At 36.2% G+C, this 72,089-nt stretch overlaps 2 protein-coding genes and 2 non-coding genes across 4 annotated transcripts; 2 read left to right on the plus strand and 2 right to left on the minus strand.

Moving 5' to 3' along the window:
• The first annotated feature begins 37,367 nt into the window (after positions 1–37,367).
• Positions 37,368–37,829, plus strand: LOC131047725 (uncharacterized). Its single transcript, XM_057981524.2, has one exon. It carries the CDS (start codon positions 37,368–37,370, stop codon positions 37,827–37,829), a length of 462 nt encoding a protein of 153 aa, XP_057837507.2.
• A 787-nt stretch (positions 37,830–38,616) lies between these two features.
• On the minus strand, positions 38,617–38,689 carry TRNAA-CGC (transfer RNA alanine (anticodon CGC)). Its single transcript has one exon. It is a non-coding gene; the product is annotated as a tRNA-Ala (tRNA).
• Positions 38,690–38,788: 99 nt separating this feature from the next.
• On the plus strand, positions 38,789–38,861 carry TRNAA-CGC (transfer RNA alanine (anticodon CGC)). Its single transcript has one exon. It is a non-coding gene; the product is annotated as a tRNA-Ala (tRNA).
• A 9,810-nt stretch (positions 38,862–48,671) lies between these two features.
• Positions 48,672–49,675, minus strand: LOC131874786 (uncharacterized). The gene has a single exon (XM_059218708.1). It carries the CDS (start codon positions 49,505–49,507, stop codon positions 49,022–49,024), a length of 486 nt encoding a protein of 161 aa, XP_059074691.1. The 5' UTR covers positions 49,508–49,675; the 3' UTR covers positions 48,672–49,021.
• Between the last annotated feature and the right edge of the window lie 22,414 nt (positions 49,676–72,089).

The following is a 72,089-nucleotide window of genomic DNA, read 5'->3' on the forward strand; positions in this document are numbered from 1 at the left end:
AAAAAAATCCCTATATGGCCTCAAACATAATCCTAGGATGTGGTACCAGAAATTTGATACATATGTTTTAAGTTTGGGATTTGAGCATTCTAAATTAGATCACTATGTTTATTATAAATCTTATGGTGATCATTTCCAGTACATTGCAAGGTATTTTGATGATATGTTATTCATTGGTAAAGGGAAAGGTATGATTTCATAATTTAAGTCTTAGCTCGCTGTTAAATTTGAAATGAAAGATCTTGGTGTTGTGAAATGCATTCTTGGGATGGAAATTAAAAGAGCTGGAGTGAACAAAAAGCTATGGCTAGGCCAGAGTAAGTATGTGAATTTAGTGTTACAGAGGTTCAACATGCAGGATTGTAGACCATTGTGTGTCCCTTTTACAGTTGGAACAAAATTATCTGCTGCAGATTGTCCTACATCCCCATCAAAGATGGAAGACATGAGAAAAGTTGTAATGTCCCCTACCTTCTTAACATAATTAATCTATTGGTTGAGAGACTAAACATGGAACTAGACATTTATTAACTATTGACAAGTACTTATGTATTTTCCTCATTAGACAATTATTCTCATTATTTTTATTATTGACTATTTCCTAAGAGTTCTTTCTAATTTTTTATTGATCTAATATTGTATTTTTTCAAATCAAAACATCTTTTTAGCTATGTATAAATATATATAATTATATTACCAATTATTAAATATTTGTCTTATTACCTTTTTATAAATCATTAATACTACCACTGCTTAAAAGATTAATTATTAATATATTAGTAGCTGATAAAGGCAGACAGATCTGACACATGTAAGATCTGGTCTGCCACTTATGAAATTATGTATAACTACAATACATATTTCAATCTACATTAATATTAAATTTTGCCTAAGAATATTATCGCGCTTCTTATATTAAGTATTCATATTAAGCATATCCCCATGCATACCACCCAGAACAAGGATGTTACTGCCTGTAACTTAATAACAGTTATGATCTGATCTGATTCTTGTTGTCAATAATATTTATATATTCTCTTTTCCATGTTATCTCCTTCAAACTCCAATTGTGATTTATATATATATATATATATATATATATATATATATATATATATATATATATATATATATATATATATATATATATATATATATATATTTCAAAAGATGTGACTCTTTATTAAGAGACACTGTAAGAGATGCAAACATTTTTTTTTTCTTTATAATCTTTTATTGATCATATGCAGATTACATTCTTAAATGCACCTCTTCATTGATCACAGCCCTCGTCACCCTATTCTTTTTATTTCTTTACCAACTCTTAATCGCACCCCTATTATTGATTGTTACAAATATTAATGACAACTCATCATATTCATTGATTGACTATATTCAATTTGTTTCTCATTTACTATGTGATTCCTATCATGATTGTTTCATCACAGATTACCCTATCATGTAGTCCCTTTTCATTGATGTGTCAACATGGATATATCCTTAATCACTTTCTTCTTAAAATACATACATTTCAGTAATGATCGGTTGCTTTTATTTTGTTAGTTTGATTGCACTTTTCATGATATCCCTTTGACTTCTCAATTCCATGATATCTGATTGTACATTAACACATCTATTGAGAAATTGAGACCGATAGTCTTAATGATCTTTATGCCTTATGAATGTTAACTAGTCGTCGATTGAGATGATCGCTAATCTTCTATGAATCGCTTCCCATAATCCTTATTCACTTATTGCCCTTTAATAGAGTTAACAACAATATTAAGGGAGTCACTGTTAATAACATCTAACTTGTGCCTCCTCTCTAAACTATCAATAATGATAGAGAGGTTATCATAATCACTACCCACCATACTAATTCATGTTATTAGTAATTATTGATTAGTCAAATCGATATTCTTTTAGCAATTCTTTTTATATATTTGTTTTTTCATTTTGATATTTCAAGAATATAATTGTTAATAAAGTATGTTTCATGTAAGTAATAAATAAATAATAAATAATAGCATTAGTAATAAACATAATATGTAAATTATGTTTATAATTTTATTAATTTTATAAATACATAATAAATAATTGATAATTACTATATTAATTAACAATAATAATTCATTTAGGATGTATATATAATGATCAAGGAGGGGACATGACAAACGTGCCTTACCAAAGTGCAGTTGGAAGTTTGATGTATGTTATGGTCTGTACTAGACCAGACATTGCCCAAGCAATGGGAGTTATGTCTAGATATATGTCTAATGTTGGAAGAGTTCATTGGATGTAGTCAAAAGAGTCTTCAGATATTTGAAGGGTACCTCGGAGTATTCTTTGTGTTAGCATGGTAATTTAGTTGGAGACACGATTTCCCTTTATATTCATGGTTATGTGGATTCATACTGGGCAGGTGATATTGATAGAAGAAGATCCACCAGTGCTTATGTGTTTAACTTATTTGGTGGTGCAATTGGTTAGATGAGTAAGTGACAGGCTATGGTTTCTTTGTCCACTACTTAAGTAGAGTATATGGCAGCTAATTATGCTTGTAAAGAGTTCATTTGGCTTAAGAGCCTGTGTTCAGACATTGGAATAAAACAAGGAGTTGTGATAGTTTATTGTGACAGTCAAAGTGCGATCTGCCTAGCTAAGAACCCAGCATTTCATGCCCGAACCAAGCACATTGATGTTCAATATCATTGTGTTAGAGATATGGTTGAATATGGAAGGGTGATGTTGGTTAAGGTAAAAACTTTGATGAATGTTAAAGATTCTTTAACTAAAGCTATAAGCACAAAGAAGTTCAAATGGTGCTTGGAATCTATTGGCCTCATGGCCCCTACCAATTGATTTATTGTATTGGTACTCCCTTTTCTCTTGCAAGTTGTTCGACAAGTGGGAGATTTGTTGGGAAAATGGTGTCTCAACCTTGCATTTACATGAGGTTACTATTTATAGTAAGTTTTTATTTGAGGATGAAATGGTGCAAAATTCTCCCCGAAGCTTTTGGTTGGCTAAATAAGTATTCTGAAAAAGTTAGGTCACAAGATCACGCTAGTTTTGAAGATATTAAATTTTCCATTTTGGAGGGGCTAATGAAAGGTTTAAATCTGATTCTGAGGACTTTAGAGGCCCCTAAATTCCCTAAAAAAATGGGTGTAAATAGAATAGATATTTACAAGGTAATAGATTACTTCTTGAGCTTTCTGAGGCTTCAAACAGTTTGTCAATAGGACACACGGTTCTCAAGTTATGGCCTCCAGAAGTTTGTACTCCTGAAATAGGAAATATAAAATACATCAGACACATAAATGAGTTGTAAAAAGGGAGGGACACATCATAGGCATCTAGAAGGGAGATAAGGTCAGCTACACCTTATTGAGTGGTTTTAGCCCATGATTTTATAATACTGTTTGACGGTTTCTTGTATTGTATCTCCTATATATGAGGTGCATGAGATAGAGGTTGTGTGTAAGAGTCTTATAGTTATTGAGTTACCTCTATATCTCTGATTAGTGGTACTACTATGAAGAGATTTCTTTGCAAGTATCTTGTAATGTATTTTTATTGTTGAATAATATATTGGGCGGCTTTTCGAGTGTGAGTTTTTTCTCCTGAAAGGGTTTTCCCTACATAAATCACTGTGTTATGGTTTGAATGTTATTATGTCTATTTCTATTTTCTGTAATCGTTCTGACAATTTGTAAAAAAAATTGCATTACCCTCCTCTCAAGGTTAGTGTAGGAAGTTGTTATGCTACTTAACTTCCTTACAAACTCACCCAAACATTCAAGACCATATCATAGAGGCACTATCTCTTAAGTGCACTAAGTTCAAAAAACTTTTGAACTTTGATGGGTCGTTTCTCAAAATTCAAGGTACCTACAAAAAAATTGTTTGAACCTATAGGTTCATCTGAGGCCTTTCTACAATAATGTATCCCATATTTTTAAGACTTGGAGTCATTTTCTTAAGGCGGTAATTTTTTTGTTGATGCAAGAATCATCATATGCATGCAATGCATAGTTGCAAGGTAGTCAAATTGTTTTTCTATTCGTCATGGGCACAAACTGTCAACATGAAAAGGTTTGAGTAGGTGGGTTTATACTAGGCATGCTCATATATTTTTTCCCAACTTGCCTGAATTTTTAGGGCCATACCCTAGCAATGTTATCTCATAAGTGCCCTAAGTCAAAAAAACCATGAAACATTGATAGGTCATTTATCAAAATTTGGGGCACATGCAAACAATTTGTTTGAACCTACAAGGTCACATGAGGCCCCTCTGTAAGAACCTATGCAACTAAAATAAGAAGAATGCAACTAATGCAAGATGTAATGAAATGATAATGAGGATGAAAAGGATAAATATAGACTAACAAACCTTTATTAAGTCCTAGTGAAAATGATAATGTAAATGAATGCAAAGGCTTGCTAAAATGAAATGACATATAAATACAAAAACATTTTAGACACATAATCACCATTACACATGCACTTGACATCTATGAACATACATAAGTAGGTAATAATCATAAGATTTGTTAGTCTCTACATATTTTTCATTATAAGAATCATAATTTTCTTACATTCTAGACACATAATCACCATTACAACTACATTTCCTTATGATTTGCCATGTCCTCATGTACAAATACATCATATATCATGAATACAACTACATCAATATCATCATGTACAAATACATAAATGCATCCTACTATCAAGTTATCCTAGATACACAACTAATACATGTTCTTTTGATATCCTTGATCTATAACATAGAACTCCAACCACTAATACTCTCAAAGACACCTACATTGTAATATTATAAAAAATATTAAAGTATTAAAGAAAGAATACTTATTAAAATTAATTGAAAAATGAAAATAACATGAAGTCCTAATGAACATAGGACAACCCTAATAAAAATAGGAAAGTAGTAATGAACCATAGGGATGTAATTAATATTAATGCATTGCACCTTCCATTTCTTAGAGCCTCCAACCAAAAGAACAACTTCACTTATTCGATTTGGTAGTTGAATCAAGTTTAATCGTGATTTTCATAACCCCTGCATTCCCTAGCCATGACAAAAACTAAGTTTCTTAACCAAAAAAATCATTGGATTGCATTAATTTAATAGAATCTTCTTAAGCTTTAAAATTCACACAAATGAATATCTCTACATAAGCATAATGAACCTAATGAACCTAGGAAGCCCTAATCAAAATAAGGAAGCCATCATAGCCTCATGTCCTTCTCCAAGATTGTATAGAGTGGTGCCTACATATAAAGAAAGACCTACATTTGCTAAGAATTGCTAAGAAACATAAACAAAAAAATTTATGATCATTCTTTGAAATGAAATAAAAGATAATAAGTCAAGAAGTAGGAGTATATCAAAAATATTCCTTTCTATGAATTACATCGAATGTACCTGCAATGTTCAAGTAAAACGTGGACACAATAGTATTTTCCATCAAAAAGACCTACATTTGTTAATAATTGTTAAGAAACACAAACAACATGGATAACAAAGTTTTATGATCATTCTTTGAAGTGAAATGCATGACAATAAATCAAGAGGTAGGAGTTTTTTTTTTACACTATCTCAAACAGGTTTATTACATGGATCAATAGTGCAAATTATATTTTGTTGCAGATTATGAGTGTCTACAAAGGAAGAAAGTGAATTTCATCTTAGATTATGGTGTCCTAGATCCAATTCCAACATGAGTTCAATGATGTGCACCCAGTTACAGATAGGACCTACATATTGTGAATGGGGCAAGGGTGATCAAAGAATTTTATGGATGGATGGAAAAGATTGCAAATGGATGGTAGAACAATTGCAAGCCATGCTAGGGATTAGAGATTTATTATGAAGTCACAAAACATTGGATATGTGATGGAAGGATGGGATCGAGTCCTAAAGGAGAGAGGAGTGAAGTCCCTACACATGGGATCGGTTTATTGGTTTCCACCGTGGTACTTGCCCAAGGTTCGACACCAAATTGTTTTTCAACAAAAGACAAATTATTTCTCTTTAATTTTTTTAATAATTCAATATTTTTTATATTTAATATTTTTTTGTATTTTTAATATAAGACGAGGTTCTCTAAAGGACTTATGTATAAAACTAGTGAAGGTGCATGTTTTTGATATGGTGCATGTTATTGATATGATCTTCAAGTGGTTCGCCTTCGAGAGTAGCCAATTGATAATATCCAGATCCATAAACTCAAGTGATGATATAAGGGCCCAGCCAATTTGGTTCAAATTTAACCTTCTTTTCTCGATCATGTTGATTTCTTGGATTTTCCTTAAGGACAAAGCCAACTATCTCAAATGAATCATATTTAACCTTGTGATTGTAACTACGACACATGCACTATTGATATACTCAAAGATGACTAAAATCCTGCAATCAATGCTCATCCAATAGCTCTAAATCCTAAAGTCTGGAGACTCAATATTCATCGTCATTGTTGGGTCTTATAATCCAATTGAGATTTGGGATAGGTTATTGGTCTTCAAAACTCAGGGATATCCATCCATGTTGAGAAATTCTTCATGGCTTAAAGGCTACAACTACTTATCAACCACTGATCATATAACTTGAAATAATACAACATTTTATGTGCATTATAAACCTATCTTGGTTCGTTATCCTATATTGACTACAAAAATAGTAGTGAAAGAGAGTGTTGGAAATCAACTACGAAAAATAACTATTACTGAAATGAAAATATCAAAGAAAGAATAAATGCAATGTAAAATAAATATTATACTACAATAATTCAATCTAAAACAATTACAACAAAGCAGCCAATTAACTCTTGTTAAACAAAATAACCATTGGCTAATACACACGTTATGTATTCTACTCTAGTTTAGCTACTATAAGAAATAGTAAACAATAATAAGTTCTTATTCTACAAAAATCAAAAGAAATACTTCAATGTTAAACTCCTAAAATAAAACCAGCTAAACTTCACTGAGAGTAGCTTTACCTCAAGTGGGCCCCTTGGGTAAGTACCCACTACAAAATTACAAGATTGTAAACAAATGGTTCAAAAATGCATTGTATTTTATTCATCATAGATTACATAATTTCTTCAAAACAAAGCTACTTTTAAAGTCATAAAGTCATTAACATTTTTAGGTTGTATGCAATCTTATTTATAAAATTACACCTATGACTGATTCTCTAACCAACTACTATTGGATCCCTAGATCTAGGGAGAGATTTATTAACTGAATAAAGGAACTATAAACTAAGAAAGACTCTCATTAGGATTGTGGTTCCTGAAAACCAATTACAACATTAATATTGACTTGAATCAGCTCAACAAACTACTAAATGATGTGTTCTCAGGTAATTCATATCATGATGAAGAACGTCCACGTGTGATTGTCGCCCTTGGATAGCTTGGTCCACCTAAAACTAATTTTAACCAAATCAATGATCACTCTGTATGTGGCTACATGAGTTGACATAGTGCTTGGCTATAGGGAAAGTTGCTTCTAACCCAAGAGAAAGTGTTGCATGACAAGTTAGTACATAAAACATTGCAAATCATAACAATTAACCATTTCCATCAATAATATTCACAATTATAAGCATATATACATTATATTAGACCAATTAATTGAACATATTAAAAGTGCTCAAATGAAGTCTTAATACCATAATAGGTCACACTACGACTAGAGTTCATAATAATTATGTCATGAAACTTAACTAAAGTTTACAATGTAACTTATAAAAGATGGACAAATTAAATACCTATCATACCCCCCAACTTAGCTTCCTACTTGTCCCAAAGAAGGTCGCATTAACCTATTTTGCATGAAAGTCATGTCTCTCTAAAATCAGAATGAGTAGTGACTCCTAAATCTTGTGTTAAGGGATTCTAGTACAATCCACTTGACTTTGCAACGTGTTGCCACAGGTTAGGTTCCTCAACTTCTTCGTTATAATACTCAATCCCTTTACAATTTGTTATGGACCACAATATGAGTGGAGGTTGGAAAACAAGTGGCATCCACTTTCGATTCTACTCTCTAGCTAACTCTATATACCTTATAGCTTTTTGAATGACCACATGGTAGTTATATGATAGTTCTGATACTTAATATAAGTATAGATCCAATAGCCAACAAGATGAGAGGGGGGGGTGAATCATGCAAACTTAATCATCCATAAAAACATCAGATTCAACCTCGGTAACATATACTTCAGTAATATAACCAAAACTATTAAACATGCAAACTCAAAAGCATATAAACATCATAAACCTCATAACACTAGATTTAATGTGGAAACCCAAATAGGGAAAAACCACTGTGGGATTTCAGACCCACTAAGAAATATACTCTTCTAGAGTATGCTCGGATAAAAGAAAATCCTGTTAAAGATTACAAACACATTTCTAGATGTGACCCGATTAAGGGATTTCCCTCAGATCTGTTAGGATCTTCACCTTGTTAGAAGTGACCTTGTTAAAGGATTTCAAACACTCAATCAGAATGTCACCTTGATAGAGGGTTTTACAAATAAGACTGTTAAGTCCACTCGGTTAAGAGATTTTCTGTCACTTTCACAAAATAACAGTAATAAAATCTATCTACAACTTCACATCTAAAATGCTAAAGCAGATTCCTATTTGTTCAATACAATCTAGACATAGAACTAATCTTGTCTATCTACTGGGCTTCTATACTCTATTATTCTAACAGGCCTTCAAGCTTCTGTGCTCAGTAATCACTATGTAGCATCCCTGTGCATACACTTTCCCGCATACATTGTTTATCAACAGTTTCTTATTTATAAACAATTAGGTAACCGCTTAATCTCCTTGATCACATTTCCCATGATCAATCATAGCCATCAGATCTTCGATCTTGTCCAGGTTCAATGCATCTTTTGATCTGAAAATGTTTTACCCTGCCTAGGAACTTGCATATTAGTCTTGGAACTTGTGCCAAGGTATTACGGTTCAATCTGAGTTGTAGATCTTCATGCCGACTTTCCATTGCCTTAAATTCGTTAACAAACTTCATCCACGGCTCACCAATCATTTAATCAATTCCAGCTCATCAGCTTCCTTCATTAAATAATGCATGCAAACATTTAATGCATTCTATTATAGCTCGGTTACAACTCGGTAACAACTCGATGAATACTAAACTTCACTCAGTAGACATTTCGCCTTCATTAACCGATAGCGATAACCTTAGGGTTTACCAACTAGGTTCTTTGCTTGATAACATAGTATAGTATTGACCTTTACAATTTACAACATATGTATGATGTTAAAACAATCTAAAACATCATGATCTCATCATTGTCTGACTCAGTACTAGTTGCCCATTGAATACCTTATTCATCATATTCTTTCCTGTGTCTTTTACCGACATCTATATATTCTTCAATTCATACTTCTCATGATATGGCAACATCATACTGAATTAGAAAATCAATTTCTTGACATCAATGACAAAATAATAATATCAAGACAGTAAACATCTTTAATCAGTTATATCCATAATCATCAACAACCTTCTCAATATCCTTATGAAATGCCAACAATCTTTCATTGTCTGTTATAATGCAATATTGCCAACAATTATATAGGGAATGAGGTTCTTTCTACTACAAGTCATGCGTGATTTCTTGCCAATGGTATGCAAAGAATCTTATAATATCCCTACTCTATGCATGAATCAACCTATCATATTCTATATAAATCTCTACCCTAGATGCTATTATCTGCTACTAAATAGTAGGGTTACTAGTGAGCAAAACGCATTCATTCATTATAGTATTTGCATTGTCAAATTCATCTCGCATGTACAATGTATTTGTTTTCTCAATCTCCCTAGATATGTGAGCATTTAATTAGCCATTTTTTCTTCATTTTTTAAATAAGAACAAAATGCTCTTAATTTAACATCTCCCACATATAGAAGGGGGTTACATCTTGTCTTGTATGGCACAACAAGGTTATGAATATAAAACTCACACAAGGTATTTTGAAATTCTAGAGTAGATGACTAAAAAATGTGAAAGAAATCTCTAGGAGAAACAACTAAGAAGGCAAATCTAAATACATTTGTATAAAATAGAAACTAAGAAACTACTCCCTAGGGAACAATGTATACACCCATGCTGGTGGTCTGCAGTTGAAAATTTATATAAATATGGCAACCATAAATTATCTACATTATTTCTCAATTTTTTAACTTTTGTTTCTTTTTCTTGTAGCCTCTTTTCCATTATTTCTTGCATTTTCTCTTTTTCTCTTATCAATTATTTCTCTCACAATTGTAATTGTTTCACTTGTTTCCACAATTTGAGTGTGATTGAAGGACAAGTGATTAAAGAAGGGATGTGTAGCACCTGATTATTGGTAGTAGTTTCTTGAGTGGCTTTGTTATTGGGGCAACTTCTTGTCTCAAGATGGTCTCGATGATTGTCTCCCTAGTAGCCATTTTTGCCAACCTATCCAAATTAATATTCTTTGATGGTGTAGCTTCTTCTTCTTTTTCATTAGGTTGGGGTTCTTCCACATCATATATTTCAATCTCTTCCTCCTCCTTTGTTTGTCCTATAGCATCCTCTATTTGAACATCCACATTCTACTCTCCTAATTCTTCAATAACAAAATCTCCCATAGGTTGTTGCATTTTCATTGGAACTACAACATGTTCTTCATATGCCCAATTTGGGGGAGTTTAATCAAATGATTTGTTTTTGGACTTGGAAGATGATTCTCTTTCTTTCACAATGAGAAACCTTTTCCTAAATAGGGATTCTCTTTCACAACTAGTCTCTACATCAATATCGAGGACAGTGTGAGGCTTTGTATTTCCTTTAAGACCTCCTTTCTTCTTCAACCAGTGATACTTCTATTGTTCCTTAGCTTCCATTTTTTGTTTTCTATTTTTTTGTCTTGCCTTCTAACCACAGACAATATCTACTAAGTAACATGGGAAGCAACTGATGGAGGTTTTTCTAAAAAAAGGGTGCCAGCATGAGCTTGTTGGACTTGACCAGTAGAAATGTGAGTTTTTATTTCCATTTTAACAAAAGGAGTGGGTGTTTCTAACATTCTATTTTTTCTCATAGAAATAACAAGTGTATCTTTAGGCTCCTCTTGTTAAATTCTAGGGCTCTCATCAATTTTCACTTTCTTTCCCTTTGAAGATTTATTATTTTCCTCAATTCTCTTCTGTTTAGCAGAGGCAACCTACTCGTTTCCTTTTGTTGATGTAGTAGAAGGGGTTTAAACCTTAGGGCTTGGTTGATTTTCCCTTGTTATATTTTTTAATTTTTTCTTGACTCTTCTTTCTCTAGGGCAATTCTTAGTGCCCTTAGGTTTGGGTTCAGTGGTAGATTTTTTAGCAAACTTTTGGCTCTAGGTTTTGGTTGCAGGAGAAACTGTTTGGGGTTCCTCTTCCTCTTCTTGAGATGACACTAGTGTAGGGGTTTTAGATAAAGAGGTATCTCTTTCCTCAGAAGAAATTGATTCTTCTTTGTTTGAATTTACTGGGGGCTTACTACTCTCCCCTTTTGTTGACCCTCTAAATCTTATTTTCCTACCTCTCATATCCAAATTCAAATGTTTCACCTTCTAAACTTAAAAACAAACTTTCAAGATCATTTAAGGAAAGTAAATGGTTAAACTTATTTTCATGAGTTATTATGCAGTGGTGAGATAATGAGGTATCCTTACCTTTTTGGACCTCTTATGCCATCCCTGTAGGAAAATGATCGAAATAATTAGGGACAATTATTAAATGACCATGTTGTAAGTGACTGAGCATCTTGAAATGATGTGAATAAAGTAATGACATTTGTCCTTCACAAGAAAAATATCTAATTATGAATTCAATTGCTTCTACCCATTTTTATAATAAAGAAACCCTCATGTTTCCTTGTCAAGAGGTATCCAAAGGTAGGTTGTTCTTGACCTGGTAAACTCTACTATAACTGAGACTACATCATGGGTGTCAAGATGATTTTTCCATCAATAGAAAGTCAAGTTACCTCTGTAATAGCGAATATGTTGGCATCTACACACAACCTTTGATAGTGGATACAATATATTGCATAGTCCATGTTGTTAGACAATTCAAATAACCAGAAGACAACTAAGAGGGGGGGTGAATCAGTTGTCACATATTACCAGAACATTTAGCAATTAAAACTTTAATACTGGAACCCAAAATATTAATACCAAAATTCTTAAAGCAAATATCGGAATAGAAATTAAACCAATTAAGCATAAACAATAATCAGAGAATAAATAACATCCACATGACAACAAGATTTATACATGGAAAAATCGGTAAAGGGAAAAACCATGGTGGGAAGCCTACCCATAGTCAGATAATAACTCTACAGTAAGTATATGAATTAAAATTGAGGGACCTGCACTTATAGGAAGGTCAATAGCCTAGAGCGCACTTCTCATCACAAAAGGAGTCTCACTGACTACATAGAAATCTAGACTACAATCTGAAAGAATGAATGAACTGCAAAGATAGCATCTCCTATGCCTGAGTACAGTTTCAGTTAAGCTCAATACCAGAGAACTAAATCCCCTTACATAAACCCAATTTAATCTCCAATGATCAACCAAATCCTTTGCCTGAATGATATTACATTATTCGCACATTACATATCCATTTTCCATGCATTTATAACCCAAAGATCTGTAATGAGATCTTACATCATATATATACAAACCCTTAACCATAAACAATCAAGTCGACCACTAGACAATCAACCAATTACATAATTACAAAACATGTCGGCCTTAGACCAAACAAATAATATCCAACACCTAGGACATCTTGGAAACACATCAAGAGGTCCAATCCACATGTTACATTAAGTCGGTCCATAACCTAGATCAACCAAGACCCAATATAGGTCCACACGCTAAAGAAATGATCTCCATTCACCAAGTCTCGAATATGATCACCATCAGCATCTTGAAACTATACCAGAATCTGCACCAACACCACTTATACATATCATCAAATATCTTCATCAAATCTCTATTGGTGAAACCCTTGCCAGAAACTTCAAACCAATCTTCCAAACAAATAGGATAGCATCTGATCACCAAATCAAAACCAACTGACTGAGCATGAACATGAGTAAGCCAATTCCATAACCAAATCATTCCAGAGCATACCGGATCATCTCGTATCCAATATAACCATAAACTACTCAACCTACCAGGACCAGAAGGGTGTCGGTAAAGCATTCAAAATAGCTAGTGTTGACATCAATGATAAAACATCAATGCAACACATAATCAATTCCTCTAAATGGCATCATTATAGAATAATCATCAATGATTAGCATGAAATATCTATCACCTTGAAAACTTTGAACTCTAGTAGGGCCACACAAATCGGTATGAATAAGATCAAGAACATCATTAGATTTATCTTGTATACTCCTAAAAGAGGTTCTAACCTATTTACTCATTTGACATTCTTTACATGTGGGATTATAGGGCTTCATAATTGTAGGTGTATCTCTAACACCCTTAGTTGAACTGATCTTCACAATGCAATCAAAATTCACATGACATAGCCTTTTATGCCATAGCCAACTCTCATCAATTTGTGCAATCAAACATGTCTTCTCACCGGAATTCAAATGAAATAAATTACCTTTTGTCTGTGTACCAATTGCAATCTCCAAACCAGATCTGTTAATGATTTTGCATTTTCCATCCTTGAACTGTAATTGAAATCCCTTATCCACCAGTTGTCCTACACTCAAAATATTATGCTTCAAACCTTCAACATAATAAAAATTATCAATATTGTTCGTACCATCCAATGATATAGTTCATTTTCCTTTGATTATGCATGTTTTGTCATCTCCAAATCTAACCAGACCGCCATCAAATACTTGCAAAGATAGAAACTTCCCTTTATCTCCAGTCATATGATGTGAACAACCACTGTCAATTACCCATTCATCCTTGTCTTCAATTTTAGCAGCAAGTGTCTTCTCTTCAGGTACATTCTCTTCTAGTGTCAGAACATCTTCGTTGATAGCTAGGAACACCCATTCCTTCCTATTGCCGGAACCACTAGCAGAATCTTTTGTCGGTTCATCATCAAAATCAGTAATGCCTTCCTCATCCACTATGTAGCATGATTTGTCTTTGTTTTTCTTGTACTTATACTTGTTCTCATATCTAGGGTTAGGCTTAAATGATCTTCTAACTCTTTTCTTCAAATCTTGAATTCCTTTTAGGACATCTAGATGAAAAATGACCAATCTTATTACATGCAAAACATTTAAAAGGTGTTTTTCCTTCATACTTACTTCCTATTGGTCTTTTAGGTACTCTTCTAGCAAATAGTGCTTCAGGTTGCTCAAACTCATCATCTTTTCTCTTCATATCATCCAATTTCTTTGCATATAAAGTTTTCCAATCTCGCTTACCATTTGTTGATGCAGATGCATGAAAAGCAGGTTCAGTTTTCGCAGCTCTAGAGGGTCTAAATTCTTCAAGCTCAAAAGCAGATAATTTCCCAACCAGGGTATCTTTGTCAACAGATGTATTAGCCATTGTTCTCAACTCATTAATAGCAGTAGCCTTCATCTTGTAAGCTGGTGGTAGGGCTCTCGGAACTTTAGAAACAATTTCATCTTCACTCAGAGTTTCACCACAACATTGAATTATCATAACAAACTCATTTACCCTTTTCATGAATGCAGTAATCCTTTCATCTTCTTCCATCTTCAAGTTCTCATATCTCACCCAGTAACCATCATGTTTAGCAATCTTCACTGTAGGTTCACCTTCATTAAGAGTCTCCAACTTATCCCATATAGCCTTTCCAAATGATTTGTTGATTAATCCCATTATTTGTTGATCAAAAAGTGCACACAAGAGGGCTTCTCTTGCTCTACAATCATTCTCAAGCTCCTTATCCAAGTTTTCTAAAGGAGGATTTTCAGATGCCAGATTATGAGGTGTAACACCATTCTGTGTGATCTCCCAAATCTCCTTGCCAAGACATCTCAAATGAGTCTCCATCTGAATCTTCCATATTGTGTAATTTGTTCCATCAAGCCTAGGAATAACTCTTTGAAAGATAGCTCTAGATGAACTTGAATTGTTTGTCGCCATAGGATCTTCCTCAAGTGGTTAAACTTTCTACAAAGAGGACCAACGCTCTGATACCAATTGTTAGACAGTTCAAATAATCGGAAGACAACTAAGAGGGGGGTGAATCAGTTGTCACGGATTACCAAAACATTTAGAAATTAAAACTTTAATACCGGAACCCAAAATATTTATACCGAAATACTTAAATCAAATACCAGAATAGCAATTAAACCAATTAAGCATAAACAATAATCAGAGAATAAATACCATCCACATGACACCAAGATTTATACATGGAAAACCCGGTAAAGGGAAAAAACATGATGGGAAGCCTACCCACAGTCAGATAATACTTTTGCAGTAAGTATGTGAATTACAATTGAGGGGCCTACATTTGCAGGAAGGCCAATAGCCTAGAGCGCACTGCTGATCACAAAATGAGTCTCACTGACTACATAGAAATCTAGACTACAATCCAAAAGAATGAATGATCTGCAAAGATAACATCTCCTATGCCTAAGTACAGTTCTGGTTAAGCTCAATACCGGAGGACTAAATCCTCTTACATAAACCCAATTTGATCTCGAATGATCAACCAAATCCTCTGCCTGAATGATATTACATTATTCGCACATTACATATCCATTTTCTATTCCTTTATAACCTGATGATCTGCAATGAGATCTTACATCATATATATACAAACCCTCGACCATAAACAATCACGTCAGCCATCAGACAATAAACCAATTACATAATTACAAAACATGTCGGCCTTAGACCAAACAAATAAAATCCAACACCTAAGACATCTCGGAAACACATCGAGAGGTCCAATCCACACGTTACATTAAGTTGGTCCATAACCTAGATCAATCGGGGCCCAATATAGGTCCACATGCTAAAGCAATGATCTCCATTCGCCAAGTCTCGAACATGATCACCATCAGCATCCTAAAACCATACCAGAAGCTGAACCAACACCACTTATGCATATCATCAAATATCTTCATCAAATCTCTATTGGTGAAACCCTTGCCAGAAACTTCAAACCAATCTTCCAAACAAATAGGATAGCATCTGATCACCAAATCAAAACCAACTGACTGAGCATGAACATGAGTAAGCCAATTCCATAACCAAATCATTCCAGAGCATACCGGATCATCTCGTATCCAATATAACCAGAAACTACTCAACCTACCAAGACCAGAAGGGTGTCGGTAAAGCATCCAAAACAGCTAGTGTTGACATCAATGACAAAACATCAATTCAACACATAATAAATTCCTCCAAATGTCCAACACATGCAAACTCTAGTGCTATCTATGTGTCATATTCTCCTAATTTGCGGAAATATTCCATCCATCCTACATTACCAACTCATGCCTACAAAGGTGAACATTATCAACCAAGGTGTGAGCCAAAGGTTCTTTCCTTATAGGATCTCTACCCATCTTCCAAATGAAAATACATATTTTAAAACAGCTTCTAGTGAAAAATCCTTTCTAAATTCTCTCTTCTGGATGATTCCTTCCCCAATTATTTTTGAGCTTTCTCAACCAAATTCAAACCCTTTTCTAAATTCTACAACTAAACTTAATTGCCAATTCTTTTGAAATTTTGAGATTCTCAACTAAGACAAAGAGAGTGGCATATTGTGAGAAAGCTATGAATGGAGAGATTAATATGTCTTCTGAATCTGACAAAAATGCAAATATTGGGAACTCCAATGATGTCCCCCCTTCCCATTCTACAATTTCGGAATCCCTGAAATAGATGGGTGAAGATCAACAAGATGGTTTTCAGATGGTTGGAAAGAAAACTAGGAAAAGGAGAAGGAGGAACACCCAACAATTGGCTCTGGAGAAAATTAGAGCGACTAACCCTAATAACTTTAAACATGGGGAGGATGAAACCTCTGTGGTGAACAACCTAGCCTTGCCTATGGAAGATGACGTGCATGAAATCCCCCCTAAAAGGAGATTCTCGAACACAAATGCAACCTCCGCCCATGTTAGATCTGTAGCTAATAATTTTGAAGAGAGGGACGGTGTCAGTAGTGAGTTAGGTAAGGGAGGGAGCCCTAGTGGGACATTAAGCTTAAAGGCTACTCATAAGAGCTTTCCTATGAGCTTGCCTTAACCTATGTCTCTGATAATGCGATAAGAGCCCCCTCTCTTACAGAATCCACTCCTTAAATGGTCATCTCCCTTCCCCTTAAGAATTTTGTTGAAATTGAGAATAACTGTGTGATTGAGGTCATTGTTGTTAACCCTAATAGTTGTGATGCCAGTCTTAGTAAGCCTATAGCTCTTAAGGATGAGACCCTAGGCAGCTGTAATAGTTTGAAGGCACGCAGACCTTGTTCTGAGAGTGGAGAGGCCCCCAGTCAGCCTAATCCCAATAAGGATCCATATTTCAAGGATGACTCTCAAAATGATGAATACATCAGCAAAGATGGGGAGTGGATGACTGATAGTGAGAACACTAAGGTTATACCCTGAAGAAGAAGAGGTAGACCACTAGGCTCCAAGAATAAGGGTTCAACCAATAGAAGGAAAATTGAAGAAAAGAAAAATATCCCCAGGTGTTTCAATAGTTTTAAGACTACTAAAGAGTAACAAGCTCTCATTTAGTTATGATGAAGTGCATCTCATGTAATATTAGAGGTCTGGAGTCACCAGACAGGAAACAAATAGTTAGGAAGTTTGTTAACCAGCACAAGGATGCAGATGTCATCATGCTACAAGAATTAAAAGCAGTCAAGTTTACCTTGGAGGTCAATCTAGAATTCATCTAGAAAGACTCTATTAAGATTTGTTCAGACCATGATAAAGGAAGAGGGGGGAGTTGGGCTTCTCATCAACTCCAAATGGAAAGATCACATCGTTAACCAAGGTGCTCACTATGTAACAGAGCAGTGTGGGCCTCACTAGACATTAACAAAATTGTCATTGGCGTGTGCTCAATCTATGCTTCCAATGACTATAGGGAAAGGACTAAATTATGGGATTGGATTGCCTCCCTCCCTGATATTATGTGGGTTATTGGTGGAGACTTCAACATGATTGAAATTCATGAGGATAAATGTGGTGGTGTAGCTATGGAATGGAAAGGAGCCGAGAAACTTCATTGGGAAAGAATGAAGAATTGTAGGAAACTCTTTGACCCCCTACTTAGTAACAAGAAGGATGCAAAAGGAATTTGGTACACTTGGTGCAATTACTAGAGAGGAAAACATAGAATCTATTGTAGACTGGATAGGTTTTATGTTGATAGAGAACAACTCTCCTTTACACCGGATAATTAGGGTAATGTTGTGACAGTATGGTCGGTTTCACTCTCAAACCATCACCTTGTGGTTTCCCTAATTAGGTTCAAAGACATTCCAGCAAAGACAGGGAAAGAAGGAGATAAATCCATCCTCAACACCCATCTCCTTAAGGACCTGGATGTGTTGGGTGCCATAAAAATTATTAGATTACTCAACAAAGGAAATAAGGAATTCAAATCTCATGTAAACAGATGGAACCAAAATGTTAAGAGTTGGCAGACCCTTCTGCAAACTATTGGGCAAAAAAAAGATAAAGATTATAGATTGTTGGAGAAAACACTTACCGATGAAATGTACCGATGCGAAGTAGATGTCTGAAACAGCCCTAGCAAAGTGGAATTATCCGACAAAGTTGCTCAGGTTAGGGATGCTCTGAGGAAACATCAAGAGGTTAAGATTATAGGTGCAATGATCAGGGCCCAAAGTTAGTGGATGCAATTCAGTGACAAAGGGTCTAAGTTCTTTTTCAATATGCTTAAGTAGAAATAAGCTAGAGAAAAGATTGATAGGATATGGGTAGAAAACAAAGAGCTAGTTGAAATAGAAGAAATTAAAGAGGCCTTTTGCCTTTTCTATGAAGGATTCTTCTCCTCAAAAGATTCCCTTAAGTCTAAAGAAGACAGAAAGAAATGCAGGGAAATTATTCCCAGTAGGATTAATGAGGAGGACTCACAAGCATTGAGGGAAACTATCTCTGTGGGTGAGCTGAAAAATGCCATTAGAAACCTAAACAATGACAAGACTTTGGGCACGAACGAACTGCTTGTTTAGTTTTATAAAGCTAATGAGGAGTGGATTTTCCAAGACCTCCATGAACTATATTGTGAGGCCTATGAGAGTGGTTCTCTAGGATAATTTATCAATAAAGGGACTATTAAGCTATTACCCAAAGAAGGGGACAAGTCACTCATACAAAATTGGAGACCCATTACTCTCCTCAATGTGTCCTATAAAATTTTGGCCAAGGCTCTTGCACTCAGGTTAGAGAATGTACTACCCAAATTCATCTATCCCACACAAACAGGGTTCATAAAAAGAAGATTCATCCTGGAGAATCTAATTGCCAGTTGGGAGGCGATGGACTAGGAAAATGTATCAAGGTAGAATATGGCCATGTTTCTTTTAGATTTTGAGAAGGCCTATGATAGGGTTGAATGGGAGTTTATGTTGATGATACTAGAAGCCTTTGGATTTCCTTTGGAATTCTGAAAAATGGGTGAAGATTCTCCTTAAAGATGTGTCTGCATAGGTAAAGATTAATGGATCTCTCACTCAGGTAATTAAACTTGGTAGGTCTATTAGACAGGGTTTCCCTCTTGCCCCTGAGCTTTTTGTTATTGCTTTTGATGCCCTGTACTATATATTAAGAGACTACACCATATCCCCTAAAATAGGAGGGGTTATGCTTCCTGATGGGTCTGAACTGATTAATACCCAATTTTCTGATGACACTGCACTTTTTGTTGAACTTACCAAGAAAAACATAGAAGCCCTGGAGTGCAAAATTTAGTTCTTAGGTGAGATTTCAGGGGCAAAAATCTCTCAGGATAAATCTACCCTGCTTCGGTGGAAATAGGAGCCTCTGGAATGGTTACACCAGTTTGGAATCCAATGGGGGGGGCCTAACAAGATTGTAAGATACTTGGGGATACCCTCCACCATCTCCCCCTCTCTCAAGGAGATTTGGATATGGGTTAGAGGCAAAATTGACAAAAAGCTCAATAAATGGAATAATAGGTATCTTTCACTTGTTGGTAGAGTGCAAGTTTGTCAAAAAAAATTATCCTCATACAGCATTTACTATTCCTCTGTTTGGATGTTCTCTAACTATCAAATCCTGGAAATACAAAAATCTATAAGGAATTTCCTATGGTCTGATGAGAAAGGAAATAAGAAGATACACTATGTTAAGTGGGGGTGGTGCCACATAGAGAAGAGTCTAGGAGGGCTCAGGTTAAAAGACCTGAGAATACAAGGGGTTTCTCTTGCTACAAAATGGATCTTCCGGGAATTTGATAGCAGTGAACCATGGAAAATTCTGGTCAAAAACAACATCATGGCAGTTGTTCCTAAGAAGGCTAAATCCTGGAAATTTTTACCCTTTTGTGACCTAGTGGCTAGAGGATTTGTAGTCTCAATGCAAGGTTCAAGTGTCTTTAAGTCTATTTGGAAAGCATGGGAAAGTATTGTGTAGGGGAAAAAAAGCGAGACTAGGTTAACATGCCCTAATCCTACTTTTTGACACACATTGCGGAATACGAAAGAGCCTAGAGGTATCACACAATTGGCTACTTCTTTTTGTAAAAGAGAGAGCCACGGGCTACCTATTAGGGTTTCTATTCCTTTGTTGTAATTGAAAGATAAAATGATGCAAGTTCAATCCCTAACCCCAAAGTGCAAGTATGAACTAATAACAAGATTGCAGAATTGAACTTAAACTATGGAAAGCTGTAAATACAAAGATAAGACAAGAATGCAAATGCGTACCCAGAGTCAAAATCTGAGTGGAAATGTTTAGGACAGGGGCGTGGGCACCACTGTCCTGATTCTGCCCCTGAAACTGCACCTGAAACTATTGTTTTGCAACTTGGAAAACTGTTTGAACTGCCAAAACTTGTTGTCTGACAGGGGGACCAGGGCGCCCAGCGCCCCTGTCCCAGGGACCAGAGCGCCTAGTGCCCCTGTCCTGGCAGGACCAAGGCACCCCACGTCCCTATCCTGGTATTCGGCTCTGAAACTTGGTATGTTGTTCGGTCTCCGTCTGCTTCTTCAGGATCTACAACTTGCGGCGTCGTCTGAATCCCGAAATCTGCACTTATATCTGAAAAGGTGTTTTGGGCGGCTATATAGGGTTTCACCTTAGTCAAACCCCCGCTTTGGTGATTTCCACCTCCACGAATAGCCAAGTTGTATTGTAAAAGTAATGTGTGTGCAGACCTTGTGTGTGTGCAAGATCTAAAATGCAAGTAAGCAAACTAGAGCAACCTAGAAAGTAAACCCTAATTGCTTGTAAATGACAATGTAAATGCTCCAAATCAAGATACAAAGTGATCTAAAGCATGAATGCAAGTGATATAATGAGGCTTATGCAAAGACATGAAAACAACATGAAATCATACCCAACCCCAAGGGAGGGGTACAAGCCAATCTTCAGTCGGTGATCCCTTATTGCTCTTCAATGCCTTCAAAGCCCTAAGTGGATGAATGGAATTGATAAATGCTTGATAGATGGATGTTGAATGTTGTCAAAGTCTTCAAAGATCTGCTCTTTTGCTGCATATGAGGTTCCTGAAAACAAAATTCGGATCCTTTCAAATGAAGAAAGAGAGCTCTTATGTATGAAACCCTAGGTCTTAATTCCAACTTTTGGCTGACCTAGAGATTGAATATCTCGCCAATTTCTTGGGGTTAAGCTTTATTTTATGATTGGATCGCGCTCCTAAAATTTTGAGAAAAATGTCTGGGACCGTGTGCACTCCGGGCGCCATGGTCCCGACAACTTTTCACCAAATTTTCAGGGCCGTCGGATATGATGATTTTAGAGCGAATCCCGAAGTTACAGGGGATTTCGAGATGTTTTGACCCCCGAAATCAAGCCCCCAAGCTCAGAATAGGGCCTAATTAGGGTTTTTGATTAAGTGATGTATTGGAGGAATAAAATGAAAGGGGCACGCTTTAATGAAAGGGCCTGACTTTATGATGTGGAAGATGATGAAATAGAACCTTTAGACCTAATTAATTTGATTAATTAAGTGCTAAAGGGGAAATGCAATGCAAAATGCAACTGCGCCAAGGCGGGTGCTAAACTAGGTGTGAAATTGTACTGCTTTAGCAAGTGCGTACAATTTATGACGTTACATTTAGCCCCCACTTTAGCGGTCATATGAGTACTACGTGCATATGCAAGCTAAAGTACAGGAAAGTAAACATTATTTGAAAAAGGATATATCCATAAGTCTGTCGAACGAAGCCCCCAGCGGTATCTGCAGTACACAGTTAGGAACCGCACCCTACAAAACACACGTTAGATCACAAAATCACCTAATGCTTACTAAGGAAAGTGATGAAATTTGCGAGTAGCTATATGCCCCCCCTGTTTCGGCTTGCTTATTAGGGAGGTGAAACAAGGTAGCATGTTTACTTACAACAAATTGTGTGAGTGATTATTGATGAGAGATGTTCACTAAGAAGGCTTCATCAGAGCACATTTTGGAACATCCAGGGAGTAAGGGAATGAAAATACGATTCCTACGCAACAAATGGTTCGAAAATCGCATCTCCCAAACTCAAGTTATGATGAAATGAAGGATAGAGGAAAATTAGGGTTTTGAAAGTAACGGTAGAGTGAAAGTATATACCTTGAAAGTGACTATTGCTTTTGTCACTTTGTTGATTTCTGATTACTGTTCATTGCAGCGGAGCCCACATAGCCATCATCATGCCTTCACGACGACCGGAGCGTCCCACGAGGATCGAGATCATGCGACAGCCGTGATCGACGATGAGCCACTTGACGAGGTGAGTTGACTAAACTTTGACTTTGACTTTCTGCATTTTCGTTGACTCTGATATTCTGTGATCGAATGCGGGCCCCGGAATCTGACCCTGGGCCCCACCAAGGGCGCCATGGTCCCTGTGGGGTGCCATGGTCCCAATCAGGACATGGCAGGGGTCAACTTTCGATGCTCATCAATTTGTGTGTTTGGCATGGATGATTTTGATAATCAATTACTGATTACACCGATGTTTTTGGAATGCAGGGTCTCCCGTACATGAGAGAGCACACGGCGGGGCAGATTCTTTACAGTTTGCAAGATCAGATTCCCCGACTGACTCAGGCAGAGAGAGACACATTGTCTATAGTAGGTTTGTGGTCTATGATTCTTATGCCAGCCATTCGATTCCACCCTGCGATGCTGATGGCACTCATGGAGCGATGGGATCCTGACACATGCACATTCCAGCTTCCAGTAGGGGAGATGACAGTGACACTTGAGGATGTGTACCGCATACTTCGCCTACCGATCAGAGGAGCTACCGTGGCATATGCGACCGATCGGTCAGCAGAGGATCATCAGAGGGAGCAGGTGTACTGCATCGGGAGAGTCATGCCGAGTGAGACGAGAGGTCACATCATGGTCAGCTGGCTCTTACATCCTACAGGAGAGGTGCCCCTCATGAGACGTCTTATGATTGCCATCATTGTACTAGATGTCTGCCCTAATGGGTGAGGTACGCACATGCATGGGGGTCTCACATGGTGCATCAGAGCTATGGAGAGACATAGGAGAGTATACGCCTGGGATCGGAGTATACTTGCACATCTCTATCACGACCTCGAGGAGTATGTATTTGGACAGGGTTGCAGCTTGATGACATGCACACTTGTGTAGGTGTGGATATTTGAGCACTTTACATGCACCAGGCCTGTCGGCTATCCGATGAGTGCGGCTAGCGAGCGACCTAGGGTATTTGCTTATCCACTTACCAGCGAGTGGAGATTTGGGGATTTACTGTATTGGAGAGTGATGGTTGATAGGTTGACAGTTGAGGTGACTGTATGGAGGCCATATCTGTGGATGCACAGATGGGATGGGATGGAGAGATAGCTAGCATGCTTACAGAGGAACCGCCTACTGAGAGGACGATACCCACATATCATAGTCCCATTCTACTTTGACCGAGTACGGAGGCAGTTTGGGCTAGAGCAGTGTGTTCCAGCCGATGTACCCATCTACACTCGACACTCACGAGTCCTTCCCAGACCCAAAGCAGTAGCGAGACCGACGATAGACAATATCGAGATCACAGATATAGAGGGGTCCGACCAGGATGTGGTCACTGATTATGCCGCAAATCCCGGAGCACAGTGCAGGTATCTTTCCTGGTTTGTGAGGACATACCCGGGGCCTATCTTTCCACCAAATCACCCGACAAGCCATCCAGGTCCATGGAGGCATGGAGACCGAGATGAGGATCAGGGATCCAGATCGGAGGAGCCAGAGGAGGGAGAGGGTCATGAGGAGGCAGGAGGTCCTGATCTGCCTATAGGAGATCAACCTAGTGCCGAGGAGGAGGAGGAAGTAGAGGAGGATGACACAGATAGAGATGATGATGAGGAGGACGAGGATGACGAGGAGGAGGAGGATAGAGATGATGAGGAGGAGGATAGAGATGATGAGGAGGAGTCAGATGCAGCTCCTCACCATTCGGGAGATGATACCATAGCCTTAGATCCCCCCGTTATTCCCCAAAAGGGGGAACACGAGGCGATACAGAGACCTGTACCTATTGCGCACAGATCGTTCGAGCGTGGGGAGCCTAGTAGTTCCCAGTCACAGATGCTACCATATCACGATCCTTACTGGCATGAGGGAGATCCAGGTATAGTAGGTGTATATTGATTGATTAATGTTTTGATGATATAAAATGGTACTAACACAAAATCTGTTCTACTGCTATAGCTAATGTGCAGGAGTGGCGTTCCTTGATCCAGCAAGCAGTGACAGATATCTCCATGATGGCGCAGATCCCTAGTTCCTCACAGGTTGCTTATAGACCTCAAGGGAACGCGGGTCGGCATGATGATTTGTTTTCCCCATTTCGAGTACAGTTAGAAATATGGAGGGAGAGAGAGCGAGCACTATCAGAGGACCTTTAGCGGGCACAGCGTGATCTAGCAGCAGCTCAGGCCGAGGCTACCTCGTATCGCGCAATCCTTATGGATAGGGATCGTAGGAGTTCCTCTCGGAGTCACTCACGATCTTTATCACGCTATACACCTATGGGTCCACCTGCACGACCGGATCAGGAGGGAGCATCTAGTCGTCACTCTCCAGCCACCAGCCCTAGGGATAGGAGATGATCTTATGATGTAGGGTAGGTCACATTTTGGATGTATAGTGACCTACCTTTGTATATTGATCCACACATATATATATACATGCTTCTTTGTCTTCAAACGTGTTATCTTAAATGCCTAAAACAATGTATATTTTGCTTTGATTAATGCTAACACATTTGGTAGATGTACATGTATGTTCTGAATTTAATTTCCATGTGATTGATTTCTCAATGCTCCATGATTAAATTGATACATGTGTGACTTAATTAAAATATTTGATCAAGTACTACATTGATGATAGGGAAGAAATATGTGTTAAGTCTAAGAATCATATAACTAATGTGATTTAATTTGAATTTAAACACAACATGACACAATTCAACTTAACACATAAAGACATTGTATAATATGCCAACATGATGAAAAATGTAAATCTTTTGCAATTTACATAAATGAATTCAAGACAAACCATAAAGTAAAGAAACACGCTTGTCAGGAACGAAGCAATATAGATTAAACAAAACATCATTTAATTCTATTTGCTCTAACAAAGATATGCTAACATATTATCCAATTTTGAAGAAGTGAGAAAGGAAATAGATGAATGATAAGGAATGAGGAATTAAGCATAGTATCTACGCAAGTGCATAGCGTTTATAGGGTCTTTAAGAGACGTACCATCTACATTCGCTATTTTGTAAGCACCTGATCCATAATCTTCAATAACAATATACGGTCCAAGCCAATTAGGACTAAATTTTCCCTTTTCTTCAGGTAAGGCATTCACATTGCGTTGATTCTCATAGAGGACTAAGTCACCTACTGAGAAGGAACGTTGAATAACCTTATCATTATAGCTTCGTTGTAGAGTTTTTTGATACGCTTGAATATGCTCAAGAGCATTTATACGCTATTCATCAAGCATCTCAAGCTGTTGAAGTCTTTGTTTTCTATAAGAGTCATCATCTACTATGCCCTTGAGAGAAACTCTAAGTGATGGAATCTCTAATTCTAAAGGCATAATAACATCAGCACCATAAACAAGATTATAAGGGGTAGTTCCTATAGCAATTCGTACACTCGTTAGGTAGGCCCAAAGAGCATAGATTAGCTGAGTACTCCAATCCTTACCATGCTTATTCATGGTTTTGCGAAGAATTTGTTCAATTATTTTATTGGATGATTCGGCTTGACCATTTGATTGAGGATAGTATGGTGTAGAAAATCGATGTTTGATATGATATTTCTCAAGGAATTTCTTCACATCTTTGTTTTTAAATGATGTCCCATTATCTGAGATTATAGTGGAAGGTATCCCGAATCGAGAAATAATGTTTTCTAGAAGAAATCGACAAATCACTTCAGCAGTAGTAGAGCGAAGAGGAACGGCTTCTACCCACTTTGTAAAGTAATCTGTTGCGGTTATAATGAAAGTATGTCCTTGAGATGAAGGAGGAGAGATTTTACTGATGAGATCCAACCCCCATGCAGAGAAAGGCCAAGAGGCTACCTGAGAACGGAGTTCTTAGGCGGGAGCATGAATCAAATTATTGTGTTGTTGACATTGATGACATTTTTTAACAAATGCAAAAGAATCCTGCTGCAAAGTTTGCCAATAATATCCCATACGAAGCAACCTTTGAACCAAGGATTTGCCTCCAAAATTCCCCCCACAGGCACCTGAATGCGCCTCTTCAAGAGTAATAGGGATTTTTGATTTGTTAAGATAGCGAAGGAGAAGACCGTTATAACCCCTTCGGTAAAGAACATTAGAAAGAATGATATATCTAGCAGACAACTTGTGAACTCTAGCCATGGTGTTCCTATTGGAGGAATCAGGAAAGGTACCATCGGTCAAGTATCTTATGATATGCGAGTACCATTCATCTGAGTCTATAAAGTCGCAACATGTCACCAAGCTAGAATCATCTACAATAGCTGGTGAAATAAGGTTGTGGATAACAAATTTAAGATCAACCATGGGGTCCTCTAAAGATACAAGAGAAGCCACACATGTCATTGCGTCCGCATGTCGATTATCTTTTCGAGGAATAGGTTCCATGGTGTAAGAATCAAATTTTTGTAACAAAGAGATAGCAAGGTCTTTATATTGTGATAATTTGTCTTGTTTTGCTTGATACAGTCCTGTTACTTGTCTTATAATCAGTTGAGAATCTCCAAAGATATGTATGTGTTTTATATTCAGAGCCAAGGTTGCCTTTATTCCTGCTATAAGAGCCTCATACTCAGCAATGTTATTGGTACATAGGAAATTGAGACGGTAGGATAAGGGAATGGACTTCTTTGTAGGAGAAATCAAGAACAACACCTGCCCCCGATCCCGTACGACACTTAGAGCCATCAAAGTATAACTCCCAAGTTTCATCTTTCTCTGTACAAAGAATGAAGTCGTCAGGAAAAGACTCAGGGTTAGGGAAGGAGAAAGGTGATGGGGCCTCAACTAAGTGATCGGTCAATGCTTGCCCTTTAATTGCTCTTTGTGAAACAAATTTCAGGTCAAATTTAGTTAACATCATAACCCACTTAGCTAGGCGCCCTGATAAATCAGTTTTAGAGAAAAGATGCTTCAAAGGATCAAACTTTACCATGACGTGGACTTCTAAATTTAAAAGATAATGTCTCAATTTCTGAGTCGCAAACACCAAGGCCAAGAATTGTCTTTCTATCGTAGAATATCGAGTCTCATAATCGAGTAAGGTACGACTTATATAATAAACCAGACACTCCTTACCATCTTTATCATGTTGTGCCAGTAATGTTGCGAGAGCATGAGAGGAAGCAGCTATATAAAGAAGAAAGGGCTTAGAAGATTCGGCGGGTTGAAGGATTGGAGGATTAGCCAAATACACTTTTAAATCTTCAAATGCTTGCTGACAATCTTCGTTCCATTGAAAAGTGATATTCTTTTTAAGAATTTGAGTAAAAGGAAAAGTACGATCCGCAAGTTGAGATACGAACCTACGAATAGCCTGAATCTTTCCTTGTAGGCTTTTGAGTTGAGATACATTTCTAGGAGGTGGCATGTTGACAATAGCATCTATTTTCTTAGTGTCCACCTCAATCCCACGATGCAATACTATGAATCCTAATAGTTTTCCACTATCCACACCGAAGACACATTTTCGGGGATTTAAGCGCATGTGATATTTACGAATCCTTTCAAAGATTTGACGAAGAATCTTAATATGATCTATACGGAGAATGGATTTGGCTAAAATATCATCAACATAATCTTCTAAAATCTTATGCATGTAATCATGAAAGATAAGGGTCATCGCTCGTTGATAAGTTGCGTCGGCATTTTTAAGTCCGAAAGGCATCATTACCCAACAAAACGTACCCCAAGGAGTGGTGAAAGCAGTTTTGAATTGATCTTGAGGATTAATGAAAATTTGATTGTATCCTGAAAAACCATCCATGAAGGATAACAAAGCATGTCCTGCTGTAGAATCAACTATCATGTCAATGTTTGGGAGAGGAAAATCATCTTTCAAAGAAGCTTTATTTAAATCTCGAAAGTCAGTACACATCCTTATTTTATTATCTGATTTAGCCACAGTGACAATATTTGAGATCCATGGGGAATAATCAATAGGGCGGATAAATCCAGCCTCCAATAATTTTTCAATCTCAGCCTTAACAAGCAAAGCTACCCTAGGATTCATTTTTTGAATCTTTTGTTTCACAGGCTTAGCATCGGGAACTAAGACAATATTATGAGTAACAATCTTAGGATCTATACCAGGCATGTCGGAATATGTCCAAGCAAAGATCTCAGGGAATTCATGCAATAAATCTTCATATTGTTTTTGTTCTTCTTCATCCAAACATTTTCCAATTCTAATAGCTTTTTCTTCATTGCAAGGATCCATCTTAACATCAATGGTGTCACTTGTAAGAAGATTACTTTGTTGAGGAGTATCCTTTAACTGAGGGAATTCTTTCACAATCTCATCGTTATCAGTCTCTTTTCCAAAATAGGCTTCAGTGTTCAAACAAGGGAATCCCCTATTGTGATGATAATGAGGAAGAGTATCATATGCTCCTAAAAACTCAGCTAAAGCATCATCGGTAGGAAAAACATCCAAAGCACAGGCACACGAAGGGTCAATATACTCAGGGTGTCTCATTGGTAGAGATGTAGAAATAACATTAACACTAATGCATGGTCTCTTAGAAGCTTTAGTGCGCTTGCAAGGGTTATAACCAAGTCCAAAGGCATAATCATAAAGATTATTCTCTAGAGGAACCTTTATTCCTTGTTCGTGAGCGCCACAGCCATTTCCATTATACCCATGCTTAGCTAGAATACGAAAACCACGACCATAACGATCAACCATTTCAGAAAGAGAAGGTGGTTTTTCATAAGACAAAGAATCAAACCCTTCAGAATTAGAAGTGCGAGGAGAAGAAGTTTGAGAAGCAGCCACGAAATTATTGCTCATAGGCTCAGGTAATGTTGATTGATTTTTAGCTTCTTCCTTCTTTTCAACTTTAAGCTCTCTAGAAGGAACCTTATATTCACCTACAAAGGTGGGATTAAAATCAAGAGATCCCCAATCATCTTCTGCGAGAACCTTCTCAGGATCAAAATCCTTCTTATGTGTAGATTCAAGTCGAGAAGAATCCTCTTCAGGAGTTCCAGACTCATCCAAAGAATTTTGATCATCAGAGAGCGAGGATTCATCGATAGGTGTCTTGTTTAAAGAGTCATCACTAGACGAGGAAGGCTTAGAAGAACCCCCTTTGGAAGTAGATGTTTGTAAAAAAGCTTGGAAATTAGTATCACCTATCAAGGTATATGTCTTATTGTTATAAATAAATTTAACTTGTCTATGCAATGTAGAGGGGACAGCTTGCATACTATGAATCCAAGGTCTCCCTAATAGCAAGTTGTATGTTAGATTTCCCGACATAACATGGATAGGAGTAGGCAAAGTAATAGGCCCCACTGTGAGGGGTAAGGTGATAATACCTAATGAAGTCTTAGCCACATTGTCAAAGCCTCGAATAGGACAAGAGTCAGGCTCAATTAGGGATGTATCCACATTCATCTTATGCAAGAGATTAATGCTACACACATTAAGACCAGAGCCATTATCTACTAGTGTTCGTCTTATAGCAGTGTCATTTATGATAACCACAATCATCAAGGGATCATATTGATGTTGAATTTCACTAGTAGGCAACTCATCTTGAGTAAACACAATATGAGCTTTAGGATTCATCACAGAGTTAACCAAAGACACTATATTACTAGATGTATTCGGTGGAGGAACATTCAAATCTTTCAAAGCATCTTGTAGCATTTCGTGATGAGCAGAAGAAGTTTGAATCAAATCCCAAAGGGATATCTTAGCAGGGGTGGCTTTAAGTTGTTCTATGAGATCATATTCCTTGCCAAGAACTTGTGAAATACGCGGAGCTTGCAGAAGAGTTGGTTGAGGATTAGGAAGAGAAACCGGAGTCACAGGAGGAGGATTAGGCTGCCTATTATTTCTAGTATGATAAGTATGGGCAACCGCATGATAACTCTCTCTAGTTAATCGCTTGGCATAACTATAAGGACTTATAGGTTTTCTTCCTTGCACAGTGATGATAGGTTTATTTGGAGTAAGAAAGGAATCATACCCCCCTTGGATAGTAAGGAGAGGTGATTTAGGAACTTGAAAGGTGGGAGAAGGACAAGCACCTTGGACTTCAAAGAGAGGCTTATTATGCTCATTCAGGTTTATCATGTTAACTAATTTAGAAGTTTTGTTCTTGTTTAGAGATTTTGATAAAGCCACAAAGTCATCAAGAGCATTATCCAACAAAGCATGATCATATCTATTAAAAGGTTTATCTTTTGACTCAAAAGGAGACATTTCCTCATAGAGGGGATTATTGAAAACAACCATGTTACTAGATTTAGTGGAAGAGTTGATAGGAATGTACCCTTGAGAGGAATCATTCAACTTATCTTTCTCATCACAACGAAATGGCATAGTAACAAGGTTTATGAGTTTTTGGTAAAATGAAGGTTTGGCATTTTTAGGATTCAAAAACTCATCTAAAGCTTCATCTAATTCATCTTGGCTATACTCATAATCAACATAATTGCACACATCATCATAAACATGAACACCTTGCAAATAGAAATCTGACATTTTGAAATAAAAGTTGCATAAAACTTAGACACACAATGCAAAGAAACAAAGAAACACACTCCTTTTTTTTTTTTCTTTTTTTTTTTTTGAAAATGAAACTTAAATGAACCACACTAAATCTAGATCTACATCTAACAAATGCAATGCAAGAGAAAGCAATAATAAGATTCACGTCGGGTTCACCAAAATGTGTAGGGGAAAAAAAGCGAGACTAGGTTAACATGCCCTAATCCTACTTTTTGACACACATTGCGCAATACGAAAGAGCCTAGAGGTATCACACAATTGGCTACTTCTTTTTTGTAAAAGAGAGAGCCACGGGCTACCTATTAGGGTTTCTATTCCTTTGTTGTAATTGAAAGATAAAATGATGCAAGTTCAATCCCTAACCCCAAAGTGCAAGTATGAACTAATAACAAGATTGCAGAATTGAACTTAAACTATGGAAAGTTGTAAATACAAAGATAAGACAAGAATGCAAATGCGTACCCAGAGTCAAAATCTGAGTGGAAATGTTCGGGACGAGGGCGCGGGCGCCACTGTCCTAATTCTGCCCCTGAAACTGCACCTGAAACTGCTGTTTTGCAACCTGGAAAACTGTCTGAACTGCCAAAACTTGCTGTCTGACAAGGGGACCAGGGCGCCCAGCGCCCCTGTCCTAGGGACCAGGGCACCTAGCGCCCCTATCCTGGCAGGACCAGGGCGTCCCACGCCCCTGTCCTGGTCTTCGGCTCTGAAACTTGGTATGTTGTTCGGTCTCCGTCTGCTTCTTCCGGATCTGCAACTTGCGGCGTCGTCTAAATCCCGAAATCTGCACTTATATCTGAAAAGGTGTTTTGGGCGGCTATATAGGGTTTTGCCTTAGTCAAAACCCCGCTTTGGTGATTTCCACCTCCACGAATAGCCAAGTTGTATTGTAAAAGTAATGTGTGTGCAGACCTTGTGTGTGTGCAAGATCTAAAATGCAAGTAAGCAAACTAGAGCAACCTAGAAAGTAAACCCTAATTGCTTGTAAATGACAATGTAAATGCTCCAAATCAAGATACAAAGTGATCTAAAGCATGAATGCAAGTGATATAATGAGGCTTATGCAAAGACATGAAAACAACATGAAATCATACCCAACTCCAAGAGAGGGGTACAAGCCAATCTTCAGTCGGTGATCCCTTATTGCTCTTCAATGCCTTCAAAGCCCTAAGTGGATAAATGGAATTGATAAATGCTTGATAGATGGATGTTGAATGTTGTCAAAGTCTTCAAAGATCTGCTCTTTCGCTGCATATGAGGTTCCTGAAAACAAAATTCGGATCCTTTCAAATGAAGAAAGAGAGCTCTTATGTATGAAACCCTAGGTCTTAATTCCAACTTTTGGCCGACCTAGAGATTGAATATCCCGCCAATTTCTTGGGGTTAAGCTTTATTTTATGATTGGATCGCGCTCCTAAAATTTCGAGAAAAATGTCTGGGACCGTGTGCACTCCGGGCGCCACGGTCCCGACAACTTTTCACCAAATTTTCAGGGCCGTCGAATATGATGATTTTAGAGCGAATCGCGAATCTCGAAGTTACAGGTGATTTCGAGATGTTTTGACCCCCGAAATCAAGCCCCCAAGCTCAGAATAGGGCCTAATTAGGGTTTTTGATTAAGTGATGTATTGGAGGAATAAAATGAAAGGGGCAAGCTTTAATGAAAGGGACCGACTTTATGATGTGGAAGATGATGAAATAGAACCTTTAGACCTAATTAATTTGATTAATTAAGTGCTAAAGGGGAAATGCAATGCAAAATGCAACTGCGCCAAGGCAGGTGCTAAACTAGGTGTGAAATTGTACTGCTTTAGCAAGTGTGTACAATTTATGACGTTACAAGTATTAGACCTTACATCACAAATAGTAGGGCCAGCAAAAATGACCACATCCATGGGGAAAGGTCTATCTGGTGGAACCTTCTCCATTCTTCTAAACCTCTCGCGCTTACTCAAGGGTGCTTTGCTAAGTTTTGGGCCATTAAAGTCATTCATTGCTTTAAAGACATTATTGAGAATAATAGGCTTATTAGTTGGGATACCCTTAGAGTTAGATATGATCTACAAAATTCCCATAAGAGAACCTACAATATGGTGAAACATGTCTGTACAGATCTGCATTTGCCTAAAAACGGCAAGATAATTAATGAAAGATGTACTGATCTTATGTGGAATAATAATATTTTTGTGTCCAATATCAAAGCTATTAATGTTTATAATACCCTCTCATATGATGAATTTATTATAATGTATGCTAACACTTTGTGGTATGTAGACCTCTCTGTGAAACAATGGCAAAATATTTTCTCATGACTATGGAGCAGCCCTATTACACCCAAGAAAATATGTTTTAAATGGTTGATGATTATTAACAGGTTGCCATTCAGAAAAGATCATAATAATAGTGATATCTGTAATGTGTGTAGAGTACTTGAGTCTGTTAGGCACATTTTCTTTGAGTCTAATATTGCTAGAGAAATTTGGTTGTTGTTTGGTATCTCTATTCCTAATCAGATTCTTGTTCTAAATATTCTTTCTGGGTATATTAAGGGCTTGAAAAAGGATACTAACCTATTTTGGCATATTCTATCCATTGAAATTTTGTGGTATATATGGCAAATTAGAAATGAAGATAAGTTCCAAGGTAAAGCTAGGGCCCTTACTAAGTCATTTCATGGACTCACTCTTCATCGTATTTTTTGCAGGTATCTGTCACAATGAACATTGAGAAGAACAAATTCCTTAGATTTCATAAAGACGGACAAGCCAATATGTTTGTACATGAGTTAGAGAATGGGTACAAGTGGAGGCAAGCACAGGGGAACACCAGTCTGTTGATTTAGCATTGGAGAGCCTTGGGTTAGAGATTGGGAGAACCAAAGACCCAGTGAAGGAACACATTCAAATGCTCAGTCAATTACTTGAGGGTAAGCAGGTCGTGTGGATGGACGGCCCTCTGAGGTGGACGGCCTAGATGGAGGCCTTTCGGGACCACAAGCGGATGTGATCTGGCTTCTCCATTCCAGTAGCTCACCCATGTGATCTGGATATTACATACTACAGATATATGCATAGTCTTGTATAGTTTTGTTTATAGACTTCTATAGTTTTTTGGATCAGTGATCCATATGTACACACAGTTGTAATCAGTAAGATATGAGTAATGACGGTTTTTTGTATCAGTTAACTCCTTATATGCAATATATAAAAAAAGACATAATTCAAAAAGAAAACTTCAATTTATTAATGAGGGGTAAGGGATAATTATGCAAGTAGATATGAATATCTTTCTACATTTCACAAATTATTTTTTTTAAATATCAGTATGTAAAATAATGATTAACATAAAAAGGTTGTGACAAGACTTCCCTCCCCCAACTTAGGGTAAGATAAGTGTCCACACATGCGAAATGAAAGGGTAGATCTAGGGGAGTAATTTAGAAGGATCATGTAAAATATATTGTAATGAATCATAAAACAATACAATTTATGTGTATAATTGTGAAGTATGTGCAAAAATATAAAAATTACTAAATTTAACAATGATGTATATATAAGATAGGAATGAAATTACCTGCAACAGTGCACTTGGAAAGGACAAGATGCTTGCAAGATGCATGTACATACATCATTTAAAATCACACTAAGGTCATATGATGAGCTAGCAGAGAAAGTGATGGTGATTTTTTAATGATGAGAAGTAGATGATGTGGTGTCAAAATTTGAAAAGTACAAATGCAACAAGAGTTGAAGAGTTGACGTGGTAGAAAAAGTGAAGAAGTATGACACATGGATGATGACCGATGGTATTATGTTGCAAGGTGTGTTCCCTTGGTCCTGATGTTGCCCGAGTAGCACAGCGCATGGGGTTCATGACATGTATTTCTCCCACCTCCCATGGATCCTTAACTTTGACCGCTCTCCCATTCACTGACATCTCAAGCTTTTGGTCTAATGGCAACGATGATTCTAACAAATGGTATCAGAGATCCAAGTCATGTGTTTGAACCTCCTCGCTTGCGCTAGGGGGGATTGTTGCAAGGTGTGTGCCCTTGGTCCCATTGTTGCCCAAGCACTGCAGTGCATGGGATTCGTGACATGGCTTTCTCCTGCCTCTCATGGATCCTTAACTCTAGTCGCTCTCTCATTCACTGACAGCTCAAGCTTTTGGCATAACGACAACGGTGATTCCAACACATTATAGGTACTAGGTGTTCAACTTCAAGATAATAAAATCTACGGGGTAATCCCAAGAGTCCAATGTTATTACCAAATCTAATACTCCACTTGGTATCAAAAATGGTCAAATTCTAGTATCCTTTTAGGGTACCAAGGGTTAAAGAAAAGGGGTGACCTCTAAAAAATGATTAAAATAAATAGTATTTTTATCTTTTTTATCTATCACAATCTAGTGGAATTAGAGAGTGGCTTGTTAGAGATGGTAGAAGGGTATTCTAGGGATTTTTTTAATGATATATATTGCATGCCTTATTTTCCATTCCACCTCGATGTCTTATCCCATGATTGAGTTAAGTCTTGTGTGTGTCCTCATGTTGTCACATTAGTGTGCATGATAAGTGTATCATCATGGGTTGCATATGACACCTTACATGCATGTTCTTTTTAAATGGTTGGTATTACCACTTTTTTATTGGAAAAAAATTATCTACTCCACTTTTATTCTTTAATTTGCTAGTGTAAAAAAAAATAAACCAAGATAGATAATTGGTGTAACTTTCAATAATGATGCATATATTTTCTAAAAATTACCACACAATAAATAGATAACATCAAACCAATATTTGTTGAAATAATAAGTTCTATTTGTAAATGTTTATCATTAAGCTTGTGCTTCTACATTTGTTTAAGTTATTTTTAGGTTTGGAAATATTTAAATTGTGATATAGGGGTTCTTCATATGAATTGAATTCGTAAATATTTATGTTTGTTTATAAGTTTTAATGGTGTGCTATTGATAAATAGACTAATTGGATGGTCATAGTTCAAGTTCATTGTAAATAAATAATGTTTATACTATTCAACTAGTTTAATTAAACAATTCGAAGGAAATATGTATGCTTCAATACAACTAGCATAATACTTTAATGTACAAATAAACAATGGATGTGGTTTTATTTAAGTATATATAATATGAGGCAAAGTATGTTGAAGAGCTTAAGACAAAAAGTATAATAGATTAAGAATCGAACCCTACACAACTATTGATCCCTCTTTTACGTAGGTTTTGACAGCCTTAAACCACACACACTAAGCAACATATTAAGCGCAGAGAATGTCAGTCAACTCTTAAATGTTTAACACTTTTAAGCCTAAAAGTCAAAGCTTGGTGTGTGTGATTAAAGCCATCCATACTAAACCGGTGTATGAGATTAAAGCCGTCTATACTAGAACCTCCCCAAATGTTTTCTTTGAAGCCTCGCAGAATCTTGATGTCTCCACCTCATACAATGTGGACAGGCAGGATAAATTTGCAGAATTAACAGGTGGAAAAGTGGCCTCCAATGTAAACGTATCGTCCTGATTATGATAATAATACACAAGATGGCGATGCACTCTATACAATTGCCTAAAAAGGCTCAATTTTTTTGTCACTTCTTTCGAAGAAGATAGTGTCCATGTATTCCAAGCTCAAAGGATTGCAGTCCAAAATCCTTGGAATTTTTGCTGATTTGTACGTTGATATAACTTAATTTCAATGGAAAACGAGCCCACGGGCATGAAAATCTGCAATCTGAAATTTGTGCTTAGATGGGTAGCTGCTCATCTTCTCAGGTATATAATACCACCGGGAAGTTAATAATGGAGGATGGAGATCTGATGGAATTTGTGGAGCCTCTGAGAGTTGCAGAAATCATGGGAGCAAGGCATGGCTTCTTTATCTGCCGTTATGATTCCATGGAGGTCGATCAATATTTGTCTCCTCTTCCTCAACAATATCAACTGAAACCGGGCAACCTTTATTTTGAACTCCCTGTAAATAAGCTTGAATCCCGTTTGCCGGCTTCTGACATGGCTGCCTTGGCCATACAAGCCTGTGCCGCAAAGAGACAAACTGATTACGGAAAGAAGTGTAATTGTAAAATCATGGCGTTTCCCAGCAGAAATAAAGTACAATTGAGAGGAGAATTAGAAGAATTAAATTTCGGTAGAGGCTATTCAGAAAAAGTAAGCACAGAAGTATATCTGCAGTACCTAACGCCTATGAGCCGAAAGGCGTGGCAATCGAGGCTGCCCACTATACCAGAGGGCTTGGCTTGTTGATTTCACTATCAAACGTTTCAATGTAGGACAATAAATAAGCCCAATGAGGATAATCTGTGTGATTTTATTTTTTCATGGTTGCAATCATATTTAGCAATTCAATTATTCTTGTTTTTAATTAATGATGAATTATTGAGAGTGATTTGAAATATTGAACAAAAAATTTATACACAGTTTTATTTAAAAGTTTTTAATCAGAATTCATGGACTGTAGAAAACTCTTATCATCAATAAATAATCTATTATTTTTGTCTATATGAATTTATAAATTAGATTGTTTTTAATTATAATTATGATATTAATATTAGAATTGAAACAAAAACAGATCTGTTTGAATAATCATTATATTTAGGTGACGTTCATAACCAAGAAGTATCAAGACTTCTCAGAGGGCATGAATCAGTTAATAAAAATGTTATGCTAGTTTAGTTCATTTTGTGATTCGATTATAAATTTATGTTAGTAGAGAAGATATAAAATATGAAATTATCATTTAATTGTTTGATCGTTTATCTACATTCATCAGCTAAATAGAACACTCTCCGCCCCCAGCGATTACAAATAACAGTGCAGTGCTTCAGATGCAAACTGTTGAAAACTTCAGATTTCAGTGTTTAATTGTTTCCAATGTAGAATCCTGTAAATGATCTTTCCGAAAGCAAAATTTACGCGGGCCATAAAAAAATAAACCAGCAATACCTAGACAATCAAATGAAGCAAAACATATACATATGCGATAGATGTTGTAAGTGTCATAAAACCTGAATAAACTACTTTTTTTCAACAATGGAGGTGCGGGGAATCGAACCCCGTGCCTCTCGCATGCGAAGCGAGCGCTCTACCATATGAGCTACACCCCCAGTTAAAAGCTCTGTCGAATATTTACATCCTCCTTTTATCCATTTGAATCTTAAATTTCTATTCTTCGATTTATGAAAAAAAAAGTTATAACGTCATCTGGGGGTGTAGCTCATATGGTAGAGCGCTCGCTTCGCATGCGAGAGGCACGGGGTTCGATTCCCCGCACCTCCAAAGTAAATAACGTTTGTTATTTGACTTTCAACATCTACGCATATAATTGGTTGTATTAATTTTGTAGATATTGTTGGATTGTTTTAGCTGGTTTATGATGTGATATGGTTTTTTATGTTTTCTTTATATAGTTTTCCTTTCAGTTGTGTTCAATAATTTAAGAAAAATCTCATCTCATCAATATTATTCATATGTATTTGAGCAAGAGTCAACACAAAGGAAATCTATGAGATTTGAGATAGAGACACCTTAAGATCATATTAGTTGATGAATATAAAGTTTCTTATCTAAGAAGGCAAACAAGTGGTGAAGTCTCTTATCTGAGGGAAACATGATTAGTTTCTACAAAATAAAAATTAAAAAAGAAATCTTAGATAAGTTTTATATTTAATCCAACTTAAGCATACTAACAAAATGATCATTGAACATAAAGTATTCAATCCATTTACAAACATTATCAAAATTGCTTTAACAAAACATATAATATATTCATATTTCATAAATTACTTTTCATACTTCAAAAAAATGATTTGAAGTCTTACGATGAAATCACCAATTATATTCTTTTCCAATAGACAACTTTAACACCAATCGTATCTAAATAGTACCATCACATATACATGTTTTTTATTATTATATGATATGTATTCGTTGAAAGCGAAAAAAAAACTCTTTTAAAATATTAATGATGGGCCTTTAACAGAGGTCTCACCCCTTCCAACAAAAACCTTGTGAGTTCTCATGGTAACATTTGTGATAAAGCATTGCCCTACACATTATTAGCACTGCTTTCTCTCAGAAGTAATGCTCACAACTATGCAAATAAATCAAGCAATGTTAAATTATGTAGATGGAGCATGATTTGAAGTATTGGTGAAAAAATTGATTACATAATTAAATTTAAAAATTAAATTATAAAAATTAGATACGTCTAATGTTGACAAACCCTAATTCATGGCGAAGTTGAGAAACAACATTATAATTCTAATTTAAAAAGACTTTACAATTGTCTAAAACAGAGTATATCATCTGTGTAAAACTAAAGAAACTTAAGTTCAATTTTGTCCAAAAGAGTACTGGCTATTTGTAATTCTAGATCCCGCAACGAGACTTGTACAAACACCATCGATCGTTCAACTGGGGATTCCCAAAATACTAGACTTATCCGCAGTCTAATCTCACTAATAATTGGGAATTCTTGCAACCTCAAAACAGGATATATCTGCTCAGAAATACTGATTATGGCAGAGAATGGCTCCTCCGCGTTTTAATGGCCGCAAACGGGTTCTCCTGGGCAATTCTCCCTCATAAAGCATGCGAAGGCGCTTAATAATTTGCCGATTTGGAGTAGTCTCAGAAATCAAAGGCTTCGGGAACTGGGCTGAGCTTCATTTTCCACAAGTCCCTGAAATCCCCAACTGTGGTTCCTCTGAATGATGGGGATTCCTTCAAATGATTGAACCCTTCCATGTTATACTCCACCTTGGGCTTTATTTTACAACGCCGGCACTTTCTGCGGTTGTTCTTGATCTGCTTTCATTGCAGTGCAGAAGCTGCTTTTACGGCCATGGCAGCCATTTCTGAGGAAGGCAGGGGATTTTGCATTTTTTCCCGAGGCGGAAGAAAATAGAGGTGACCCACTTGCAATTGATGCTCTGCACAAAGGGGGATCAAATACTGATCAAAATCCATGGAATCCGAATGGGATACCAAAAAATCTGGTCTTTCTCTCAAAATTTCTGCTACTTTTACAGACTCCAAAAATTCCTTTAGCCCGCCATCATCAAATATCAGCTTGGCGGTCGGGTGAGTTACTTGGCAAGAAAAACAGCTGCCCATCAAATAAAATTCGTAGATGTAATCAATAAAAAGTGTGGTCTGGTATGCACCCTTCCCCCTGGACAAGATTTATAATAGAGGATGAACTGAATCTGCTACCGATCCATATACTGACGTAAACGAAATCGTAACTGATTCTAGAAAGTTAAATTGCTGGACAAGCTACCTCAGAACTGTTCTGGTTTTAAATATTAGAAAAACCCTACACGAGATCGGCTTATAGAAGAATAAGGAGGAAGAAGAATGTTGGAAGTTGAAGTCCAACGTATTTTTTTCTTGTTTGTCGCTAAAACTTTTGGCTATTCATATTCTCTTTGCGAGCTCTTTAAGAGCCGATTGTAATTCATTTCTGAAGGTTAATTGTTGGAGCTGATTGCAGCTGTGTGTGTAAAACCAAATTGGTGATTAATAAATGAATCCCTTGCTTCAAGTGTGGATGTAGGCAATTGTTGAACCACGATAAAATCTGTGTGTCTCTTTGTTTGTGTTGTGTGTTGTTAATTTTGTTTATCTGTTGTTTTCAATTCGATTTATTCATCCTAACAATTGATATCAGAGCGAGGTTAGATCGTTGTTTAGATTTTGGTGTTTGAATTTCCAGAATCATGGAAGAATCGAAGATAAAGAAGTTCTCCAATCAGAGCTTCGGATTATGGAAAGTGCAAATGGAGTCTTTGCTGATAAAGCAAGACCTTTCACTCATGCTTGAAGGGAAAGCAAAGAAACCAGCTGGGATGGCTGATGAAGATTGGGAAAAATTGGACAAGAAGGCGAGAGTGACAATTTTTCTCTCGTTGTCCAATAATATTATCTTCAATGTCACAGGTGATGCAACAACAAAAGAAGTATGGGATAGACTCTCAGCCATGTATGAAATGGCTTCGACTGCAAATAAAGTTTTTTTTATGAAGCGCTTGTACAAACTGAAAATGAAGGAAGGTTGTGCTATGGCAAACCACATCAATGAATTCAATACATTGATTAGTCAAGCGACTTCGGTAGGGATGACACAAGATGATGAAAACAAGGTTGTTTTGCTGTTATGTTCTTTACCAAGCAGCTGGGATGGTGTTGTAACAGCAGTTAGCACATCTATATCTGGTAAAAATAAGTTAGTTTTTAATGATGTAGCAGCTACTCTTCTCAGCGAGGATTTGAGAAGAAAGAATGATGAACCTTCATCCGGTGAAGCCTTAACGGTGGTCAGCACCGATAATAGAGGTAGAAGTCATAATAGAGGCAAAAATAATTACCATAGACATTCGAAATCAGCAAAGAGATCGAAGTCTAGAAACAAAAATGGTGAATGTTGGTTTTGTGGCAAAGCTGGTCATGTGAAAAAGGATTACAGAAATTTCAAAAGAGCACAAGAGAGAGTGCGGGACAGCGAAGCAAATACAGTTTATGATAAAGATGATAGTATTTTAATCCTTTCAACAACCGACACTACTCTGGATTCATGGGTGCTTGATTCCGGTGCCTCCTATCATGCTACCTCATGTCTTGAAGCATTCATTAACTACCATGAAGATCAATTTGGCAATGTTTTTTTAGGAGATAACAAAGCTTGTGAAATTACAAGCAAAGGGGATGTATCGCTGCCATTAGAAGGTGGTAAAACATGGCTGCTCAAAGATGTTCGCCATGTCCCAAAATTGAACCGGAATTTGATATCCGTTGGACAGCTCTTTGGTCAAGGTCTTAATGTTAATTTTCTCCCTAATACATGGAAAGTAACACATGGTACCATGTTGATTCCAAATGGTAACAAAGTGGGAAGCCTATACATATTTAAGACTCATGGTGAAGTGGGAGCTGCAATGGTGATTGAGGACAGCAAAGCGGATCTTTGGCATCAAAGACTTGGGCACATTAGCAAGAAAGGTCTACATGTTATGCATACAAGAAATCAGCTACCGGGCCTCAAGCTTGTGGACTTAGCCTTTTGTGAACATTGTCTTTATGGTAAACAAAAGAGAGTCAGTTTTCTGAAAGGTGGGTGTGACACAAAGACAACACCGCTGGAGCTTGTATACTCGGATGTTTTTGGACCGACCGAGGTAACCTCCATTGGAGGAGCTAACTATTTTGTAACATTTCTTGATGATTGTACAAGAAAAGTATGGATTTATATGCTTTCTAGGAAATCTGAAGTGTTTTCAAAATTTAAAATTTTCAAAGTTTTAGTTGAAAATCAGATTGGGAATAGGATTAAATGCTTACAAACCGATAACAGTGGGGAATTTTGTTCACATGAATTTGATGATTTTTGTGCTGATAATGGGATTAGAAGAATCAAGGTTGTTCCTTTCACTTCTCAAGAAAACGGTGCGGCCGAGAGGATGAATAGAACAATCCTTGAGAAGGCACGATGTATGTTGTCTAATGCAGGTTTAGGCAAAGAATTTTGGGCAGAAGCGTATAACACAGCAGTATATTTAATTAACCGAAGTCCATCATGTAAATTGGATTTTGGTATTCCGGAAGAGGAATGGCAAGGGAAGAGGATTTCATATTTGCATCTTCATGTGTTTGGATGCGAAGCCTTCTCGCATATACCTAAGGAAAAGCGAACGAAATTGGGTCCAAAGTTGCTGAAATGTATCTTTGTGGGGTATGGAGAAGAGCAGTTTGGTTTCAGATTGTGGGATCCAGTTCACAAAAAGATTGTTCGTAGCAAGGATGTAGTTTTCCATGAAACCTCCTTTCTCGCACTACACGATGCAAGTAAATCAGAGACAGATTATGTCCCTATGTCTCTATTTCAAAATTCGACTACCAGCACTCTGCCTCTGGTCTCTCATTCAATGGGAGCTCCTATGACATCTACATCGGTTGAATACAATTCTTAGACTGAGAATGATGAAGAAAGTGTTGATAACGTTTGGTCTTCATTTAATTCAGAATTTGGGGGTTTGCAGAACAGAGCACGTCCTCTTCAAACTAACACTCATTTGGAAGAACATCCATGTGGTGAGAACCTTGGCTCACATCAACACCACTTTGTTGGATATTCTCCACCACCTCCTGCACATTTAGCTTCACAACCCCCCCCCCCATTTCTCATGGCATGATAAAAACTCTGCCCACCCACCTCCACGACAGCCTCCCCAAGCATCTGCCTCCCCTCACTCCTTGTGTGAGCTCCCCGCAACTTCCTCCCACTCCTCGCGTGACCCGCACTCCCTACAGACTCCCCGCGACCCCCCAGCAGCTCCCTCTCCTTCTCTGCAGGCCCACTCCTGAGCGCTCCCTACCTGCAGATCACTCCACGGGGCCCCTGCAGACTTCTCCTCTGCAGTCCCACCATGGAGGATGCCACCACGGCTCCCCACTCGCTACACTCCCGACAAGACAAGGTCGTGGACAATGCAGTCGTGTCACCCAGCTCCCTGCACACACGCAGAACGCAGGCAGTGCAAAATACTGCTGCGAGTCCCTTCTCCCGTGACGAGCCTGCATTAAACAAGGACAAAAATCCACAGATCAGTAAAACTACCAAGCAAATTAAAAATGGGAGAGATGTTAGCTTGCATGAACAGGGATCACAAAAATTGAATGACTCTACTATTGAAACAGAGAGTCAATTGAGAAAATCAACCAGACAAAGGCAACCTCTTGCAAAATTTTATGTTTATGACTTATTGTTTTGTGAAGAGGTTGAACCTTCTTTGCTCATCTCTGATCAAACAGAGCCTGCAACATACAAAGAGGCTTGTAAAAATGCAGACCGTGATAACTGGCATGCTGCAATGTGCGAAGAAATGGACGCACTAGTGAGAAATCAGACATGGGATTTGGTGCCACTTCCGCCTGACAGAAAGGCATTAAGAAATAAATGGGTGTATAAACTAAAAGATGAAACCAATGGTCACAAAAGATTTTGAGCAAGACTGGTTGTAAAGGGATATGCTCAGCAGCAAGACCTCGACTTCAAAGAAATTTTCTCGCTAGTAGTTAAAATGACTACCATCCGAGCAGTATTAGGATTAGTTGTAGCTTGGGATCTTGAACTTGAACAACTAGATGTGAAGACGACTTTTCTCCATGGCAACCTTGATGAGGAATTATTTATGCATCAGCCGAAAGGGTTCATTAAAAGGGGCAAGAACACCTTTATTGCAGATTGAAACATAGTTTGTATGGGCTTAAGCAAGCCCCTCGGCAATGGTATCTTAAATTTGACAAATTCATGATTGATCACAAGTTTATTCGTAGCGAGTCTGATCCTTGTATCTATTACAAGAAGCTTCCTAATGGCGAATTTGTCATTCTTCTCCTTTATGTGGATGATATGTTAGTGGTCGGCACAAGCATGAGGATTGTGAATGAACTTAAGACTCATTTAGCAAAGGAATTTGCCATGAAAGATTTAGGGGCAGCAAGGAAGATCCTAGGAATGATTATTTTTAGGGATAGAAAAAAGAGAGAACTCGAACTATCTCAGCAAGACTACATTAAAAAAGTCTTGGACAGATTTGGTATGGCGGATGCTAAGTCTGTTTGTGTACCCTTAGCCTCTCATTTTTCAGTTGTCTTCTCAATTGTGTCCTAAAACACAAGAAGATAAGGAGTTTATGGATAAAATTCCATACAAATCTGCAGTTGGAAGCCTCATGTATGCTATGGTGTCTACTCGACCAAATATTGCTCATGTCGCGGGATTGGTGAGCAGATTTATGGCTAATCTAGGCAAATCACATTGGGAGGCAGTTAAGTACATCTTGAGATATCTCAAAGGTACTTCTGATTTTTGTTTATGGTTTGGAAAGGACAAGGCAGTTTTGCAAGGGTTTATCGATTCTGATTTTGCCAGTGACTTAGACAAAAGAAAGTCTACTTCTGGTTATGCTTTCACATTTGTTAGGGCAATGATTAGTTGGGCTTCAAAATTGCAACATACAGTTGCTCAATCAACCACGGAATTAGAATACATAGCTCTTTCTAAGGGAGCAAAAGAGATGGTATGGCTGCAACTCTTGTTCAACGAGTTGGGTTTGAAGCAATCAGATTTTGCTTTGTTTTGTGATAACAGCAGTGCAATTTTTATGACTAAACATCAGACATCCCAGCCACGGTCAAAACATGTTGATGTTCGTAGTCATTATGTTCGCCATATGGTCGAAGAAGGCAAGTTTCATGTAGATAAGATTCACACCGACCTGAATCCAGCTGATGTGCTCACTAAAGTGGTTAAGTGGGAGAAGTTCAATTTCTGTCGAGCTTCTCTCGGCCTTTCCAATAACTGATAGCAGAACTGAGTGGGGGAATCTACTTGTTGCAGCAGTTCGTTGGCCTTCAGTGGGAGATTGTTGGAAGTTGAAGTCCAACGGACTCCTTCCTTGTTTGCTGCCAAAACTCTTGGCTATTCACATTCTCTTTGCAAGCTCTTTAAGAGCTGATTGTAATTCATTTCTAAAGGTTAATTGTTGGAGCCGATTGCAGCTGTGTGTGTAAAATTAAATTGGTGATTAATAAATGATTCCCCTGCTTCAAGTGTGGATGTAGGCAATTGCTGAACCACGATAAAATCCGTGTGTCTCTTTGTTTATGTTATGTGTTGTTAATTATGTTTATCTGTTGTTTTCAATTTGATTTCTTCATCCTAACAAAGAAGTCATGATCCAATTTTAATCGGAATTATCGAAGTCGAAGTTTCTATTAATTATAAAATAAATTAATACACATATTCATGTCCAGTCAAAGGGACATTTTAATGAATCTATTTATTCTGATTGATAGTGTTGTTATTGTCTTCAGTGAGAGACTTCTTTTGAAGAAAAGTTTTATAAAGAATTTTGAGATCGGGAATGTTTTCAAGTCATTTTTAGTGTTTGTTCAATGTATTCTTGTAGAAGAGAAGTTTTTAATATTTTATTGTTTGTGGATAAAATGTGAAATGATGGCATTGTTATTGTTTCAAAGTGACAAGTTATTTTCAGAAAAAGTTTACTAAAGAAATTTAAAGATAAGTAAATGAATCTTGTCATTTTGTTGTCTATATTATGGATTATGTAGAGAGAAGCTTCTTCTAAATTTCATTGTTCTTATAGGTTTTGTGAGTTTATATGAATCAAGTAATTTTATTAGTAAATTAATAATATATTTTTATAAATAATAAAACAGAGGATGGGGTTACTTATTAGGGCATAGTGTCATGGTAAAGTCACTTCTTTGGTGAGGTGGTCACCAATGTTCAAACCCTCGCTAGGCCACTAAGCTCACACACCTTATACCTTCACTAGGCTAATGTGCTCAGAAGATATGTGCCTTCACTCTATAGTTGTGCTTGTAGGTTGTGGGCCTTCATTGGGCATTGAGCTCATAGGTTTGGACAAGTGAAGTGTGTTAATGGGGAAAGATGTGCCCCCAACCCAAAAGTGGCCTAAGAGGGAAGAGATCCTCCGTAAGTGGTCTCTTTGGATCTAAACCAGGCTAAAAGATCGGGTGTATTGAAAAAAATAGAAGACAAGGTTTAAAATAATTTTCATACTTTAATTTATAAATTTAACTAAAAATTAATTGTATTTAAATTAAAAACTTATTTTACTTAGAGACGAAATATTATATTTGAATAAGATTTAAATGAATTCTTTCAAAGACATTTTATTAGTATTACGGATATAGTGTTTGAAACAATATTTATTTTTGTTGATGGACAATTGTATCACTCTACTTAAAAAGTTAGTATGCATATTAGTGTGAATACATATACATGTGTTCTCTACCTTTTAAGTTCTACCTTAAGGAACATCTTAAAGGACTTGACAAATCAAAGAGAGTTTAAAGTCATTACAAATTAAATATGAGATAAAAAAAATATGTATCATGAACATTTATTATTTCTATTAAGACTTAAATTTGATGACTGTATGGTTGTACTTATACAATTTCACAAAAATGTACACATGAATTTGAAGTAAGACAAATGAAAAGTAAGATTTTTCACATGCCATTGCAAATGTTACTATGCTATAAAAAAGGAAAAACTTTCTTCTAATTTCTTAAAAGTATGACTAAATTTAAAAAATATACTAAAATAAGATGATTATTGCACATGGGTAAGTCACTGTCAACTAAAAATAAACTTCTCCATACTTTCCTTCGTTCTCGACACTGGCGTTGCCTCGAGTGTAGGACCCACTTAAGAAAAAGCGAAATCGTAATTGAGAAGGGATAGTGGACGACCTTATTATTATACCCACTCAAAATAGTTGGCCGGGGCCCCTGGTTAACGTGCCCTACGTTTTGTCAGCTAGTAGACAAAAAATCTCGGAAACTTCCACAAGAATATCCCACGAACGACACTTGGGTTGAGCAGGTCACAACAAATATGATTCCAGTCAAAGCGCATTTTCTCCTTATTTAAACATAAACAAGTGACAGAAACATGCAAAACGAATGATTTGGAGAGTCATGAATGATACCTAGTGCTTTCTCCTTCCATGAAATCATGGAATACGTAGCCTATGATGAAACCATTGCAATTATATTCCCTTCCAGAAACTGTTCGGTGGGCACCTTTAAGACCACTTGTATCTAAATAGTACCATCACATCTACAAGTTTATTATTATTGTATAGTATGTATTCAATGGCAAATCTCTTCTTAAAATAGGTAGGAACTTGCAGTAGGTCTTTAATGGTTGTCTCACCCTTTACCCAACAGCAACCTTAAGGGTTCTCACACTAACATTTGTGATAAAGCATTGCCTAACACATTATTAGCATGGGTTATAACTGCTTTCTTTCATAAGTGATGCGATGCCCACAACTATAACTTCATGGGAAACTATCCATAAACCTCTCGCTATTTGTAGACTATTTGTTAGGGTGGAAGCATGATTCCAAACATCAATTTAAAAATTTCACACACGATCTAATCAAACTGTAAAAAATTAATACGTTTAATTGACAGAAGATTTACAACCAACTACAAACCCACAGAAATGAATTATAAAACATTGCGAAGTTGAGAAACAACATTATAATTCGACCTTAATAGAACTTTACGACCGTCTAAAACAGAGTATATCTTCTGTGTAAAACTGAAGAAATTTAAGCTCAATTTTGTCCGAAAGAATGCTGGCTATTTGTTATTTTAGATCCCGCAAGAAGTCTTGTGTCAACACCATCGATCGTTCAACTGGGAATTCCCGCAAAACTAAACTTAACCGCAGTCTAACCTCACCAATAATTGGGAATTCTTGCAACCTCAAACAACGGGATATCTGCTCAAGAATGCTGATTATGGCATAGAATGCCTCTTACACGGTTTAATGGCTGGAGACGCATAAAGTAATTCGCCGATTCGGGGTAGTATCAGTAATCAAAGGCTTCCGGTACTGGGCTGAGCTTCATTTTCCACAAGTCCCTGAAATCCCCAACCGTGGTTCCTCTGAATGATGGGGATTCCTTCAAATGATTGAATCCTTCCATGTTATGCTCCACCTCAGGCTTTATTTTACTGCGCCGGCACATTCTGCGGCTATTCTTCTTGTGCTTTTGTTGCAGTGCAGCAGCAGCTTTTACGGCCATGGTAGCCATTTCTGAAGAGGGCAGGGGATTTTGCAATTTTTCCCGAGGCAGAAGAAAATAGAGGTGACCCACTTGCAATTGATTCTCTAAAGAAAGAGCGATCAAATACTGATCAAAATCCATAGAATCAGAATGGGATACGAAAAAATCTGGTCTCTCTCTCAAAACTTCTGCTACTTTTACAGGCTCCGAAAATTCCTTTAGCCCGCCATCATCTAATATCAGCTTGGCGGTCGGGTGAGTTACTTGGCAAGAAAAACAGATGCCCATCAAATAAAATTCGTAGATGTAATCAATAAAAAGTGTGTTCTGGTGTGCATCCTTCCCCCTGGACAAGATTTATAACAGAGGATGAACTGAATCTGCGACCGATCCATGTACTGACGTAAGCGATATCGTAATTGAGTCTAGAAAGTTAAATTCCTGGACAAGCTACCTCAGAACTGTTCTAGTTTTAAATATTAGAAAAAACCTACACGAGATCGGCTTATAGAAGAAGAAAAAGAAAGAAGAAGTCGTGATCCAATTTTTAATCGGAATTACCGAAGTCGAAGTTTCTATTAATTATAAAATAAATTAATACACATATTCACGTCAAGTCAAAGGGACGTTTTAATGAGATGTAATCAATAAAAGTGTCAAATCAAAAAAACTCGTAGATGTAATCAATAAAAGTGTGGTCTGCACTGTGTGCCCCCTTCCCCCTAGTCAAGATTTATAACAGAGGATGAACTGAATCTGCTTTCAACGGTCAATAAGTATGACCGATCCATGTACTGACGTAAGCGAAATCGTAATTGAATCTAGAAAGTTAAATTGCGGGACAAGCTACCTCAGAACTGTTCTGGTTTTGAAAATTAGAAAAGCCCTACACGAGAATCGGCTTATATGGAAACGCAAGATCCAATTTTGAATCAAAATTAACAGAGTCGAAGTCAAACGGATATTTTTATTAACAGCTGAGTCAGTTTCTATTAATTATAAACTAGCACTTATACCAGAAAGAGGTGCAAGATTACGTCGATAGAGAATTATATAAATTAATATATACGAAAGTATAATTTTATATGTGCATAGAAAATATATTAATTTAATTTACTTATGTAGCAGTTTTTATTTTTTTGTATACAATTTTGAAATACAGTCTTAATTTTAGGTTCTTTACGAAATTTACACCAAGATTGTATTGGAGATGTAATGGTTATGTTGATTTTCTAAAGAATAACACTTTATGTGTAGATTTGTTTGTATAATTTGATATTGTTTTCTCAATCTAATCTTTTAGATATAATTAAAATAATTAATAAATTTTATTAAATATTCTTAATAGTTGCAATATTACTTATTTTAGAATCCTTCACAAAATCACATAAAAATGCTGCACAAAATCACATAAAAATAGCATTTTGATATTTGAAAATTCAAAACTAGAAATATCACATTGTTAAGAATTTAAAAATAAAATGTCTTATTAATTTTATATTATTTATATCATTTTTTTTTATAGCTAGAGCATCTATGGCTAAGTAGACAACCATCAAAATCAATATTAACAACCATTAACCACAATTATCTAGTTGACAATAATAACCATGATTATTTGATTTGAAATAATGGACAAAATGTCCTTAAATGAAAATATTTATATGTACTATAATGATTGATGGTACAAAGGAAACTTATAAGAAGGATATATAAATAAAATCAGACTTGTACTATACTTAGAACTATTTGATGAATGGTCTATATCCAATAGTTAAATCTTCTTCTAGCTATTCATAGTTATGTTGATCCTTGCAAAGATCATTATTACTTGAATTCGATGAGTATAGACTACAATAGGGTTCCATGAATATGAAAACATACTAAAATTTTGTAAGGTTAATAAGTTTCGTAATATCATTATTAATTATATGATACACCCAACTTGGAAAGATTTCACTAATTAATGCAATTGGAGTTCATGCATCTCATACAAACATATAATCTTTTGTAAATCTTAGCATTACTTTCATATGAATTCAAAAGAGATATTTTTCTATAGATTTGTTGTGTTTTGATTATTTATCATAAAGAGACTTCAATAGTTTTGTGTGAGCAATCATTCACTTTAATCCTTTATAGAAAATAAAATACATTGAACCCATAGAAAAGACTTGCATCAAAGTGCAAAATTGTAATGTAATTGTTAGATAATGGAAATTAACATTATGTATATGTTTTCTTAATTAAGGGAACATTTGGATTGCATGAAGCAATAATGAAGATCGAAATACAATATGATATAATGTGGTGACAAAGAATGAAGATGAGTAGTATTAAAACAACCAATCCTAGCAAATAATTGTACCAATGTGTAGTCCACATTCAATTTCAAGTAAACAAATGAAACAAGAACTATGCAAATGAATAAAATAAAGGTTACATATCCCTAAATAAACTAAGAGCTTGCATGCTAGAAAATACCAACAATCATAATGAGAGAGAATGCCAAAAGAAGTAAAATTGTTATGAGGATTAGTTATAAGATTTGTATTCAAATGATTCCACAATGAAACATAAACAGATGGTCAATATGTACAGACCTACATGTTTGAATGAATGCTCAATTTTTATGGGAAGCCGCATGAGTTATTAAGAGTTTGACTTATATGTGATGGCATACATTTTGTGCTTATGAAATACCCTGTTTCCAAAGAAGATTCCTAAACTTTGGACATCTAAGTGTTTTATCAATTAACCATCATTAGATCTCATTTGGAGGGTTTATTCATATAAATGTCTACATAGCATAGATATTCTATTGTGGAGATATTCATCATATATGCCAAAATCATTCACTTCATTTCAACAATCATTGCTAGGAATTTCTTCTTCTAAGCTCATGACCCGGAGCATAGATAGTTCCTATTTCAAGCTGTAAGTTTGCATGACAAAAAAACTCAAGAGTGTTGCCAAGTTTATCTACTATTGAGATTCTTTTCTCTTAAACAAAAATCTATGACTCTGAATATTGTGCACAAGACTAACCTCATTAAGTATAAATTTAAAAGTATATTACTAAATTTGTATTGAACATTAACAATTTACTACTAAATTTGACAAAGGATTAAAAATATAAGATAAAAATCATTGAAAATGATGTAAATGTGGATTAAAAATGAAAAATTGTGAATCCTTCATTTCAACCATTAAGCATAAATGAGATGTGTTTGTGCACCAGAATGCCATGAGCTAGAAAATTATAATTACACGTGGAGATGGATTGAAGCAACAATAGTGGGAGAGTGGTTTGGCTCATCTCATTTTAAAGATATTTCTTCTTTGGTTGGGTCATTATATTTTCCTGCAAACTCTTCCTATTTTTTATCAACGACATCCTTGACTAAACATAATTTGTGCAAACTTGAGGTGAGTCACTTCCATGGTTTCAACAAGGTTTCTTTGTAGTTGACCAGATCATTTTTGAGTTACATGTCCATGACGAACTAGTAAAACTTAAAGCATGAGTAGAGACATCAAGTAGCATAAGAATTATGGAAAAGAAGCCCTTGTGGAAACCACACACAAAAGAAGTTTTATGGATATTGTGAGACCCAATTCCAAATACTAAAACCTTAAAATAATAACTATATATACACTCAACACTAGTGATTTGCTTATTAATTTTACTTCGTCAATTTTCAAATGTAAGAAGTGATGTAGAATAATCAACACAAGTTTACAAATTAAGATTTCCTAGATGTATTAATGATGTCATTTGCATAATCAATGGCTTGATTTAATATAAATTAAATGTTTTGGTGGACTAAATAATATCTAAAGTACTTTTTAACTATCCATAATTACAATATCAAAATATGCTCAACTCAAAGACTTGCCATCTATTAATTACCAAGAAGAAAATATTGCTAAGTTTGATTTAAACAATTTACTAGAAATTAGAATATAAAGCTTAAATAGAGTTACCAAAAAATAATTTGATTTAATTAAGTTTCTTTAAATAAATTTTCCTTTAAAATAATTTAAGACAGAAAATTTATTTCTTAGACAGAATTGAAAAATTATATTCCAAGAAACCATTAACATGAAATGTTGCAAACAGATTTTAACAATACAAATACCAATATTTAAGACAAGAGAAAGTTGGCAAAGGTTGCAAAGTCCGACTTTACAATTTCAAATTGCATTTTCTAGAAACTTTTGAAGCCTCTTCAACAAATATATTTTAACCTTGCTTGCATTTATATAAAAACAAAAATCTATTTCATCTTGGCTTGATGTTATTTAGATCATTTCTAACTAAAATCCATACTGGTTGTAAAACATCTTTACAAATTTTTTTAAAAGAATTGTTATTCTTTTCTCGAAATCTTCTATAGATGTAAATTTATCCATTCACTCTAAAGTGCCAAGCTACTTTCTAGCCTTTCAACTCGAACAAAATTGACTTTTTTTGTTTTTATTAAATACACATGCTAACAATTCAAATAAAACTAATTCACCATTGAATTAGGATGCACTACAGAGTTTGTTTCAAGAATTTGGGGAAAGTGTCTTTAATAGATTAAATGCATGTTATTTTAATTTTGGATAGAGAAAGGGGATAGATTGGAGACTTTATAAAAAAATCGTTTTCCATAAAATAAAAGACATTTGCTATAATATTTGTTACAGTTTGTTGGAAGTTCTTCTTCTGTATTTCTGTTGTTTTTTGTTTGAAGGATTATTATCAATTCTACATTTTGTCTTTATCATGTAGTCATCCATTATTGTGCATCAATTTCTATATTCATGAAAAATGAATAGAGTATAGAAGTAATGTTTGTGTCAATTGCTATGTTGTGTTTTTTTTGGAGTTGTTTTCTTATTTATGTAATTGTTGTTTTCCTCCATTAACTGTTAGAACATAGTATCTAACTTGTAGCTGCAAAGATTGTCTATAACAAATAATATCTACTAAAAAATAAATCCAAATCAAATATCACCCTCCCACTTCGAGACAGAGATGCAAATTAGCGGCAAAGCAATTGCAATAGTGATAGGAAAGAAAGAGTCTCAAAAAAATATCAGGCATTGCTTCTGTAATAGAGGAGTAGAGGGATTTTGGTCTAGTTTTAAAAAAAAAGCAAATCAGTTTTGTAATTGTAATTGTTGATTCATGACTATCAAGTCTTAAGGAGTAAATGTAAAACATTATATGTTGTAGGATAAATATGAATAAATATTTTCAAAAATGTTTTATAAATATAGAATTATCATAATACATTTTACATAGCTAAATTTGGAAAAGATTTCTAGAATCAAATTTTTTGTCATGTATTTTGTCTTGTGGGTCATAATTCATATCTCTCCACAAATTTCATGTAGACCAATATCTTAATCATTTTATATGCTTATTGTGTGTTCTTCAATAGAAAAATTTCCACAAATTTCATGTAGACTAATATCTTAATCATTTTATATGCTTATTACGTATTATTCAATAGAGAAATTTCAACTCAGTAGATTCATGTATGATAGACTTCAAAACATACTGTTTACAAGGTCCATTCATGTATGATGGATTTCAAAACATACTATTTACAAGGCCCTTATGCTACATTTTTTGTGAGATCGTTTACTTTCCATTGTACAATAACACCATCATCTTTAGATCATAATTGATGCATAACCTGAATTTTAATTAGATGACTTTGATAATGGATGTGAAATCTTCTGACAGACTTTTGTTGATGTTCTTTTCCTTGGATGAAGATAGAGATTTAGTCAAGAATGAACAACCAATTGAAGGACATTGTAAAATAGAAAAAGTAAGTATTAAAACAAAACAAAAAATTCCCCTAACTTGCAATAGAGGTAGACTAAGCATTACAAATAAAATGAAATTCCACCACTATAGCAGAGACAAACTAAGATAAACAAAGTATGTAGTAGTTGTTACAAAAGCTACTAGAATTGACAGAACAACTCTTGTTCCAGTGGGTAGAAGTCATCTTGGGGTTCTTGTAGGGATTGCAGAAGTCTGCACTTCAGAGCCTTTTGAGTCCTCTCCAGCAGATAAAAGAAGATTCGTTGGGTTCATTTCTCTTTTGGGATTCAATATCTTCTACAAAGGACTTGTCATATTTCTTAAGTTGAGAAGCATGATGAGTTTGGCATTCATCAGACGGAACCATGGATGGCCTACTCTGCTTATTCAATACATCATCTCCACTGATTTGTGAATCATCAAAAAAAATTTGTCATATTCTCGTGTAGATAGCAGGCAATGATTAGAAACATTAAACAATACATGTACATATATATATATATATATATATATTCAATACATAAATTATTTTTACTGCTTAAAATACGTTTTATCTTAACTAGTGGGAGTGATAAAAGGACGCATCCACTCCCAAGCCACCTCCGGAATAGACGCCATGTTTCAAGGGGAATCGCATGGTTTCAAAGAGGTATAAACCTACACCCCAAGGAAACACGGGAGAGGAGGTGACAAGGAGAGGAGGGAAAGGAGAAGCATCCAACAGGGAACTTCGTTACTCAGTAATAATATTTATTTCAGTTTTCATAATTTATGATGCCTAGACAACCATGAGGACTGCTCTGGGAATGCATCAGTCAGCATACGATGTGAAAGGGCTAGTCGCTGGTTCTTCCCAGCGATGAAGAACCAACACCTAGTAATCATTCCTCCCCATCGCCAACAGGCTAGTACGTCCCCAGGCCAATCCGCTTAAATGTCAAAATGATGAAGTATGTCTTTGTGCAAGTTGTATTAAATCTTCTTTCATTCCTCATATAACAATAATGAATATAATTTAACTAGTGGCCTAGATTAATTGCTTAATCGGTTCCATGCCTACAATGTCTTGCCAAATGAACTAAGTACATCTATAATGTACAAAAGGGTAAAATAAACTTAATTTTCATGCCAAATAGGTAACTTGCAATATCAGGTTTAGTATGCTGCATCAAAATACACTTTAGTGACAGACAGAAGAATAAAAATAATTCATTCATTCTCAGACACAACTAATAAGTAAAGAAAAGTAATACTAATTAATGATAGTCATGTTTCTGCAACTAGGCACAAATATAATGAATTAATCCCTACAAATTTATATATAATGGATAAATGTTAACCAAGTAATATAGTCGTGAATCTATGTTTTCTGTAGGCATTTATTATCTTCCTGATATCCTTTGTTTGTTAGTACATTCAAGATAATGAGTGCAAGCCAGGGGTATGCTGGGCCCATCCTCAAGTGGCCCTATTAGCCCTAAGAGACGGAATGGGTCTGGATGGGTAGCCCAGCCAACCTAGAAAGTCCTCAAAATCTAGAATGGGTCGTGTATGTATTTTGTGCTGCAATAATTATGTCGTTGATCTAATATTAGTGTTGACATATAAAATGAAATATCTAAATGTTGCAGGAAATCATAAATCCTTTTGTGGCCCTAAATCCAACCTTCGGTGGATTGATCAGGCCCGAATTATCAATAAGGTGAGGTAGGTATAACAAAGGTTCATTACAGTGGTATCTAAGCCAGGTTCCTGCCACCCTATGGAAATAGTTGATGCAACAAAGCCAAAGATCCCGTAGGGCATTAGAAAGAGAGAGGAAAAAAGGAGCCAACAACATGAGTGAACAAGCTAGTAATGAACTTAGGGCCTTCATGGAGCAAACTGCTCAAGCACTGAGGGAACAAACTGAAAGAACCATGCAAGCCTTCATTGAACAGAACAAGAGGAACAACCAACTAGTCCTTCAGGACCTCCAAAACATAAGCAACCATAACACCAAAGAAGCCCAATCCAATCATTCTGAAAACCACCACCCCACCCCGTCAAAGGACACCAGCTCAAGGCCCACTCGACCTTCATTCCTACCTGAGGAAGCACCAATAAGTGATGATAACCATGACAGACCCATGGGAAATTTTGACCAAATCCTTGCAGACTACCACAGGTTGGATCCTGAACTACGAGATCTTGTAACCTTTAAAGACTATTGTGATGCCAACTAAAGACACTTGGCCGTAATGAAAGACATCCTCCAGCCCACAAAGAGCTTCAAAACAAGCTTAGTAAGGTGACTATCCCCAACTATGATGGGGAAGGAAAGGTATCGGCTAGGTCATGGGTCCAAAAATCAGATACCTATTTATCCCTTAGTCCCATGACTCAATCCAATGCCATTAAATTTTATATACTTCATCTATCTGGAGTTTCCCATGAGTGGTGGCACCATGGCCTCATCACTCAAGGACATCAACTTATAAACACATATGAGGAGTTCACCCAAAAGCTCATAAAAAGATTTGACCAAAAGCATCCCGAGTGGTACTTTCGAGAGCTCACCCAACTATGACAGCAGGGGACTATTGAAAACTATGCCATAGAATTCCATAAATTAGCAGTGATAGTATCGGGTCTAACACAAGAAAGGCTTACTTACCTATTCATAGAAGGGTTGCGAGGATCAATCAAAAGCACAGTAAGTTCCCATGAACCCCAAAAATTAGATGAGGCTATACAAAAAGCTATGAAATTTGAAGAAAGCTCATCCAAGGACAAGACCAAGCCCTTTGCCAACTCCTCCAAACCTCCACCCAAGGACAGTAAACACAATCAAGAAGGAATTGTAAGGTCTTGCACCTATTGCAAGGGAAAGAGAGAAAAGGGACATATGTGTTCAGCCTTGGAGGACCTTAAAAAGAAGGGACTTTGTTTCACATGCCTAAAACCCTATGAAGGAAAGAGTCATAAATGTCAAGGTCGGGCTCACAGAATATAAGCCTCACCATATGAGGTTGACGAAGAGCCACCTAACAAAAGGATGAGACTGGGGGAGGAAGATCAAGCCATAGTTGCCACTATCACCCATGTTGCTAAACACAACCTATTTAGAATCAAGAGTTCACTTAAAGGGAAGAAAGTAGTCACACTTGTGGACAGCGGAGCCTCCCATAACTTCATTGATGAAAGGGTTCTCAGGTAGCATAAATTACCCACACGGAATTTTAAGGGATCTGAAGTAGCAACAACCACAGGGGCAAGGGTCCAATGCACTAAGTTGGTACCTAAGTTGGAGTTCATAATAGGTAACCATCTGGTAAGGGAAGATCTCTAAGTGGTACCATTGGACACAGATATCTTATTGGAGACTCCATGGATTTATTCATTAGGATGTTTCATGTTTGATCTCCCAAACCAAATAATCTGATTTCAGCATGAAGGCAAGGAAGTTACTCTCAAGGGCTTACCTAATTGTAGCCCTAAAGTGGTTTCTTGTAAGAAATTGGAGCATTTTTTTAGAAAAGGGAAAGGAGAATGGGTGGCCCAATGCATGATACTAGATAAGAGAAATACTCATAGAAATCCATGCATATGGACATCAAACCCATCATGGAGAAATATAAAGGGGTGTTTGGGGAAATTCCCCAAGGTTTTCCTCCCAAACGAGGGTTTGAACACACTATACAATTGGAAGAGGGGGCAAAACCAGTCATCACTACCCCTTATCGCCACCCTCACAAATATAAGGAACAAATTGAGAAAACCATTAAGGAAATACTTGCTATGGGACACATCCAACCTAGTTCCATCCCTTTCGCATCATCGGTGGTACTTGTTAAAAAGAAAGATGGCACTCTAAGAATGTGTATTGACTACAAAGAACTGAATATGAAAACCATAAAAAATAGGTACCCAATACCAAGGATAGATGAGTTGATTGATGAACTAAATGGAGCCAGATATTTCTCCAAGATCGACCTTCGATCTAGATATCATCAAATCAGGATGAGGGAAGAGGACATCCACAAAACAACTTTTCAGTGACTATGGACATTTTGAATTCTTGGTTCTACCTTTCGGTCTAACCAATGCACCAACAACATTTTAGTCATGTATGAATCATACTTTCCACAAGCAACTAAGGCAATTTCTACTATTTTTTTTACGACATTTGGATCTACAGCAAAAATTGGGAGGAGCACCTGAAACATATTGAGGAAACATTGAGGATCCTAGAGCAAGATTCACTTTATGCTAAGGCATCCAAATGCGATTTTGGAATGGAGGAAATCCTATATGTAGGGCATAAGATTAATGCAGAGGGGATCAACATGGATGAGGAGAAGATAGCCACTATCAGAGAATGGCCTAGACCTAAGTCCCTCACACAATTAAGGGGGTTCTTGGGGTTATGCAGTTACTACATAAGGTTTGTACGGGGTTTCTCCAAAGTGGCAGCCCCTCTCACTGATCTAACTAAGAAAGGGGCTTTCGCTTGGAGCCAAGCAGCCCAAAGAGCTTTTGAAAGTCTGAAGGAAGCTATGAGCTCATGCCCCATCCTAGCTATCCCTGATTTTTCCCTTCCTTTTGAACTACAATGTGATGCCTCCGGAGAAGGGATTGGAGCGGTCTTCATGCAAAACAAACACCCCATAGCCTTCAAAAGCCATAAGCTGACAAAAATAGAAAAGAATTACCCTGTCTATGATAGAGAGATGTTAGCCATCATGCATGCCCTAGCCAAATTCCACCAATACCTGGTTTGCACCAAATTCAATGTAAAGACATATCATAACAGCCTAAGATTCTTTCTAAACCAAAGGGATCTAAATGATAGGCAACAAAAATGGGTCAACAGGATACAAGCTTATGACTTTGATAGTGAATACGTTAAAGGAACAACCAATGTGGTAGCAGATGCCTTATCAAGGAAGCCACAAATAAATACCATAACTTCTATAAATGCTGATTGGAAATATGATCTTTTGGTAGAATACACCAAAGACCTTTTTGCTAGCGAGATCTTGAGGGACCCATCAAGTCATGCAGAATACAAAGTTGTGGATGAGCTTATCCTATATAAGGATAGGTTGTACTTGGTACCCAACTCTAAACTCAAGGAAGTAATAGTTAAAGAGTACCATGATAATCCATTGGCAGGACACCCAAGGTTCTATAAGATATATAAACAAATCAGAGAAAGTATTCTTGGAAAGGACTTAAGAAGGAAGTCCAAAAATGCGTACAAGAATGTACACAGTGCCAGAAGAACAAAGCAGAACTCAACCACCCAGCCGGGTTGCTACAACCATTGCCCATTCTCAAACAAAAGTGGGAAAGCATTTTGATGGATTTTATCACCAGCCTACCCAAGGCCGAAGGAAAATATTGTATATATGTGGTCGTGGACCATCTCACCAAATATGCATACTTCTTTGCTATAACAAACAAATTCCAAGCATCTCAAGTAGTAGAAGTGTTTTTTAAGGGAGTCTTTAGACGTCATGGGCTTCCCCAAAATATCATGTGACTGAGACAGCCGGTTTATGGGGCAATTTTGGCACGAAATCTTCACGATGGTAGGGACTAGTCTCATTCCGAGTACTAGCTATCATCCCCAAACTGATGGACAAATTGAAATCATCAACAAATGGATTGAAGGATATCTAATAAATTATGTCACTGGGCAACAGAAAGCTTGGATCAAATGGTTACATTTAAGAGAATACTATTATAACACTACACATCATATGTCAATCCAAATGAGCCCATTCAAAGCACTTTATGGTTATGAACCCACCTCTTTTGGATCACTAATTACTCCAGAAAGTCAAGTACCATGAGCTAGGGATTTTATTCAGGAAAGCATGACCATCCTATGGGCTCTAAAAGATCACATACATCAAGCCCAAAATCAGCAAAAGATATATGTTGATCGTAATAGTATTGAAAGATCATTTGAGATAGGAGACTTAGTCTTCCTACGGTTGCAGCCTTACAAGCAATCTTCGTTGAAATCTAGTGGGGTAGAGAAGCTGAAGCCCCGGTTCTACGGACTCTACCCAATATCAAGGAAGGTAGGAGAGGTAGCATATGAACTTGAGCTTCCTCCAGGCAGTCGCATCCACAATGTATTCCATGTGTCTAGATTAAAAAAAACATTAGGGCAGCAGATATCCCCATGCAACGAGTTACCTTTGTTACATGACGAGGAAAATTAGCATTGGAGCCAGAAGCCCTTTTAGACGTAAGAGAAAGGAGAATAAGGAGTAAAAACATTGTAGAATACTTGATCTTATGGAAAGGGTTGCCGGAGGAGGATGCAACCTAGGAGGGTGAAGAGATCTTCAACCACCCAAATCTCCACAACACTTGAGGACAAGCAATGTAAAGGGGGAGGACTGTCATATTCTCATGTAGACAACAGGCAATGATTAGAAACATTAAACAATACATGTACATAAATATATATATTTTCAATACATAAATTATTTTTACCGCTTAAAATATGTTTTATCTTAACTAGTGGGAGTGATGAAAGGATGCGTCCATTCTCAAGCCACCTCCGGAATAGACGTCATGTTTCAAGAGGAATCGCATGGTTTCAAAGAGGTATAAACCTGCACCCCAAGGAAACATGGGAGAGGAGGTGACAAGGAGAGGAGGGCAAGGAGAAGCGTCCAACAAGTAACTTCGTTACTCAGTAATAATATTTATTTCAGTTTTCATAATTTATGATGCCTAGACAACCATGAGGACTGCCTTGGGAACGCATCAGTCAGCATACAATGTGAAAGGGCTAGTCGCTGGTTCTTCCCAGTGATGAAGAACCAACGCCTAGTAAGAATCCCTCCCCATCGCCAGCAGGCTGGTACGTCCCCAGGCCAATCCGCTTAAATGTCAAAATGATGAAGTATGTCTCTGTGCAAGTTGTATTAAATCTGCTTTCATTCCTCATATAACAATAATGAATATAATTTAACTAGTGGCCTAGATTAATTGCTTAATCGGTTCCATGCCTACAAATGTCTTGCCAAATGAACTAAGCACATCTATAATGTACAAGAGGGTAAAATAAACTTAATTTTCACGCTAGATAGGTAACCTGCAATATCAGGTTTAGTATGCTGCATCAAAATACACTTTAGTGACAGACAGAAGAATAAAAATAATTCATTCATTCTCAAACACAACTAATAAGTAAAGAAAAGGAATGCTAATTAATGATAGTCATGTTTTTGCAACTAGGCACAAATATAATGAATTAATCCCTACAAATTTATATATAATGGATAAATGTTAACCAAGTAATATAGTCATGAATCTATGTTTTTTGTAGGCATTTATTATCTTCTGGATATCCTTTGTTTGTTAGTACATTCAAGATAATGAGTGCAAGCCAAGAGTATGTTGGGCCCATCCTTAGGTGGCCCTATTAGCCCTAAGAGACGGAATGGGTCTGATGGGTAGCCCAGCCAACCTAGAAAGTCCTCAAAATCTAGAATGGGTCATGTATGTATTTTGTGCTGCAATAATTATGTCGTTGATCTAATATTACTGCTGACATATAAAATGAAATATCTAAATATTGCAGGAAACCGTAAATCCTTTTGTGGCCCTAAATCCAACCTTCGGTGAATAGATCAGGGCCTAACTATCAGGAAGGCGAGGCAGGTACAACAAAGGTTCATTACAAATTTATTGACAAAATCTCCACTGGTTCAGAAATTTGAGAAGTTTCAGGAACTTCGGGAACATTTTTTTCTTTAGAAAGCATGCTTAGCGACATTTTGTGCCTCTTCAGATTGAACCTCGTACCAAGAGCCTTTGATGCCCCCAACTGCATGCTTTGCCTCTTTTATGTCAGGATAGAAAGAGAAGGGTTCTTCCGGATGGCCACGGGCTTCTAAACTTGATGGAGAGGATGAGTCCTCATGCAATTACAGAGAGCGTTACTTTCTGGCCTTGAGAGAATCCTGCACACGCACATTTGCAGAGGAAGATGGCCAAGAATATCGACAAGCTAAAGTATTTATTGAAAGATTTTACAGCCAAATACTATTTGATTTGAAATCTGATTTGAGTCAAGTTACATGAAATTCGATTTGATTTGATTCCATGATTTTTTAAATCTGATTTGATCTCAAGTTAGATTTGATTTGTTGATTTTTTTGGTGATTGAAAAAATTGGCAGGCAACTGAAAACCAACGAACAACTTCCCAGATGAATTTCATGTGTGAGACAGGTTCTAGTGAAAACCTCAAGTAATCGGCTAACTATCGGCTAAATATATTTATTTAAAGTCAAAGAATATATATATTTACGACAAGCCAAAGGAATATACATATATTTACGCCAAGTCAATACCCATTCTGATTGATAACATTCTTACTGTCTTGAGTGACTACTTTCTTTAAAGAAGAATTTAGTAAAGTATTTTGAGATCGAGTAAATGATTTTTAGTTAAAATTTTTTGGTGTTATTCAATATATTCATGTAGTAGAGAAGCTTTTTTAATATTTTATTGTTTGTGTGAATGAATTAATTTTATGTCAAATGATACTGTTATTATTGTTTCAAGTGACAAGCTCTTTTAAAGAAGAGTTTAATAAAGAAACTTAGAGATCAAGTAATTGTATCTTGTACTTCAGTGTCTATATCATGAATTGTGTAGAGAGAAGCTTCTTCTAAATGTCATTGTTCTTATAAGTTTTGTGAGTTTATGTGAAGTGAATAATTTAATTAGTAAATTAATAACATTTTTTATAAATAATAAAATAGAGGATGGGGTTCAAAATAATTTTCATACTTTAATTTATAAATTTGAGTAGATTTCAATATTGTCCTCTAAATTCAAAATATATATTTTATGCTCAAATATTTGTCTTTTTTCCCTCACAAACCCTAACTTGTACCCAACAACTAAAATTGATAGAATGTGTTTATAAAAGAACATTTTTAAAAATGAAGTTTATTAGTAAACATCTAGGTATACCAAGCATAGCAAAAAACTAGAGCTATACACCCTAGCTAGGGTATAAGGAACATTTAATTGCTCTATACCTCTATTATCACATTTATGTTTGTATACACTTATCTTCTCAAGCATAGATGATCTCACACACCCAAACATGTCCAATGTTCACAATTAACTCAATCTAGAGATCTGATTAGGATAACTTTTCCAAACAACCATTCGCACCCACTTTCCCATAGATTGTTGGTTGCAAGTTCAATTCTATAAGTTATAATAGACATTATTGTATAGAGATCACAACACAAACACATAACATTAGATAGTATTGTGAACTAATGATAAGACCATATTATATTAAACACAATTGTATGTTAAAATCCTTCACAATACTATATCATAAAATGATATCTTAAAACTTAGCAATGACAACTCAAAACTTCCTCATAATTCTTGGTTTACCCAACGATCAAGCAAACATTCTCTCATACCTCTCTTAAAGAAAAGATTAAACTTTTTCAAACTCTAGAGGAAGAGCATCAGTTACTGCGCATGTTCCAATTATCGTTCACTCCTTGCTCACTAACTTTAAAGAAATCAAAAAAAATATAACTAAAAGCCTATTAATAAAGTTCATATGTACCAATACCCACCCACTTCACGTCCACTAGTTAGATTTTTTGGACTTTAATTGGAGGAGTTGTGTAACTTTATTGGTACCCATAGTGCACAACTACCAGGGCATTTTCTCATAAGTATTGTTCATTTTTGAAGTGGTTGAAATGACCACTTTTTGACCCTTGTACGTATAACAAATTCCATAGTGTGTGTTGTTATTATCTAGAAACCTGAATAATAGTTATAAGCAATTAAATCACATAAAAAAACAAACCAAAAAATTATAAAATTTTGATATACCATTTAGAATTTATTATGTCGAAGGCGTCTCTTATATGAGATGAACCGGTTGATTATTAAAATAAATGGTTTAAAATTGACAAAAACTCATGCAAGACCATTCAAACAGTTTCGTCCCTTGATTTTTTATCCTCCTCCTCGCTAGTTGTATAGGAAAGTACATTGATTATATCTCATCATTCCTTCTAGTTTTTCGTATCACCACCCCATCAATTTTATTTCTGCCATCAGATCTATTCCCACGTTAGTTACTGTTCTTTTGAATCGGATGGCTCGAAAGCTAGCTAGGTTTCCAGAATGAAGAACACATGTAAAGGCAGATGGCAAAACTATGCCAGCCACTTGCTTTTCTCAACGAGAAAAGCAAACATGTTTCCTGTCAAAAATATCCATCGTAAATGCTATTTTGAATACCATGAAGACCATTGCAAAAATTGCCAATTCCATAGATTAAACCTGTTAAGAGTGTGCCTTCTGCAGACATACAACTAAAAATGAATAAAAATGAGTGATTTTGAGATCCATTTACAAGTACATACAACAAAAAATATAAAATTTGTCACTGGTTTAGCTAAAAAAATAGAGGTTGAGATGACCAGTAAGAACAGAAAGATAGAGGTCGTCAATCTATGTCAGTGACGCAAAACTAATAAACAAACTTTTAAAAGAAGAAAATCTTAAACATTGCATAATCAAATTTACCAACAATCAACCCATCTCTCCAAAAGTTTGTCTAAGAAGTAAAAACACATAACCTTGTAGCTAATTTCCACTTTCAAAAGCAAGAGAAAAGTGCATGATTTCAACATTAGTCATTACAATGCTATTCTAGAGGAGACTCTAATTAGCAGAATGTAGTACAACACATTCTCCTCTACCAGAAGCACTCCACAATCTAAACAACTGAGTTATTTTCCCTCCATATTGGTCCTGAGCGAATATGGAGTATGGTTTGTGCAATCAAAATTTATTTTTGAAGCTCTAGTATGATAAGTGCTAACCTGATATTACCCTCTGCCTGAAATATGTTTGGTTTGGATACCAGCTTCATAAACTTCATTTTGGAAGATGTCTGCTTTGACTCCTCTTCACCCCAGTGAACGTTGTTCTTACCACAACAAAATCCCCAATAATGCAGTATTTGTATTACAAACAAGACTGTCCCATCCTAGAACCTGAACAAACATAAAAAATTCAGATTTAGAGGTCAAACTTAAATCAATGTATCTCAAAAAAAAAAGTTGAGATGGTTAGATGTGAAAAGAGATGAGAAGGAAGAAATTCTGAACTTTGACTTTAAAAATAACAAATAACGGATCATTTATATATTATAATAATACCATTCTCCCTCCCCTGGAATAATGGTGAATTTTGTGAGTGTTGTTTTAATGGGCTTGTTTCCCATAGCCAAAGCAGAGTCCCCCATAGAGCGGAGAATCAGTTAGCCAACTGAACTACTGCCAACTTAGCAGAAAATAAAAACACAACAACATAGCCCAAATAGAGCATTGTGTCCATATTACTGCACATCCCCCTACGTCTCCTCCATCTAATTTACTCCAAAAATCATCTCAATTGTTGGTTTTTTTGCATCACGTTGGAAGCGACATTTTGCTTGAGGGTGTAAGAAAAATACATTCACACAGTGTGTAATGAAACCCACACTTAACAAAGAGGGTTTCACTAAGACAAAAGGGTCGATTATCCAGAGCAAGTGGCAGATGAGAAAAGGCTAAGAGGAAGAGTTGTATAAAAAGGGGAACATTCTCTATTTCATGGTTTAAAAATGTTGAATCTCGTCTCAATCATCATTTGTCGCAGACGCAATCCATGGTTGGACACTCACCTACCACTAGGCATAATATTAAGAAGAAATATGTCAAGTCTTTGTCTCTACAGTAGATAGGCAAGACGTTTCACAAAACTGCTCTTTCTCTTGGCGATTTTTACTAAACCAGTGTTGGGAAAAGTGAAATCTAACTCTATGGCCTTTTGAGGTGCACCTCTGAGTGGAGGTATAAATTTCCTATGTGGTGCTCCAAAGAAGACAAGGATTCTAGGCATTTAGGGATAATTTATTGAAGAACAATTCATTCACAAGTATACAAATATACGTACAATTCAAAACAGAATGTTAGTGGGTATATGTTTTTGTTTTCCTAAGAGGAGATAAAATTATTATAAAAATAATTATACAAAATAAATATATAATTAAATATATAATAATTTATCTTAAGAGCTCTTTACATATAACTTTCTATCCCACCATCTCTCCCTTTTTCTTTCTATCTTCTTCTTTTGATCTCTATTCGTCCCCCCCCCCCCAACTCTCTCTCTCCATATTTCACTTAGTATAGTACACACACATTCATTTCCCATTTCTCCCTCCATGTCTCTATCTATATATCTGTATCACACTTACACACACACCATGATTCTCTCTCTCTCTCTCTCTCTCTCTCTCTCTCTCTCTCTCTCTCTCTCTATATATATATATATATATATATATATATATACTTCTCTCTACCTCTCTATATATAACATCTTATATCTTTATATTTTTATCTCTCAATAACCCTCTCTCGTTATCTCCTGCTTTCTATCTTTATTTCTCCCTTTTCCTCTCCTTTCATCAGACCCTCTATATTTTCCAAGTTATATATCTCTATCTCCCTCTCTCTATCCTTATCTCTCCCTCTACCTCTATCTCTTTATCTATTTGTCTTCCTCTTCCTCTCTCACTTTATCTTCATCTCTCTTTGTCTCTTTGTCTATTTGTATCTCTCTTCCCCTCTCTCTTAGACCTCTATATCTATATCTCTTTCCCTCTCTATCTCCATCTCTCCATATTTCTTCTTTCATCTCTCCCTCTATCTCTATCGCATTATCTAGATCCATTTCTCTACCCCTTTACATGTTCCTCTCTCTCTCTCTCTCTCTCTCTCTCTCTCTCTCTCTCTCTCTCTCTATATATATATATATATATATATATATATATCACTTCCTATATTTTATATTTTATATAATTTAAATTAATTAATTATTATTTTAAAATCATAGTTTAAAACATTAACAATAACATTAGGGATAATATCAAAGACCTGTATGGGATTAGCAGTAACTTGGCTAATGCCCTGAAAAACATAAATTAGTTCCTTTTGTCTAGTATGGCTGTTTTTTGTTGGTTTTTTCTAGTTTTTTTGTTGGTTTTCCTAAAGTACGTTCCTCCTGGTTTCTTAATGCTTTGATCTTGTAATGTCCTTTTGTAAAGGGTTTCAGGGCCCCTTCAAAACCTTCTTTTACTTTAATCAAAAACATTATATATATTTTTTAAATAATATTAGAGCTATATTTAAAATTATCTATTATATTCTATAATAAAAAATATTAAATATAAATATAATATAACATACAGTTAAGGTATAATATTTCTAAAATAATTGATTATAGTTAATTTTTATTATAAATTAGATTCTATAAAAGAGATTATCGCATATTATAAATATAACATAATTTACTATATATTGTAAATTAAATCAATATGTACAAATCTAACAGCCTTACCTCTATCTCCCTCTCTATTTGTGTCCCCTATCTCTATCTCCATACCTCTCTCTCTCTCTCTCTCTCTCTCTCTCTCTCTCTCTCTCTCTCTCTCTCTCTCTCTCTCTCTCTCTCTCTCTATCATTCCCAATATATCTATCTCCCCATCTTTCTCTCTTTCTATCCCTATCTATCCGCCTCTTTATATCTCTCTACTTATATCTATCCTCTCATTATTTCTCTCTATCCCCCTCCCTCTCTTTACTATTTATATAGGTCTCTCTCTCTCTCTCTCTCTCTCTCTCTCTCTCTCTCTCTCTCTCTCTCTCTCTCACACACACACACACACACACACTATTTCTCTCTCCCTATATCTATCTCTCTCACTCTCTTACACACACACTCCCTATTTCTCCCTCCCTTTATCTTTATCTCTGTATCTCTCTCTATTACTTGTATCTATCACCTCATTTATCTCTCACTCTTGGCCCCTTTATCTCTTTCTTCCCATATCTCCCTCTCCCTCTTTATTTTATCTCATTATCACTATCTCTCTCTCTAATTCACTCCTTCTCTTCTTCCATCTCTCCTAATATTTCTTTATATATTTCTCTCTCTACCTCTCTCTATATTTTATTTCCTATCTATTTCTCTATCATTATCTCCTTCTTTCTATCTTCATTTCTCCCTCTCCCTCTTCCTCTATCCTTTTGTCTCTCCCTCTCTCCATATTTATCTCTCACCCATTCTATATTTCTTGTGTTGTACATATGTCTCATTTTCTCTCTCCCTCTCTATCATTCGCAATATATTTATCTCTCCATCTCTCCCTATTTCTATCCATATCTATCCCTCACTTTATATCTCTCTACTTCTCTAGATCCTCTCTATTTCTCTCCATCCCCCTCGCTTTCTTTAAAATTTATATAGCTCTCTCTCTCTCTCTCTCTCTCTCTCTCTCTCTCTCTCTCTCTCTCTCTCTCTCACACACACACACACACACACACACACACACACCCTATTTATCCCTCCCTTTCTATGACTTTATCTCTCTCTCTCTCTTTTTATTACTTGTATATATCACCTCATTTGTCTCTTGAACTCTTAGCCCCTTTATCTCTTTCTTCCCATTTCTTCCTCTCCCTTTTTATATCATCTCATTATCACTATGTATCTCTCCCTTATTCACTCTATCTCTTCTTCCATCTCTCATAATCTTTCTTTATATATATCTCTCTCTACCTCTCTTTATATATCATTTCCTATCTATTTCTCTATCTTCCCCTCTATCATTATCTCCTTCCTTCTATCTTTATTTATCCCTCTCTCTCTTCCTCTCTCATTCCATCTCTCCCTCTCTATATATTTATTTCTCTCACCCCTTCTATATTTCTTGTGTTACATATGTCTCTCATTTTCTCCCTCCCTCTCTCCTCATCACTTCCTCTTTCTATATCTCTCTAATTCCCTTTCCTCTCTCCTCTCTCTCATTCACATACACACTCCTTATTTCGTCTTTCCTATCTCTATATCTCTATCTTTCCCCCTCTCTATCTCTCTTCCTCTCTCTCACTCTTGCCCCTTTATCTTTATCTCCCTATCTCATTATTCACCCCATCTCTCCTACTCTAGATATATCTATCTCTCTATTCTTATCCCATCTCCTGCTACTCTCTCTATCCATATCTCTCTACCTTTACCGCCCTATCTTTTTATCTATTTCCCTAAACCACTCTATCTATTGATCTATCTTCCCCTCTCTCCCCCCTCCTCTCTCTCATATTTAGTCCATCTCTCCTACTCTACATCTCTATCTCTCTATTTCTATCTACCTTTCTCTCACTTCTCTCTCTATCCATTTCTTTCTCTACCTCCCTATATCATTATATATCTCCCTCTCTCCATCTCCCTCTACCACTCCATCTATATTGAGATATCCCATATTTATCTCTCCCTCTCTTTATATTTCCCTCTCTTCATCTCTATTTGTCAATATCTAACTCTCTTTGTTTGTATCTCTCTTTATCTCTCTATCGTTATCACTCTCCTGCTCCTACCTTAATGTCTCCTTATTTCTCTATCTCTTTATCACTCTATCTCAACATCTATATCTTTGTCCATCTCTCCATCTGCCCCTCTTCCTTCATATCTCTCTATCTCTTCCTCTCTAGATCTCCCTCTCTATCTTTATCTCTTTCTAGACATATCTCCCTCTCTCTATTCATCCATTTCTATCTCTCGCCCTCTATATATTTATATATTTCATCTCTATCTATCCTCATCTCCTCTCTCTTTTTATATCTCCCTCTACTTCTCTTCATATCTCTCTCCTTCTCCATCTCCATCTCTCCCACCCCTCCCCCCCCTCTCTCTATCCCTCTCACTCCCTATTGGTAATGGACAAATAGTTGATTTGAAGTTAGCACTTCTCCACTAACCTCATGTGTTGTGCAAATGTATGAAAATAATAAAACAAAAATTTTGTAGTTGTCCTTTGAGAATCTCTTTGACGTACCCATTGCACACCAAGATGCAATTGCTAATAGATATACAATATTAACGATTAATAATATGCTTCCCCTACTCCATCATTCATACTTTACTTCGTTCTTTGAGACTGACGTTACCTTGACTATAGGACCCACTTAAGAAAAGGCATGGGACAACTATAGACGTAAGCGAAATAGTAAAAGAGAAGGGAGAGTGGCGTGGTGGACAACCTTTTGTTACCCACTGTAATAGGTGGCCCATGGTTAAGGTGTTGTACGTTATTTCAGTCCCCGATTAAAAAACCTCGCAACAAATACGATTCACAGTCAAGGCGCATGCGCTATCTGGCATTATCTCGTTATTTCTTCGCTTTTACGTTGCATTCGTTGAAACTGTAAGTTAGAACATAGGTTATGGTAGCAATTGCTATGGATTCAATTGTATTGACTTTAAAATTATATAGTTAAATTTTGATAATAATTAATATTTTAGGTTAATTTATTGTGAAAAATATATTTTATTTATCAGTTGATCATACGTCCATAATTAGATAAAGAGCTTCTTCCTTCATTTCAAAGGTTTCAATTTTTTAGGCACACATGATGGCGCTTCATCTTTCGGTTAAATTTTCATTCATTAAGCATAGTAAATTCAATTTTAACAAATAATTAGAAAAGTCATAAGAAATTATGTTAAATGAAATATATTAATGATTATTTTGTAATTATATAAACATTTAAAATGTATTAAAAAATATCAGGACAATATCATTTTTTATAATTATAGAGAGAGGTGTTCTAGAGTGATAGGAAGGGGTTGAGTCTAATAACTTGAGCGTAATAACAAAAAATCTTATCATTACATTAAAAACTACTATTATTTACATGTCAAACTTTTCTAAAATTGTCTTTCTTCCTCAAGCACAAATTTTAAAATAGAAATAAAAACTTGCATAAAGTAAAAAAGATAAACAGATAAATAAAATTTGCTATTGGTAGAGAGGGAAAAAAAGAAAAATTCTACATTCTTATCTAATACTCCAAAATACAATAAAAAACTTTCATATAAACTGATTGCAATTGAATATTTTTTCATATAAATCCTACATTCTTATCTA

Source organism: Cryptomeria japonica, chromosome 4 (genome assembly GCF_030272615.1).
Source record: "Cryptomeria japonica chromosome 4, Sugi_1.0, whole genome shotgun sequence".
Classification (NCBI taxonomy): domain Eukaryota; kingdom Viridiplantae; phylum Streptophyta; class Pinopsida; order Cupressales; family Cupressaceae; genus Cryptomeria; species Cryptomeria japonica.

Excerpts from the sequence above, each read along its gene's own strand:
- LOC131874786 (XM_059218708.1), bottom strand. The coding sequence starts at position 49,507 with ATGGGCATCTGTTTTTCTTGCCAAGTAACTCACCCGACCGCCAAGCTG.
- LOC131047725 (XM_057981524.2), top strand. The coding sequence starts at position 37,368 with ATGGAGGATGGAGATCTGATGGAATTTGTGGAGCCTCTGAGAGTTGCA.